The 60,948-nt window shown below is 38.9% G+C and overlaps 1 protein-coding gene across 1 annotated transcript; it reads right to left on the bottom strand.

The window, feature by feature from the left end:
* Positions 1-17,481: 17,481 nt before the first annotated feature.
* On the bottom strand, positions 17,482-40,363 carry CLDN11 (claudin 11). Its single transcript, XM_074190914.1, has 3 exons — positions 39,957-40,363; positions 34,295-34,459; positions 17,482-17,975 (listed from the first exon to the last, which is right to left on the bottom strand). The coding sequence occupies exons 1-3, from the start codon at positions 40,180-40,182 to the stop codon at positions 17,743-17,745; spliced, it is 624 nt and encodes a 207-aa protein (XP_074047015.1). The 5' UTR covers positions 40,183-40,363; the 3' UTR covers positions 17,482-17,742.
* Positions 40,364-60,948: the final 20,585 nt, after the last annotated feature.

Here is a 60,948-nt window from a genome sequence, read left to right as displayed (position 1 = left end):
TACAGTCTTGAAATTGCTAGGAACCAGAAAGTCTCTTGATCCGTGGTCCTACATTAACCCTGTGAATGACTGGCTTGGATTCTACTACCTAAGTTGTTTCCTTGCCAACCTTCTCTCTTGGAAGTTTTCCTGGCAATGCCATAATAGCTAACCAGCAAAAGGCAGAAGGAAAGAGAGGTCAGTGACTCAAAAAACTCCACTTAGGTAATCTGCTCCTGACTTGCTCAACATTGGATGAGAACTGCTCTTTTCTACCAGCTGCTCTGTCCTTTTTGAAACCACACTAGCCTTATTTCCTATGTTTCAAACAGAATTCAGTGATTTAAACGAGTTCTAGGATCACCTCATTTGCATCCCATTTCCTAAATGTGCTGACTCGAGTAGTTAGCTTCAGTTCACACAAATCAGCCTCTTGGGACCAAAACCACAGAATTTGGGGGATGCAAATATGATATTAAAGATTTAGGGGTGGCTAGGTGGTGCAGTGGATAGAGCACCGGCCCTGGAGTCAGGAGGACCTGAGTTCAAATCCGGCCCCAGACACTTCATACTCACCTAGCTGTGTGGCCTTGGGCAAGCCACTTAACCCCACTGCCACTAGCCAGACTTAACCCTAGGAACTTAAGTACTATTTCTGGAATTGTTTAAATTTATGGAGAATGAAATGAAGGGAACCAAAAATGGTCTCCATTTCTCAGAACAAGGAAAAGCTATTGTGTTTTCTAGTATGGAAACCTTCAATTTGATAAAAAGAACTAAGAAGTTAGTGAATAAATCTGTATTTTTTACAACTTCTGTTTAGGTACACAAAAAATTTAAAATTCTTAAAATATACCTTAAAATAAAATTTTAAAAATCATCCAGATTATGCTAGGAAAGAATACCAAGAAGAAGCTGATAACCCTATCTGATAAGAGCACTAAATGAATTTGGTACCAGCTTCTTTGCACTAGACCTGGATGATAGAAAACTTCTGTCCTAGGCTATGAATTTCTGTCCTCTGATTTGCCATAAGTTTTTATTGTGATGTGAAAAACATAATGAAACATAGAAAACTCTCAGAGTTCACACTAACAGAGGGAAGAGGTGAGAAATATGCCCATTTTACATAGTGTCTGTGGATATTTTCAAATTTGACTTTGGGTTTCACCACATACTTAGTAGACTGAGGTTTTTAAATTTTTACATTCCAATAGATCCATAACAACACAAACTGTCTTGCTTCTCCATTTGTATCTGGTCCATAGCACTCACTTAATTGTTGATTTACAGATTGATCACCTGAGTAACCCAACAGAAATCATAACAAAGACATAGACAAGATATTTACATTATTCTTTTAATCTACAAGAAAAATATAAGCCATCAGACCTAAAAATAATCTTTTATAATTATTTGATCTATTTGGCAAAAAAATGATGATTATTATAAATAACTTATTCAAATTAAAACCATTCTAAATTAATGAGACTCTAAGGGACAGAAATAAGGAATGGACTTGTGATTTCATTATTATAGAAAACAGTTGGATAGGGAAATTTTCTCTGCCATAGCAGAATGGTACCATTGCTGAAACTTTTGGTCTTGGATAGTTGCTTAGAAAACTAAGATTAGGGATGGCTAGGTGGCACAGTGGATAGAGCACTGGCCCTGGAGCCAGGAGGACCTGAGTTCAAATATGACCTCAGACACTTAATAATCACCTAGCTGTGTGGCCTTGGGCAAGTCACTTAACCCCATTGCCTTGCCAAATAAAATAAAATAAAATAAACCTAAAAAAGAAAAAGAAAACTAAGGTTAAATGGCTTTCCTTCAGCATCATATAGCCAGTATGAGTCAGAAGCTGCCCTTGGATTCAGATACATCTGACTCAGGGACCAGCTCTCTACCCACTATGTTATATTACTCCCCATTCTTTTGGATCTGTCTTTTTTTCCTAAATTAACAAAAGTTATAGAATACCCCTTTCAGAATTCATTTTAATTATGTACACATTCCCTTAGCAGTCATCACAACTAAGAAAATGTTTCCAAGCCCTGCTGAAACCACTTTATTGACCTGAGAAGGTCACAACTCCATTGACTTTCAAAACTTCAAGGTGATGAGATGTTTCTACTGACTTTTAGTACATTGTTTCTTCATGAGTCAAACAGAAACTCCCACAAACATTATTCCCACGTTCTCCTAGAAATGTTTGATACAAGAGAAATAATTTAGAACACAAATGGCTACAATCTATGAGTGAGTCCCGTCCTGTACTTCTTTCAAGGCTACAGGCTGGAGGATTTACCCCTCTTCCAAAATCTGAAAGGAAGCTACAAGTTGATATTAAAATGAAATTAGGTTGTACATGGTCATGATAGCCATGTGGAATCCACAGAGCATCGCAGAAGAATAGATGTTGAAAGTAAGCCCAGTTTTTTGAATAAGAATCAGATTCATTGAGAGGGAGCAAAGACTAGGAAACGTGGCTGAACTCCCATGCTTGAACCATGGTTATAGTGACTGATAGGGTAGATAATGAACCTTTCTCCAACTTAAGGTCTTCAAATCACAGGCTGATGTCAAACCACCTGTGAATAACATGACCTTCACACTGTACAATGTCTGGACAGAGCCCGTCCTTGAGGAAGGTTTCATAACCAGGTCTTTCTTTTTTCTCCTTTATAGCATCCCCTTTTCCTCATAGATGAAATGTTTACACTAGCCTAAGTTATTTAATAAGAATTGTGTCTCTGGGCAGCTGGGTGGCGCAGTGGATAGAGCACTGACCTGGAGTCAGGAGGACCTGAGTTCAACTCCAACCTCAGACCCTTAATAATTACTTAGCTGTGTGGCCTTGAGCAAGCCACTTAACCCCATTGCCTTGCAAAAACCTAAAAAAAAAATGTGTCTGATGCTTTGTATCTCTATGACCTTGGGCCTCAGTTTCCTCCTCTTAAAAAAATTATGGGAATAAACTAGATGACCCTCCAGCTTCCTTCCAGCTCTAGATATGTGATCCTTCCTGGGTGACCTTGAGAAAATCATTGAAATTTCTGGGGCCTTAGTTTCCTTATCTATAAAACAAAGGTAGGTCAGGTGGTTTCTGAGGTCCCCTCCAAATCTAGATCTTGCCAAACTATGATTGTTTGCTCCTGGGAACATCTCCAGACTTAACCCTAGGAACTTAACTATTATTTCTGGAATTGTTTAAATTTATGGAGAATGAAATGAAGGGAACCAAAATGGTCTCCACTTCTCAGAACAAGGAAAAGCTATTGTGTTTTCTAGTATGGAGACCTTCAAGAACAGACCAAATGACCACTTGTTGGAAAGGTCATAATAAGGATTTCTGCATTTAGTTTTTGGTTGAACTTGATGACCTTAAAAGTCTTTTCAAGCTTGGATTCTATGATTCTTCCCCTTCTGTGATTCCTACATCTAATACCCTGACCCCCAGCATCCTTATTTTAGTTTTAATTCATGTTCCTTTTGGGTTTGGGTTTTTTTTTTAACCATGATGTCATTGGTATAGATGAAAACACTGTTCACTGACATAGATCAGTACCTCCTCTATAATCCATAGATTAGAGATAGAGTTACCTAAAGATAAAGTGAGTCTGCCCAGGGTCACATAACCAATATGAGTCAGAAGCAAGATTTTAACTTAGGTCTTTATGATCCTGAGTCCAAATCTCTTTCTCTAGTCAAATCAAGTTAGGTCAAGCCAACTCTGTGCCTACTATGTAGTGGCATGGGGGATACAAAGAAAGGCAAAAATAAAGAAATAAAAATAGTATATGTTCTCAAAAATGTATAGCCTAAAGAGGGAAAAAATATGCAAACACAACTGTGTACAAACAAGATATTTAGGACTTGCTGCCTCTTATGTTGTTCCTACATCAGTTTTTTCTTTCCTTTAAAAATGTATAAGAGGAGCAGTTAGGTATCAAAATGAATTGAACACCGGCCCTGGCTTCAGAAAGACCTAAGTTCAAATCCTGCCTCAGACACTTTACTAGCTGTGACAAGACCCCACTTGAAAAAAAAATTATAAGAAAGGTAATTCATATTTTCTTTTCTTGTACTAATGCTCTGTATTTATTTATTTGTTTATATGAGAGAGTAGTAGGACTTAATCTGTGATCTCAGTGGAATGGATAATTTTCAAATTCCTTCCACAGAATGGTGACTCCTTTGGGATTGACAGATTGAAGTCTTGCCCAGGGTCCTACAGCCAATTTGTATTAGAGGTGAGACTTGACTCTAAATCCCCCTCACTTCAAAATTGGCCTTCTATCCATTATAGTGTGCTTAATTTCTTAAAAAGAAAAGGATATCTTTACTTTTCTTGGTCTGCCTGAGTAACCCAAAAACAGTAACTGCACCACTGATCATTTTCTCTCTTTGATTCTTTTATTTTCCTCTATGAAAAATGGGTCTCAACTCTCAAGCTTCAGAAAGTTAAAAAAAAAAAAAGGTTCTATCCTTTATCCTGCCTTAGTTTAGGGAAGATTGTGGGGCTTGTCTGATAGTGATATATACTTTGCTATGATTTAGATGGTGAGGGAATCCATAAATAGTATTCTAGATGGATGAAGAAAAGATGACTTTAAGACTTTTCCTCTAAGAAAGTTACCCGTGAATTCCACTGTAGAAAAGTGAATCTTTCCAGAGTTGGTGGCTCCCATTTATAATCATTTAAGTCTCTCTAAAGTAGGAATTCTAAAGAGTTTATTGAGTCATGGAACCTTTATAGTCCTCTTCTGAGAATCATGTTTTACTGCCTAGATTCACAATCGAAAGAATTGCTAAATTAGAGGTGAGTGAAAAATGGAGATACATTTTTTTTCCCACCAAGGTTCAGAGACGTCTCCTGAAATCTATGCACAGATCTAATTTTTAGAAAGGCCAAGGAAAGAGATAAAGACTACTAAAAACTAGGAAACAAAAACAGCTGGAGGATCACCATGTCCTCTGAAATTTTCCCCATCAGTTGTCTTCACAGACACCATTTGCACGATCAAGGACATTAACAGTGAACCTGAGGGTTGTTGACTTTTCCCAAGAAATATAATCTGTGGAGTATCTTTTCATTTTGATGTGCAGGTAAGACATGAGTCCCCTTTCAGTGGGTCCTGGCAGCTGACTGTGCTCATGTCTCCCCTGACAAATAACAAGGAAAGGCTAAACTGGGGAGGGACCCCAAGTTCCCATCTTCCAAAGCAAACACACTCTTTGGTTGCTGAATCATAAATACCTCAACTATTTTTGCTTACGTAAGCAACTCCCTAAGGTTTGCAGAGGATATCCCTAGTCCTGATTTCACTTGGTCACAACTGTCTGATGATAAAACTCAACTTCTAGCTTTCTCACTGTGGAAAATATAAGAGAAAATCACTGTTTGATTCATATCTAATGTTATAAATACAGCTTGTAAATTCTATCGACTTTTCGTTTTGTTTGGTCTTTGAGAAGTACAATTTGCTTTCTTCAGATGGTATTTTCTGGTGTCCATTCTCTGATGTTTTGGTTATGAAATTGCTGTATTTACTTTTTAAAGTGTTCTTTTTTGTGGTTTTCAATTCCCATTGGTGCACCGTACAATGGGGTGTTGTTGTGTGTTATGAAGAAAGAAAAAAATATGCAGATATATATATATTATGGAGTGGATTTTATGTTCCAATGATTGTAGTGTTAACATTATATTGACTTATTGAGAATCTGGGGAAATTCTAAACTTAACAAAATGTGTCTATTTTAATAAATACATAAAGCTTTATTGTGTGCCTTTACATTAAAAATGGGTTTCTAAAGAGACTCAGGAAGAAAAGTGTCTTGCTATGAATTTCCAGGGTAATATAAAGCTTTTACACAGTGATTTAAACCAAAACAGCAACAACAATGGAGGAACCCCCCCCCCAAACAGATTTTGCTAAGCTTAACCAATAGCTAAGCGCTGGCATTTTCTTTTGATCCGCAAAGGAAAATTAAAAAATGAATCTTGCCTTAAATGCTGCAATTTTCCTTTCCAGAAGGAGGACTTAGAAGAGCTGATTTTGGTGCAAATTACTTTCATTGGGGATAAAAGGTTTTAGTTTACACAATAAAATTTTTAAAAATCCAGTAGATTGATTTTTAAAATGTTAAGTTGGAGAAAACCAGCCCCATGCTCTCCTAGGAAAGAGCTCTGGAGTCAAAAGACTTAAGGTTTGAATCCTTCTTCTATTACTTATTACTTGTGTGACTCTCAGCAAGTGTTAGCCTCAGATTCCTCATCTATGAAATGAAGGGATTGGGCTAGTCACTAGATGGTCTTTTAGACCCCTTCTGCTTCTAGTTTTATCATCCTTATGATTTTAGGTGTGCTTGAAGAGTCCCCTTCCTTTCATGGGGATTGATGTAATTTTTCTTCATTGTTTATAGGAGTTTTCCACTGTTAAGTCTCCCTCTGAGGCCCAGCCTAGCTGAATATAGACAGGCTCACCGGGTTGGCCATAAGGATCACCTTTTTGACCATGCAACACTCTAAGTTTTCCCACTGAGCGGTAATGGGGTCCACTCTGCTTGAATGGAAATGCCCATATAGACTGGAAATGTCACTCCTTTTACTCTCAAAGAGGCTAATGAGCAGGAAGACTAATGAAACTCATGCTGTTTGGGGATCTTTCTTACCCAGGGTGATGCATCAGAGAGTATTGTAGGAGTTAAACATCCCTGGAGATTCAGGAAGTCACTTTCACTGCCTCCCCCAATGTCCTCTCATTCCACAGATTCAGTTGACATCATTTCTGCATCCTACTTCCAAACACAAAAGAGCATTTTTGGTGCCAGGGGCTCCCACCCCCACATTCACTCCCTGCTCTGTTCCAGGACAGGTTCTGCCCACTAGCCTTCCCTTGGCCTCACCCCAATCTAGACCTGAAGCGACAAAAAGCCCCTAGCAGCTGGGAGGCCCAGAAAGATGACAACATTCCCAAGTTTCACATAATCATGGGCAAGTCGAGTACCCATGATGCAACAGAAAAAAAAAAGAGAGATTTGGGACTCTTTCCAAGTTCCTCTCAGGAAAGGGGAGTCATTGATATCAATTAACCCAACCAGATAAATGCTGTGTCAGGAACTCCTCTGGGAATGAGAGTTGAAAATGACTGAAGGCTCTAATTGACTTCACATATGGTGACAGAAAGGCACTTAGAAGGGAAATCTAAAAAGGAAATAAAACTCAGCAACAGGACTGCCCAAATGGAGCACAGCGGCTGGCAAGCCCTCAAAAGGCATTGATTGGATTCCCTGCCTCATGGCAACGTTCTTGCCAGGGAAGGGAGGAAGACAATTGCTCGGTAGTGGGATTGTCCCAACCCAAGAAACTCATTTCCAAGTCAGGGCCAGTTTGTAACCAGGTTGGGCTTAGGGTGGGGGAGGAGGAGGAGGGAGGCCATATGATTGGGTATTAGGATTCCAGACTTAGAGTTAGAGGGGGACAACAGAGATCATGGAATAGTGGTGAACAATAGAGTCATTTTGTCCATTCCACTGACTTTGCAAATGAATAAATTGAGGCTGAGAGGAAAGCTGATATGCTCAAGGTAAGTAACAGAGCTAGGTCTTACAAATCCAAAACTTTCTTCTCTGCACCTTGCTGATATGATGGAGGAGAATAGGAATCAATGGATGGTTAAACTGAGAGGTGTCTTATCTATCAAAGCCCAAATTTAAAGAAGGCAATCTGAGGACAAATAAAAGGAAGACTATTCTCCCAGTGGGAAGTAATTGTAAAGAATTCATTATAAAAAAAGAATTGATTATATAAAAGCAGCTGGATAGCACATTGGATAATACCCTGGACCTGAAGTTGAACCTGAGTTCAAATTTAGCCTCAATTGCTATCTGGGCAGTCCTTAGCAAATCACTTAACCTCTGTGCCTCTGTTTCCTCCCTTGTAAAATGAGCAAAATAGTAGCAGCAATCATTGGGAGAATCAAATAAGATAACATACATATAGCAATTTGCAAACCTTACAGAGAGATATGTAAATGCAATCATTATTACCTCGAGAGGTAATCAGGTGGAAAAATATAAGTAGGTTCATAAATACGATTAGTTACATTATCAGATAATTCACCCCTTTGTGAATTATTAAAGTTACAGCCCAGAGAGTCCTTAGGCAATCCAAATTTCTCTCTTGGCCTCAGTTTCCTTATCTGTCAAATGAGGACATTGAATCAAATGACCCCTAAAGTTCCTGCCAGCTTTGGATCCATGAGCTCATGAAGACCACAACTGCAAGAGATTTTGAAGAAAGTCCAATCCATTTGATAGATGAAGAAACCCGGGCTCAGGAAGATGAAACCACTGATCCCAGCCCTCTCAATCAACTAATGAAGAAACTAGGATTTGATGTCAAATCTGGCCAGTGATCTTTCCACTAAGCTTTCTTTCATCATTGAAAGCTCCATTTTGGACATACAATAAACCACTTGAAGACCTAAGATCATAGGATTTAGAATTTGTTGATATCTTAGAGATGACTTAGTCCAAATCCCAAACTAGACAAGTGAGAAAATTGAATCTGAGAGGTTAAACAGTTTGCCCAACATATATGAATAAGTAAGAGTCAGAATTTTAGCCCTGGTCCCCTGTCTGTGAAGCCAATGTCCTTTCCATTTCAGAAAGGGCAAATGTACCTTCCCACCAATGCCTCTCTGACCAGAGAGGGATTTATAGAGGGGGGATACACATTCTTATATGCATTGAACCAAATTATCTCTTTGATCCCTTTCCATTTAGAGATTCTCTTTTCAGGCTAATTGGTGTAGTGTTTGACATTACTTTGCTAGCTTAGACTTGGCCATGAATTTTCTACATATGACAGCTCCAGCTGATTTATCTGTATTTACACAGTGCCCCATCATAATAGAAGCTGAGAACTGACATTTGGAGAGACTGCTTTCAAGGAGCTTAGACAGATGAGAGATTGAAGCCTTCAGTCCAATTCCAGTCCAAAGCCAGAAAGTATATATCAGATAGTACTTTTCCTTCTAGTTTCCTCATTTGTTTTAGGGGCACACTTAATGACACACTCATTCCTGAAAACATGATGTTATAATCCAAGGAAACTGGTTAAGTTTTAATACCCACTAATTCGCTGACTCCATGACCCTTATTGAGCATGAACTATAAGCAAAACAAGGTAATGGTATGATGTGGGTTGGTTGGTTTCTCATTCTTTGTTTTCAAAGAGGACCAGTGGCAACAAAGGTGACATCTTGAATTGTACACCAATTAGATTTAAGCAAGGCAGAACTACATAAGGTCATCAGCCTCTCTCTTCCAGAGTTATTGAAATCCAGGGACCAGACAAAAGTCAAGATGACTGGTGATGGCCCAGGATTCAATGAAGTATAGTGAATAGAGCTAACCTCAGAGTCAGGAAGACCTGGGTTCACATTCCATCTTTGAAACATATTGACTCTCTGACCCTGAGCAAGGCACTACCTCTCAGTGCCCCAACATCGCTCTTGAAGACCATCAATTGTAGGAACTACATTGAGAGAAGGAATTATTTCATAAGAAAGCTCCCTACACTGATGGACCAGACTCATGGAGATATAGAAATAAACAACCCATAGTGTCTGACCTCAAAGAGTTTATAATATGATAGAAGGAGGTAAGCCACCTACAAAAATAACTTCAATACAAGGTTGAATGCAATAAGCATTCAGAAACTCAGAGCTGGAAGTGACCTCTTGGACCATTTAGTTCAGTCTCAAAACTGAAAAAGAACTCTCTCTAGAGCATCCGTACGTAGGGTGATCCAATCTTTGCTTAAAGACCTCAAGAGAGGCTGATCACAGTTGATTTAAAGGAAAAAACTGAAAAGCTTTGGAACACCAATTAGGATTACAAGGGACTGATAGTGAAGCACAACTCCCTCTTCTCCACAAAAAAGAGGGGGACGATGGGTATAGAATGAAGCAGAAATTGCCAGATCTGGTCAACATATTAACTAGTTTCACCTGAATATCATTTGTCATGAAGAGGCTTCTATTGGTGATAGATAACCGAAAGTCACAATGATATAAAAACAAAGATTTATCAATAAAATGTTTACTAAAAAAGCAATCTGTTGTATTTTTTGGACGATTCTGTTTTCCTGACTTCAAACCTAAATTCATTTCTTTACAATTTCCACTCATCACTTCAAGTTTTGCCCTCTGGAAAAATGAGTCTATTCCCTTATCAATTTGTTGACTCTCTAAACAGTTGAAACTAACTCTCAAGTTCCCTTAATTCTTTTGTTCTGCAAGCTAAATATCCCCATCATTAATCACCTTTCAAGTGATCCTCATTCTGGCTATTGCAGTTTATTTCACCCAACTTTAACCCAGGTAGAATGTAAATTCCTTGACTTGTCTTCCTGTGTCCAGATGTTTAATAAATCTTTGATGGCTGCTGTCCAATTGGGAAGATATTGCCAGGGCCTGGACAAGTCCTACTGATTCCATGTACATAATTAACAATCACCAAGAGCTACTTATTCCTTCCCCTACACCATGGTAGCAGCCCAACTCATTTTTGCTAACACCCCCAGAAATGCCCCCTCATTGTCTGAAACTTTATCAATGCAAGATGAGGTGCAAGACTACTCTGGGTAAATTGTCCTATCTCAGTCTTAAAGCATCTCTAAAGATCCATACACCCATTATACCCACATCAATTTATTTTCTCTCTCTCAGAGTGACCTCAGTAGTCTTTCTTTCTATTACATTCTTTGGGACAATAATGCATCTCAGCAACCTGTATTGTCAAAGACTGGATAAGAGGATGGAGGGTTAAGATAGGTAATATGGCAAATTAGGAAAATAGGATCCCCAGAGCCAGAGAACATCTCATACTAAAGATCCTCTGAGGTAAATGGCCTCTCTTTGCTTTTCAGGGACTGAGTTCATAAAATCTTTCACATTAAAGTAAAAATGATTGATAAAAGGTTTAGTTTGGACAGAGCACCAGCCCTAGAGTCAGGAGGACCTGAGTTCAAGTCCAGTTAATAATTGCCTAGCTGTGTGACCTTGGGCAAATCATTTAACTCCATTGCCTTGGTGGGAGGGGGGGAGAAGGTTTAGCACCTTGATGAATCACCTCTTCTGGCACTGTAGGCTTGCTAGCCTCTAACTTAATGCAACACTGAGAGGCAAGGAAAGTGTGTTTCAATACTTTATAATCCTGTTCTCCAAATGTTCCTAGATGCAAGCCCTCTGCCCTGCCTTCAGGCACAAACTACTCCCCCACACACTTTCTCATCCTTCCTCACTTTTAAAATCTACTCTCAGGAAAGAAACAAATCAATTCACAGGAAGGTGAAAAGCCCTGATAAGACTTAATATTCTGCTACTCTCTCTGATTCTTTTCTGAGGATTATTTGCATCCTCAGGAGACAAAATCTTAAACCATAGGAAAATATTTATAATAGGGTCAGTGAGCTGAGTGCAGGAGATGTGGGAGAGGAGAGAAGCAGCCTTCCCAACACTAATAAAATCACATCTCATAGGCAAGATATTTAACCTATATCCATGACCTGTTCTGTTGTGGGTGAGCATGACTTATATCTGAAGAGGCCAGGGTTTACAGGATTAAAAAAAATCACTCTTTAAAATAAAAATTTAAATGTGTCATTCATTTGTTCAAAAAATTCAACCAACTTTACATTTCTGGGAAAAATACAGATAAGATTCAGCACTTATATCAAAAAGTTTAAAATCTGGTAGAGATATTCTCATAGCTGCTAGAAGAACTTTCATTTGGGGGTAAGTGATTCTTCTCTCATTTTCCTCTTGGAGTATCACGATTTGAGAAAAGTGCACAAAGCTATCAAACTTGGCCACTTAGCTCTTTGTCTTGTGTCCCCACTTAATAACTCTTCCCTTCCTAGTTTCCTTCATTTTACCTGTCCAACTACGTGCATTGTCCATCCTCAAAAGTCAAGGAGTAGGGAGGTAGCAGGTTATAGTCGGAAGAAGGCTGGACTTGCTATCAGTAATGTAAGGTCATGAAAACAGAAACAATAGCTCGACTCTGGATGTACTTGGGAGAATCACTGGGACCTGAGTTCAAATCCCAACCCTACCACCTACCTATGTGACCTTAAACTTTCCGGGCTACTATTTCCTCATCAATCAAATCAGGGAGCTGGGTCCAAGATTTCCAGTCTCTTCCAGCTCTAAATCTATGGTGCCTGGGGAAAAATCTGTCTTGAAGACTATTAAGATTTTACATTTCCATGATTTCCATTTCAACATGGGGTCAGAGTTGTAACTAAGAGTGGGCAATCAGGAATTTACCCCAATGCAGATAATTTATAGGGTGTTTGGTAACTCTTTCAGTCCTTCAGCAATGTAGAAATAGCAGGCCTAGCACTTTATTCATAAAAATAATTGATTTAAACATTTGAAACTCCAGTCTGGGATGAGTTCCTCTCCTCCTCAATCCTTACCTACCCTTCCCAGCAGGGACCTTGACTGAGAGGTAGCCCTTGCTCTCAGTCTTCCTCTAATCAAGCCCCACCCTGTTGCCCAATCTCTAATGATATTTGTGATAGTTGACCTTAGCACAAAAACTCCTAGTTATGGCTCTGCCCCGAGTATGGAGAGGAGACTGGTCCTTCCCTCCACAAGTCTCCCTTCCCCCAATGCTTGGTACACAAAGCTCGATCTCTAAAACTAACATTCTGTATGATATTGAAAAACATAGATTCCTCAAGAGATGCTATTCAGTCCATCTACAGCACGGGAGAAGCATACAATCCACAATCCCCATTCAGTCTCTATAGAGCTGCACATCTGGGTGTTCCATAGTCCTTTGTGGGGGCCCCATCTCGAGAATCAATGGCAGCTCTGATTCTGCCTCTCCTGACGGCCTTGCAGCAGCCCCGCTGTACTACCCAGCATGTGAGGTAATGGGCACGAATGTCCTGCCAAACATTTAAGGAGTTACAGTCCACATTGCGTACATTGTATAGAAAGACAATATGCAACCCAGATTAAAAAAAAAAAATACAGCGTGAGATAAAACCAAACTCTGTTCTTTTGTGTTCCCCTCCTCCCACCACTAATTCAGCACAAATGTAGAGATTGTGCCCTTCAAGTACACAATCTTCTCTCTGGCACACTAGCATACCTCCAGATTAATTTGAGATGTTTTGTTTAATCAGCCTCCCCTACATTTTCCAGAAAATCATGAGCAACACTGGACCATTTTCAAATCAATGATCCCCAGCCCACAGTCTACTCATAGGAAGCCAAATTAAAAGAGAAAAAACTTGGTGTACCTCTCAAGGTCATCCTGCCTTCCCATAACTGCTATGATGAAGAAGGCAAGGCTGGAGTTATCTTGAAACCAGAGAAGTAGTGATTCATAGGCACAGAATGCAAGAGAACTTAACGGCACATCCATTCCAGCTCTTTAATACAGACAGGGAAACTGAGGACCAGTCAGAGACTATGACTTATCCAAGGTCGTCTAGCAAGTTAATAGTAATGTAGGGCTTCATCCCCACTTCTCCTGTCTGGTCTACTTTCTCTTGTACTCTATAGTCCTAGCATTCAGATACATAAATTTTGGCTCTCCCATTTCATGGATGAAAATGCAACCAGATTTGAACTATCATTTTTGCTTTCATTGCTAATGTTAACTCCTTTTCCAGTCCCAGAGTTCATAGAATAGTTACATCCATGGATACCTACATATATATGTATTGTAGATAGATGATAGATAGATAGATAGATAGATAGATAGACAGAGATATAGAGATAGAGATAGAGATAGAGATAGAGATAGAGATAGAGATAGAGATAGAGATAGATAGATGATATAGATACAGATATAGAGAAAGATTTAGATAATGTAGCTGATAGAGATAAAACCATGACTGCTAGCTAGGGAAAAGAAGAATGGACATCACTTAGAAGAGAGTCATTTTAGATTCTTAGAATTCAAATACTTATAATTCAAACTCAAATTAAAAGTTGGATATGAAGAATAGCCATTTCCGAATTATCTAGAGATTATTTTGAAACTTTTCAACCCCTGCTACTGGACTTAATGACAGCTCCTTCAGTATAGGGGACTCTGTCCTATAATTTATCTTTGGGAACCCAATTCTTCTCACAGTGCCTCAATAACACAGATAATGAATAAAAGTATAATTGGCCAATAGGAATAAAGGTGGCTAAAAAAATGGGTATTGCATAGCCTTTAGTGGGGTCCCTATCCAGGAAATGATTCTCACTTGCTCTCTTGACTTTGAATCTTCTTCCTCTATTCAATAAACTCCACTGGTTCTCTATTACCTTAAAAATCAAAGAAAATCCTAACTGACTTTTAAAGACTTTTATAAGCCGGCCCCTTTCCATTTCTCCAATTTTCTCCTATTTTCCCCCCAGTGACTCCTTGCTTTCATTCTTCCAAGATGATACTCCCATGGCTTGACTCTAAGCATTCCCCCATATTAGGGATTGTCTCCTTCCTCCTCTCTATGTTCTGGTCCCTGGGCTTTCTTCAAGAATCAGCTAAATTTTTTTTTATTTGAAGCCTTTCCCCATTCCCCTTAATGTTAATACTTCCCACCCTAAAATTATCCCAGTTTAGCCAGTATATATAATGTCTGTACATAATTGTTTGTTAATTCTCTCCATTCAGAGCTTTGGGGGAACAGGGACATTAATAAACATTTAATAAGTTGACTTAACTTAATGCTATTCAATTATTCACTTTTATTATAAATTTTCATAGATTTTAGATTTCTTTTTTCAGTGTGAGAGGGTGATGGGAAGAAAAAAATAATTCTTTATAAATAAATAAATAATATATAAAATAATAAAATCTAATAATAAAATGAACTATGTTTTTGTTGCCTAAACAGTTTTTTCATGCAGGTTTTTGGAGGGGAGGTGGTTTGTAGTTAGGAGAAAGCTAAATCCAGACATTTCCAGAAATAATTGCATGGTTTATGTCCTAACTGTAACTGAAATGTAACTTTGCTAAAGATATATGCTGGCCAACAGGAAAGCTATCTAATCTGCACAGATGACTTTGTAAAATTTTTACTGGAGGGAAATTAAACATCATTGATGAGATCCCAAGGCCACTGGTATATTCAACTGAAGCCATCATTTTACTGATGGGTGCAAACTTTCAAACCAGTCCCATGGCAAATAAAATGTTTATGCATTCTCTAATGACTGGAACAGATGTTCCCAAACAGGAAATGTTTGGCAGCTGTTGGTTCACCAATGTGTTTCTGAAGTTCACATTTGATTTGAAGGGGAAAAGAAAGCAAATAAAGTTGGGGTAGCCTATGTTTTCTCAGAGCAGACCCATATCTACAGAAATATCATATAAAAATAAAACCTTAAATATTAAATATTTCCCATTACCCAACATTTACTATGACCTTAGGAGTATGGCTAGAAGTTAAGCCCCCTCTTTAGAAACTACCATTCCTTTGAATTTCCAAATGATAGATTTAGTTTGAGTTTCAACCCTGGCCTACCCCTTTAACTATTCTTTGTGGCTTGGTAGGCAGATATCACTAAGCCCAGGATACAAAGCTGACATTCAGGTGCTAGGGGGAGAAATCAGGAAACAGTGGGCTCCCCTTTGATGGAGGCTTTCAATGAAAGACTGGTCACTTCTGGGTACATTGGGGGGTAGACGGTAGGGAGAATGATTGTTCAAGTATGAGTTGGACGTTATGATCTAGAAAATCCCTTCCAATTCACATTTCAGTTGATATGGTAGGTGAACTTCTTATCCGACTGTTCTTAGACTAAGAATCAAGAGGACCTGTGTTCAAATTCCAGTTTCTTAACCTGGGTGACTTTGGACAAGTTACTTAACCCATCCGACCTCAGTTTTCTTATATATAAAACTCGGAAGTTGGACTAGATAGATGACCTGAGATCTCTTCCTGTCCTGTTGTTGGGATCAAAGAGAAATTCACATTTGGTTTGAAGAGGGAAAAGAAAACAAAGCTGGGGTTGCCTATATTTTCTCAAAGCAGATCCATATCTATAGAAATATAGTTAGGGCAGCTAGGTGGTGCAGTGGATAGAGCACCAGCCCTGGAATCAGGAGGACCTGAGTTCAAAGCTGACCTCAGACACTTAATAATTACCTAGCTGTGTGCCCTTGAGCAAGTGACTTAACCCCATTTGCCTTGAAAAAAACCTAAAAAAAATTATATATATATATATATGTATATGTATGTGTATATGTATATGTATATGTATATGTATATGAAGCTAGGTGACACGTCAGCCCTGGAGTCAGGAGGATCTGACTTCAAATATGACCTCAGACACTTAATGATTCCCTAGTTGTGTGACCCTGGGCAAGTCACTTAACCCCATTGTCTTAAATAAATAAATTTTTTTAAAAATTAAATATTTCCATTACCTAACATTTACTGTGGCCCATAGGAATATGGCTAGAAATTAGACCCCCTATTTAGAAACTACAATTCCTGTAAATTCCAGACATATTAACTTCCCAAAACACAAAGGGGCATCTTTTGGTGGCTAATAAATATGGATGAAATTTGAAGTTTAAAAAAAAAGTTATACCTCTGCAATACAGAAAACTGAAGGCCAGTTTTGCAGACAGTCTGTTATTTATTTTTACAGTACTTTACTTAAGATACAAAATGCATCAGTACTTAGAGAGATGGGTATCTGTCTCTCTCTCTCTCTAGCTGGTATACCATAGCCCAGCACAGGAGGAGATCTACAGACACCCCAGTACAGCACATGTTCAATAATGCCACATCAAGTTGGTTGTCAGAATGGACATGAGGGCAGGAAAGGGGGAATGTGGTGGTGGTGTTTTTAAATAGTTAAGTGGAAACGTGAAATGATGAGTTCAAGAACACCCTATACCCAAAAGGCAAAAAAAAAAAAAAAAAATCCAAAGTTGCTCTTTGGAATATCATTTCAAGTTAGGCATGGTTAACGACTATGTGGTTAGAGCCTAATTGGTTCATTTCCTTCATACTAATGCATCAAAAATTTCAGGAAAATCATGATTGCTAAAAGAGCAATGAAAAATAAAAAGCCATATACAGATAAATGTGAAACCCCAAAATTTTAAAAAAAGGAAAGAATAAACCCCCATAACCCTCCCACACACACTCTGAAGTTACAAAAACTTAACATTCCTAGGGACAGAAAGTTCCAGTATTTCCCCTCCCTTCCTTTCCCAACCCCATCTGGGCCATTTTATCTCTATTTGTTACAACAATGTGCCAGTTTAAAGGGAGCCAAGGACCAGGGAAGCATCTTTAGGAGGTTCCCATTGTCATTTGAAACAGCTTGAAAGTTTCTTTTTTCCCCTCCCAACTCAGAAATGTTGAATAAGATAAAAGGAAAAATAACAACCAAAAAAAAAATACCTATGAAAGCGAAATAAGAAACCCAAAGCAAAAATAAAAGATAAACAAAGGTGTGACCCAAGGCTCTTTAATATGAATTTTGGGGAGTGCTTGGACTGGGAAGAACCATGGGCAACATGTAGGGGGTACAACTGAGGGAGAGATTTCTCTTAAGGCAGCAGATGGGCAATTCAGGCTACAAGCCATTGGGTAGGGGGCTTTTCTAGACCTTCGGTGTCAGAGCTTGGCAGGGGAGTTCTGGCACAACCCACTGTCACGTAGGTCCATGGGCTGGCACACCTCAGTGACCAGCCTGGGGAAGTCCAGTTGCTCCCTTACACGTGGGCACTCTTGGCATGAGTAGGGGAGCTGGAGCCTGAAGAGTAGTAGAAGCGGTTCTCGCCAAATGACTGGGCATCTCCAGAGCAGCACATGATGACACAGCCACCAAAGAGGCAGAGGGTGGCCCCGATCCAGCCCGTGTAGAGGGAATAGCCAAAGCTCACGATCATGGTCTCACGGTGGGCACACACAGGGAACCAGATGGTGGCCACCAAAGCACACAGGGCTAGGGAAACACAAAGAAAGTAGTGAGCATGGCCAATTTGTCAGAGAAGGGATCACCAACCAGCGCCACCTACCACCACTGCTTGGGAGCAGTGGAAAGAACAAAGGACCTGCTTCAGATCTGGACAGTTCTGCCACTTAGAGCCTGGGTGAGGTCTCTTCTGTCTTGACTTAGGAGATCCCAGGAGCCTAGAGCAGAGGTTTAGCAATGTTTAGTAGTAGATGGCACTGATGAAGAACATTCATCAAAAGAGCTTAACAGCTCTGCCAACAGACACACACACACACACACACACACACACACACACACCAAATGGAAAACTAAAGTATTTTCTAGACAAGTCAGGGGAGAGAGAAACAAAGAAGGAAAGAAAGAAGGACAAAAGGAAGGATGGATGGAGAGGGAGAGAAAGAAAGAAAGTGAAAGAGAAAGAAAGGAAGGGAGGGAGGAAGGAAGGAAGGAAGGAAGGAAGGAAGGAAGGAAGGAAGGAAGGAAGGAAGAAAGAAGAGAAAGAGAGAGAAGAGAAAGAAAGAGAGGAGAAAGAGAGAAGACGGACACGCAGAGAAAGGAAGAGAGAAAAAGAGAGGGGGAGGAAGAGAAGAAGGAAGGAAGGAGAGAAAGAAAGAGAGAAAAGAGAGAAGATAGACAAAGAGAGAAGTGACAGAGAAAAGGGGAGAGAGAAAGAGAGGGGGGGAGGGAGGATAAACAAAAAGAGAAAGAGACAGAAAAAGAAAGAAACAAAGAAAGAGGCAAAAAAAAAGATACTGGCCTGAGTTATCCAAATAGGAAAAGCCAAAGTCTTCTTGGTGCAATTCTCCACTCACTTTATTAATATGAAGCAAGTACATTATATAAAAACTATCCTGACATCTTGTCATGGTGATGGGAATGGTGGTGCTGGTGTTGGTGGTGTTGGTGGTGGTGGTGGTGGTGGTGGTGATGGTGGTATAACTTCTCTGTAAGGAGTATTGTTTAACATCAATAAGCTACTACCAACTGGGCTTTGGAATCCTGAATTTATCATTTAGACTGTTCCCAAATACACCCCAAGAATATGAAGTCATTGAATACAATTATAGAATGTTAAAGCTGCACAAGACCATATTAGTTCAGACCCCTCATTTCCCAGGTGAAGACTGAGGTCTAGAGATGATGACTTGCTCAAAAAGACATAATTAGAAAATAGAGAAAATAGGACTAGGGCAGCTGGATGGTTTAGTGGTTAGAGCCCAATGTTCTACAGAAAAACTCATCTTCATGAGTTCAAATCTATCCTTAACATTCACTAGCTATGTGACCCAAAGGAAGCCACTTAATCCTGTTTACCTCAATTTCCTGGAAGTGGAGAAGGAAATGGCAAGCTACTCCAAGATCTCTGCCAAGAAAACTCCAAATGGGGTCATAGAGAGTTGGACACAAGAGGAAATAAGGTAGAGGTCAATATGCTTTCTACTCTCTGCCACATAGTCTTTTGAAGTAAAGGGAGTTGATTGAAAATTATATTTTGTTGTGAAATTTAACCTGAAACACACCAAAATTTTGCAATGTGTAACCCATCCTTAACTTTTGTTTAGATTACATAGAAAAGGATTATAAATAGCCTCCACAGTCATTACTACTAGACAGAATTGTCACTAAACTTTCTCATGCAACTAAATCCAAGTTTTATTTCTTCCTCTTTCTAGATATTCTGGGTAAGAGTTTATAGGTCCTAACTTCCATCACAGAATGAAAGAAACTTTTGACGCAGAATTCTTCATCATGGGATCATTTTTCCTCTAAGTATCATGAGGACCACTTAATTACACCTTCCTTAATGGGAAACTGATAGCAATAGTGCCAAGGTGGTAGGAAGCAAATGGAACTTCTGTCTCATATGAGAAAACTCTGAATTCAAGAAATATTGATTAAGCACTTACTGGATACCAGGCATTCTGGAAACAAAGACAAAAATGACACAATCCCTGCCCTCAAGGATTTTCCATTCTACTAGGGGATATAACATACGCAAATAAATATAATATAATTTCCCTAGGAAGAAAGTCCCAACAATTGATTGGAACTAGGAAGGTAGATCAAGAAAGACATCGGGTTGGAGGCAAAATGTGAATTGTGTTTTAAAGGATGCCAAGAATTCGGAGGGGATGAGATAGGAATGTCATATATCTGAAAATAGTAAAGTGATATATGAAAGGAGGGTGGAAATAGCTTCACAGTCCTATTAATCTGCCTCTATTTCCCATCAACAGTAGATTTAATGACATCTTTGGATTTGATACATTTTCTCTTATAGTATAAACTCCTTAAGAGTGGGGATTATTTGTCTTTCTTTGTTTCTCCAACACTTTCACACTAGGAGATACACATACACAAATAAATTCAATAAAATTTCCATAGGAAAAGAATCCCAACAATTGGTTGGAACTAGGAAAGTGGGTCAAGAAAGACCTCGAGTTGGAGGCAATATGCAAGCTATGTTTTAAAGGATACCAAGAATTCTAAGGGGGTAAGAAAAGGAGTGTCATATATTTGAAAATAATAAAGTGATGTATGAAAGGAGGGTGGGAATAGCTTCACTTAATCTGCTTCTATTTCCCATCTCCAGTAGACTTGATGACATCTTTGGATTTAATACATTTTCACTTATATAGTATAAAACACACACATATATATATATATATTATATGTAGATTAACTTATATAGTATATATATATATATATACACATATATATATATGGAACTATTTGTCTTTGTTTCTCCATCACTTTTCAAAGTAGCTCATAAGAAATAGTAACAGACCAACTGTAAGTTCTTTGTGAGTAAGGATTGTTCCATTTCTTGCATTTGTACCTTAATAGTTGTTGGTTGAATTCTGCAGTCTTACTGTGGTTGCTCACTTCCAGTCTGTAACATTTTCCTTTATCACTGGCACTTAAATTAAATTAAATTGGAACATTCTTTCTCCGTCTCTTCTAAATTTGAAGAAAGATTCAACATTTTCTCACCTAGGGAGAGCCTTTCAACCCATTTTACTAGAGTGGGTCCTAACTGCCCATTAGAAATTTAACACAAAAATAGCAAGCTGTACCTCTGACAATGAACTAAGAGATCCTGTTGCAACTGTTAGAACAAAGGGGATTGGATAAGATGAGGATTCCCTAGCTAATCAGTCCATGTAACTCAAATTTGCTATAAGATTATCAGTCAATAGAATGGATATTCATTGAGGGAAGGGACAGCGTTCATTTATGCTTTTGTATCTCCATTGTCTGCTCTTGTACCTCATCACAGCATGAATTCTAGAAGACTGTGCCCATGATGGCTCCTCCAAGTTAGAAAGCCTTGTAGTAGAAACTTTAGTTTTAGATTTTAGGACCAGCCTAGATAAGATCTAAGAGTGTTAGTCAGAGCAATTTCCAAAGATAATTTACTCATTTTACAGAAGGATGGAGATCTGCATTGATAGGACTCCCTATCAAATCACCGAGTCATAAAGAATCCCAAGGAAAGTGTTTTGCATCTTAGTTAGCCTGAACTATTTAAATCATTTGGGGATGTGTAGAAATACAGAAGTTAGATCTAGGGCTAGCAGCAACCCTCAGAAGCCCTTATCTAATTCAGGGGTGGGGAACCTCCAGACAACACGCCCAATTGGTGTGGTCCTGCCAAGGCAGCCACAGGTGAGAGTCAAAATTCAATAAATGTAGTAGTTCCTTAGAGATGAACTAATTAAATGTTTGATCAGATTTAGCCCATGAATGATATTATAAATATCCAAATGATTCTTGGCAGAAAAAAAGGTTCCCCACTCCTGATAATCCCTTCATTTCACAGATAAGAAAACTGAGACTCACAGCAATTGAGTGACTTGCTCAAAGTCACATGAGTAGTAAGTGACAGAGCTGAGGTTTGAAGTCAGGTGTACTGGCTGAACAATCCATTGCCCTGGTTCACATGATGATCGCTCAGATTAGATTTGATTTAATTTTTTAATTTAACAAACATGAGATTGGAAAAATCCCTGGACAGGCATTGATATAATGGAACTTTTCATAATTAAAAATGTATATGCCCAAAGGGCAACAAAAATGTGCATACCCTTTGATCCAGCAATACCATTACTGGGTCTATACCCTGAAGAGATAATGAAAAAGGGGTAAAAACATCACTTGTACAAAAATATTCATAGCAGCCCTGTTTGTGATGGCAAAGAATTGGAAATTGAGTGAATGTCCTTCAATTGGGGAATGGCTTAGCAAACTGTGGGATATATATTGTTCTATTAGAAACCAGAGGGATGGGAATTCAGGGAAGCCTAGAAGGATTGGCATAATGAGCAGAACCAGAAAAACACAGTATACCCTAACAGCAACATGGGGATGATGATCCACCTTGATGAACTTGCTCATTCCATCAGTACAACAATCAGGGCCAATTTGGGGGTATCTGCAATGGAGAAAACCATCTGTATCCAGAGAAAGAACTGTGGAGTTTGAAGAAAGACCAAGGACTATTACCTTTAATTTAGAAAAAAAAAAACTGATATCTTATTTTCTGATCTTGCTATCTCTTATACTTTATGTTTCTTCCTTAAAGGTGTGATTTCTCTCTCATCACATTCAATTTATATCCCTGTATACCATGGAAACAATGTAAAGACTGGCAAATTGCCAACTGGGAGGGGGTGGGGGAGGGAAGTATGATTAGGGGAAAAATTGTAAAATTCAAAATAAATAAAATCTATTAAAAATGTATAAGAATGAAAAAATTAAAAAACAAAAGAAAACAAAAAAATTTATATGAATGGATTATTGGTATGTGCATTTTACAGGTACATAACTACACATAGATAGAGGATTGGCCACTTAGTCTGGAAGCCCTGTCCTCAAGTCTCTATGTGGTCCTAGCAAATCTTGAGACTATAGATTTAAAGAGAAATACCAAATCATCTCCAGTGGTGGAGAGAGTTTTTGCAGTAAAGATTTTCTCCTATGCTGAAGCAAGTTTCAGACTCCTCCCCTCCAAAAAAATAATCATTCTATTTACATATGCATATAGCAAATCTTCTCCTTCCAACTCCACCCCAATAGGAAATACAGCTGGGTAAAGTAGGGTCAGAGCTTCGGAGTTCAAAGGATTCCAACCCTCTCGCTCTACAGATAAGAAAACCAAGGTCCAGTCAGGTAAATAATTTGTTCACTTGGGTCCTAAAGATCAGAGAGAATTTCAATCAAGGCTTGTGACCCATAGATTATACTACAATAATTATCTGGCATTCCCTTTCAATCTAGGGGCCTCAGTTTCCTCACAAAATAAGAGGGTTGGACAAGATTACCCCTCAACTCTAAATCTATCATCCTATGATTCCTTTTCTACCCTACCCTCTTTGGAATATGTCTTTCCAAAAAATAGCAAATGCTCACTCTGATTCCAACCATGTCATTTTAGTTTGGTGTCAAGAGCAGTAATTCTGGAATAAGAAGATATGGGTTCAAATTCTACCTCAATGCTTACCACCTGTGTGGTCTTGGGCATAGCACTTCATTTCCCTAGGCCTCAGTTTCCTCAACTGTAAAAATGGGTTACTGGACTAGATGACCTCTCAGATAGCCAACATTCTAAATCTATGACCCTATGAGGACATCTGATGGTTCCCAGATATCCTATTCTTCCAGTCTCCTATTCTTAATGTAAAATGGCACTCAAATGCCAAAAATGTCTTGATTTCTTAGCAAATATACTAGCCTTGGGTGGGACTCCTGTGGCTCTCACAAAACCACCACATCAAAACCAATGGAAAATGACAGACTGACTTCCATACCACAAGAAGAGAAATGAGAGGGTCATTTGAGATGCTGACCTTCAATTGCCCCTAGAATGAAGAATGTTTGGGGAAGAGACTGAAAACAAAGGAAAATTTACTCAGTTACAGAAATGGCTTTTGGAAAAGAGAGGGATATGTTTTGACCAGTAAAACCAAAACACAAGCCAAGCCACTATTGACCAAAAGCCATTAGTAACAGCAGCTCTCATTGCTAACATTCTTTTCTTCCACAGCTTTGTGAGGCTAAGTCACACAAATTTACCTATCACTATTTTACAGCCAGGGAAACTGAGGTTTAGAGAAGTTAAATAATTTATTCATGAATATACAGTCCAATAAGTGTAAGAACTGAGATTTAAACACACAATTCCCCAGCCTCCAAATCCAAGACTCTCTCCACTACTAACAAAGGACCCACGGATGGTTAAAAGATTTCAAAGGGAAGACCCCAAACACTTTGAGTAGATCATCAGCTGAAAATTTATAAAAGGTGTGAACATGAATGCCACAAAACGAGAAGGTATAGATGACTTGAGAACTGCACCAATGAATGTGTATCACAGAGATCCCAGGTCGATTGAATTATTGAGCATTTGGACATCCTTAAGGACAAAGGAAAAAAGTTTAGTAGATTTTCCAAGAAATTTCTCTAGAGAGACAAATGGAAACCTGTCTGATATTTTGAAAGTTTACGCGTGATATTAAGAAAAACTTAAACTAGGAAGAGTTTTATCTCTAATGTTAAAAAATCCAAATCATCTGCTAAATATGGGAGGAAAGAGAAAGAAAGAAAGAAAGAAAGAAAGAAAGAAAGAAAGAAAGAGGAGGTGGGGCAATTATCTTGACCAACCAAACTAATTTCTGGTTTTCATTTGGGATGTTAAATCCCTCAAAATGACAAAATGAAAATAAAGAAAACACTGAAACCAGTGGTCTAATTCTTTTCTTCTTGTTTCATAGAATTTAACAAGAGAGGAAGAGAAGAGAGAAGGGAAAGAAAGGGGGAGAGAGAAACAGAGACAGAGAGAAGAGAGAAGAGAGAAGATGCTTATTTACCTCAGGATAGGGAAAGGAAAGCATAAATTCTATTTCATAAGCCCAAAGAGAACATTCTTGTACAGACAGAAGGCAAGTCTTATCTTGGACTGACAGTTTGGAGAAAGAGACTATTTGCTGTCCTAAACAATAGGAAATGTTTTGCCTTAAGTTACTTTCAAATAATGGGAAAAGAGGTAGTCTTTAAATGATTTTCATATTCTTAAAAAGTAAAGATTTCTGTATAGATGGTGAGAAAAATCTGTCTCAAATATTTTTATATTTTATTCATGTCAGAATAAAAGGTACCTGTTACTCATGGTTCCTTCAGAAAGTTCAGTAGATGGAAGGCACATCATGGACAAAGTGATTGAATTAACTAGATTTAAGGATGTTGCTGATTCCACTTTGAAATAATGACTTTCTTATCATTCCTGAGAGAGAAAAAGAGGGGGTGGGGGAAGGGAAGCCTTTCCAGTCCCCTGAAATGTTTGTGTCCCTTTCTGCCTTTGTCACTCTTAGTATTCCAGACTAAAAGTCAAGGAGCTTTATAAAATATTGTCTTTAGAACAAGGAACACCATTGTCATAAGAATGGATGCTGCATGACTATGGGGGCTTGTACAAACAGTACTGAAAACTGCTTCCCAATTCACTTTGTTTATACTAAAATCTTGATTCTGACACTTACTAGCAGTGTGACCTTGAACAAGACATCTAACACTACTCTGAGGCTCAGTTTCCTCATCTATGAAAGGTAGAGAACTTGGAATAAGTAGCAACCCACATCCTTTTTAGATCCAGGTCTGGGATCCTATGATCCCTGACTTTTATAAATGTTAGGATTATAATTATAGTCTAAATATCAGCTCACTTTTTAAAAATGACACTGTTAAAGATAGCCATGATATTTCAATAGTACTGTTACCTCATGTGCATCTCATTTTATTTTTTTAATCATTTGAAACTAGAATGGTCTTTGGTTTCCCCTTTTCCAATTTATCTTTCTCTAAAATCAAGCCTTTAAAAGAAATCTATCTGGCAGGTTATATAGTTTGGGCCCCATTAGTCCACTTGTTTTTATGATAATTTGATATTCAAAACAGACATCAAACCAATGGAATAACTGAGCACACTAGTTTCCTGGCCAACTTTCAATATTTTTTCCTTTATTTCTAGCCTGCACAGGTCCCCACCTTTTTTTAACCCTTTCAAATGCTAGTCTAAGTCATATCTCTCATTCTCTCTCTCTCTCTCTCTCTCTCTCTCTCTCTCTCTCTCTCTCTCTCACACACACACACACACACACACACACACACACACACACACACACACACATCTGGTAGGACTGAAATAAACCTTAGAAATCCTCTCATTTATTGCCAACCTCCCTCTAACATTGATATAGAGAAAGGAAGCACATTTTACCATTCAGGTGCAGAAGAGGAACCTTCATTAAAGATTCTCAATTTCTAATGTGAGAAAGCCAGAAACATCAGACTACATGCCCTAGGATTGTATCAATGCCATGCCTCCTTAATTACTTGTATTGAATTTACTTTATATGTGTTTGTATTTATTCTTTGATATAAACGATGTTTCTCTTTATCCTCTTGATGTAAATTATGTTTCTTTTTATTCTCTGATATAAATTGTTTCTCTTTATTTTCATGATATAAATTACATTACTTTTATCTGTATTTTTAAGCACCTCAGGAGTAGGGATTATCCTAAGGATATCCCAGTGCCTGACAGAGTAGGCATTTATTAAATGCTTGTTGATATTTGTGCACATCTACTAATATTCTATTTGTGACTATGCAACATGGTGCTATAATGCAAGGCTCTCCTCAGCCAATTTCCACAAAAGAAAATCACTGAATCAAATTCTTAGTGATGCTAGAAAAACAAAGAAAGGACTTCAAAGATTAAAATGAGGAAGTTTCAGAGTGAAACTACCAGAGGGAAAAGTAATGTCACGTAGAAAAACTCTTTGAGCTGTCTAACTCTAAAGAAAAAAGGAGGGCAGCTAGGTGGCTCAATGGATAGAGCACTGACCCTGGAATCAGGAGGACCTGAGTTCAAATCCTGCCTCAGATACTTAATAATTGCCTAGCTGTATGACTTTGGGCAAGTCACTTAACCCCATTGCCTTAATAAATCCAAAAAAAATTTTTTTAAAGGATAGAAATGTAGCTCAATCAGAGACAAAGTTCAGCTTTTCCTTTGGAAAATTCATGTGATCCACAGCTTTTAAAAAGCAATAGGTTGGGGCGGCTAGGTGGCTCAGTGGATAGAGCACTGACCCTGGAATCAGGAGTGCCTGAGTTCAAATCCAGCCTCAGATGCTTAATAATTACTTAGCTGTGTGGCCTTGGGCAAATCACTTCACCGCATTTGCCTTGCAAAAAACAAAAAGCAATAGGCAAAGATCCAACCTTTCTATCCTATAGCCAGGATCCACCTATTTCCACAAAGGAGACTAAGAACTTTTGAATGATGTCCAAATCATTAGGAATAGGATTCTAAGATGGAAGACACTACTGGAAAAAGTACAGGGACTAGAGCTGAACAAACTAATGGCCCTATCTCCTTCATCTTATTTAGCCAAAGGCAACATGGAATAATACTGTTGAGCTTAAAGTCAAGGAGATCCAGATTCATATCCTGCCCCAAATACTTATTGGTGTGTGACCCTAACAATTCACTCTAATCAATCAATAAGTAAATATTTATTAAGCACCTACTTAAATGCCAGACACCGTGCTAAGCAATGCAGCAATAAAAAGAGGTCCTTCATAAAATGAGGCTTTTGGAATTAATGACCTTTAATATCCTTTTCATCACTAAAGGCATGATCATATAATCTCTAGGTGTATTTTTCAGTGCTGAGCACATGAGACACTAGGAAGAAGATGCTTTTAAAAAGTTTGATGAAAGTTAAATGTTAGAACATTTGGATCCTGCCTAAATCTAACTTTTCCAAGGAAAGGGGAGAGAAAGTGGGTCAGCATGATGACATTATGGATTCAGTCCTTCTATTTACTACTTATATTATTATGGGCAAGTCATTTAAATTGTCTAATTCTCACTTCTTTATCTCATAGAATGAGAGGGGATGAGTTTGTTGGCTTCTAAGGTCCCTTTCAGGTTGAAATCTTGTGTCCCCTCCCCTTTACTGGGGACAGAGTTGGTCCATTCATTGGCTTCCATGGGAAACCCTTTGGTTACTTTCTTCACAAAGAGGACCAAGGACATCACAAGGATAATGTCTTGACTTGGGTATGAAATGAATTTAAGTAAGACAAAGTCATCAACCTCACTCTCACCACCAGAGTCATCGAAATTCATTGGCAAAACAAAAGTCTGTGACTTTGGTTATCTATATAGCTCTTTGTCCTTTTCTTCCTAACAAATGGTGGATAATACTAATTTTTTAAAAAATGTTTATGTGCCCCTACCATAACCAAATAATTCATGATCTAGTAAGCTCATGGCACTTCTATTCAATTCAATGTAACAAATCTATATTAGTCACTCACTGTGCCCTAGCACATTGGGTGGTACAATTGGTGGTATCATTGGAGGTTCAAAGAGAAAATAGATCCTGACTTTACGGAACTTATGTTTTACTAAAAAGATACTATATGAGGGGCAACTGGGTGGTGCAATGGATAGAGCACTGACCCTGAAGTCAGGAGGACCTAAGTTCAAATCTGATCTCAGACAATAATAACCTAGCTGTGTGACCCTGGGCAAGACACTTAACCCTATTGCCCTGTAAAAAAAAAAAAAGATACAATAGGTACAAGAAAACATGTACAAAATAATGCAAAATAATTTTAAGAATTGTAGGATAACAAATGGGTAGCGGAAGGAAAGGTCTTCTGTGAGAAGTGTTACACAGCTAGACTTTGAAGAAAGCTCAAGAGGAGTCTCTCCACACCTAACTAGGCAGGGCTTCAGACAATGGACATAATTTCTGTTTCCAAACCTTTGCTTGAAGACTTTTCCCCTTGGTAGGGCCTGCCATAATTACACTGCTTGTAGCCTTCAAGAACCCAGCATCACCTCCATGCTGCAATGAGGTACCACAGAAATACTTTAATAAAGAAATTATTCTTATTAATGTCAATGACAATCATCTTATTTTCATATGAGGCAGTTAGATAGGATAGGGTGTATGAGTACCAAACTTGGAGTCAGAAAGACCTTAATTCAAATTCTGGATAGGCCCTTACTAGCTGGATAAGCCACTTGCAGATGTTTGCTCATCTGTAAAATGGCAGTGATTATGTCAGAATTGTGTGTGTGTGTGTATGTGTGTAACATGTTATTTTGCTAATTTTTTTCCCCCTCTTTCCTTCCTTTTAAAAAAATTATTATAAGGAATGGCTCTCTGGGCGGGCAGAAAGGGACTTGGGATAAAATCTATGTGATATAAAAGCAAGAGTTATAAATAAAACTCTATTCTAAAATAATAATAATAATAATAATAGCACCTGTATCCAAAGGTTACGGTGAGGATCCAATAAGATAACATTTGTAAAGTTCTTAACACCATGCCTAATAGTCACTAAATAAGTCCTCATTCCTTTTTGAACTACTCTCTCAGACACACTGGCACAGGACCACCCAGCATGATGTGCCCTCATCAGTGAGGGGGCTGCACCCTACGAGGAAGAAAAAATTGAAGCAGCTCAATGGAACATGATATCCCTAAGTTTAGATTACCCAACCCAGGTGGTCATATGAACTATTTGTGCCCAACCTGTGGTAGAGCATTCCAAGCTCCTGTTGGTCTGATCAACCACAGTCGGACACACTGTCATTTGTCTCAAATGTAGTGATGTCATTTTAGCCTTCTTTGATAAGGAAGGACAAGAACCAACCAACCAGCTCTCTCAGAATATATATTGCTGAGAAGGAAGCACTCTGCATTGATGGAGGGAGTTTCCTCCCTCAGAAGTTTCCTAAAACAATGAAATCACAAGGTCAATCCCTATCCCCTACCCTTACCATGACTTGCTGGAGTTTAGATAGAATTTGGGAATGTCACTATCCTGCTATTATTTTGGGATGTTTAATTGTTCTATAGATTATTGTCCTGTGAATATGACTGCTTTTTGTAGTTGAAGAAAAGCATTGGGTATCTGAGTTCATCTTTAGGCTCCCTGAAACTATCTTTATTAACTATCACTTTTTTTATTATTGAACTTCCATTAGGCCATGAAGAAGATTTATATAGTGAATAAAGGAAAAGGAACTGTGTAGATTCCTCATCTGTAGTATGACTAATGAAGATATTGTTCAAAATGCCCCATTTCCCTAGTTTGTACTGTTTTGAGAAGCTGCCACCTTGACCTCTACCCTCTCTGATGACCCCTGGGATCCAACATGAGCTCAGCTTGGTGGCTTCTCCACCAAGAGGGGGCCCAACCCAAGTCAGAGACACAAAGGACTCCCTTCTCCTTCTCTCTCTCCTCCCCCTCATTAAGCCAACTAGAGAAAACAAGGAGCTTCAGCTCTTAGGGCAGAGAAGACTCAAAAGGAAATCTGCAGGTGCCACACTTGAGACAATGAGCTTCACATTTCCAGTACCACCCCATCTGAGTCACAACAAAGTCCCACACAGTGACTGGGCAATCTGATCTCAAGTGAGCAAGGGGGAGGTGGGCAAGACTGGCAGCTCCAGAGAAGTCTGCTCCCTGATCGCTTCAGATAGAACATTTTTCTGCCAAGCCCCAAGAGAAAAATCAAGTCCAGGATTAATGGGAGATATGCATCCTTCCAGAATCCAACCAAATCCATGGAATCCAGGACCACAATTTCACTCCAAACCCTAAGTCTGGGGAATTTCAGAGAAGGGCATCTACAGCCTTCACCCACCCCCACCTTCCTACTGTTCAGTCTCTGGCTAGGTCTACAAATAAAGACCTAGGGAGAAAAAAAGAGAGAGAAGTTGTTTTTTACAGCCAGTCTGTTATTTGAAAACAAATGGTTATCTTAAGATCTGGTTCATGTTCATCTGAGCTTAGTTGGTTTGGTTCTGAGAATTGGGAAGAACATTGGATTCAATATCAGAGAATCTAGGTTCAGGTGGTCATATTAGCTATGACACCTTGGGCAAATCATAGAATCAAATCTCCATGAGGTCCTCCAGGAAAGGACCTCAGCAGCCATCTAGTCCAAATCCCTCAATTTTCATTTTTCTCATCTGCAAAATGGGAATAATAAATCCCTTGAAACTGGGCTATGATAAGGACCACCCATTCACACACAGCAAACACTTAATAAATTGACTACCTGGTGTCACATAATGTCTAGGCAAACCTTAAAATCCTGGAGAAATGTGAGTTATCATATTATAGCTGGAAGGGGTGGCTGAGTGGTGCAGTGGAGAGAGTGCAGGCTAGAGTCAGGAAGACCTAAGTTCAAATGTTACCTCAGATGCTTACTACCTGGGCAGGTCACTTAACCTCTTTTTGTGGGATTTCTTCATCTGTAACATGGGGGGGGGGGGATTAAAAATAGCATCTACCTCACAGAGAATCAAATGATAAGATTTTGTAAAATGTTTACATTTTATATGGTATATACACAAACATAAATTAATGTGGAAGGGATGTTAGCTATCAATTCCTACCCTCTCCCATTTTACAGATGAGAAAACTGAAGCTCAAAAAAAGGTCAGTTTGATTTGATTCAATTAAAAATTTTACTTAGCATCAAAGTCATTTATCTGGTGGCAGAATTATGCCTTCAATCTATGCTTCCTGACTTCCCATCAAGGGCTCCCTCCACTATCCCAAATCATTTTGTGAACATGTATAGACCTAATCTTTAGCTCCCAGGCATAAACAGTTTTTCTTTGTTTCTTCTCTTTCCTATGACTGTTTTCTATTCTCTTTTAAGGGTTGCTGACTGGGACATCGTCATGCCCATGATGGATCACTCTAGATTCTCCAGATGAGCAGAGTCTCTTTGCTGATGGCCAACTGTCCTTCAGCAGATGGTCATACTTAGAGGGAGGACTTTATGCCGGTGCCAAGCAGTAAAGTTGCTTGGCCAAGATCACAAAGTGTAGATTAGGGGCAAGATCTGGACACAATCAAGCTACCTGGCCAGGGTCACAAAGTAGGGATGGGGGCAAGATCTGGACTCACAGCTTCCCAGATTCAGAACTGCTTCCATCACCACATGATATCTTATAAGGTATAACTTCATGCAGATTACTTGGAAACAGCCAAGCCCCAGGGTTAGATGTGTGAGGCTGCTTACCCTGCAGCCAAAGGAGTGGTCCCTTCCAGTTGCATTGCCTCCTCCCTGAGTCTTCAGGAGCAGTTTAAGAGGAGGAAATAGCAAATTCACACCAGTAAAAGGAAGGGAGGAGGGGAGGAGGCAAGAGGTGAAAAGGATTTCAATTCAGATTAATCCTAATGATTTCCCCATCATCCCTCAAGTGGACGGAACAGCTGGGAGGATAAAGCAAAGACCAAGATCTGCCCAGAAAACCTTCTCAACAGACCTCCCCAAGAGTGTAGAGGGAGTGGTCATGTGATCATTGTTTTGTGTTCTGCATACACATAAAAAGTCTTTGTGCCCAAAGACCAAATGCAGATCAACTGTCACTGGCCCTCCAAACTCTTCCTCATAATATTCGGAATCTCTGGACATTTTTGGTGAGGTTTTGTTTTTTTTTTTTTTACTATTTTAAAAATAATAACAGCTAGAATTTGCAAGGTGTTTTAAGGTTTGCCAAGCAATTTAAATATTCTATCATTTGAGCCTCACAATGATTCTGTAAGATAGGGAAAGTGAAGTTGGAAGAAAAGCCTTGGGGCAGCTAGGTGGTGCAGTGGATAGAGCACCAGCCTGGAGTCAGGAGGACCTGAGTTCAAATCCGGCCTCAGACACTTAATAATTACCTAGCTGTGTGGCCTTGGGCAAGTCACTTAACCCCTTGCCTCGAAAAAAAAAAAAGGCAAAAAGAAAATCCTCCTCCCCCACCCCACAAAGAATCACACTGCTGCCAAAAGGCATAACTGATATTTCTAGATTAGGAGATATAGAATTTTTATTCCAACTAGTCATGGTTATCAAAATACATAAATAACAAAAATGATAATGTTTGAAATTTATATAGCATTTTAAGGCATGCAAAGTTCTGTTTGAGTATCACAATCATCTTGTAAGGGAGATGCTTTTATCTCTGTTGTTCATTTTTACAGTTGTGCCCTACTCAGTTCCCTGACCCCATTTGGGGTTTCTTGGCAGAAATCCTGGAGTGGTTTGCCATTTCCTTCTCCAACTCATTTTACAGAGGGGGAACTGAGGCAAACGAGGTGAAGTGTCTTGACCAGGGTCACACAACTAATAAGTTTCTGAGGTTAAATTTCAATTTGGGAGAAAGAATCTTCCTGACTCCAGGCCTAGTACTCTATCTTCACCACCTAGATGCCCCTGTTTTAAGAAGGAAATTGAAAATCAGATTAAGTGACTTATCTAAGAACACTCAGGTAGTGACAAAGGCATAATTCTAAACCAGATGTCAATTGATTCCAATCAGAACTCTAAGATGGAAGAAGGACTGAGGAAGGAAATACAAACAAATAAAATTCTAGGGTAAAAAATAATGACCAGGCAGAAGACCTTGTGCTATATGTGGCTTTTTCAGCCCCTGCCCATAGGCAAGTTGGTCATTGTTAATAGCATATTATCAAACTCATTCACATACTAGTCTTTTTGTCACTTTTGTCTTCACTTTTTCTGTTCTAGTCTTTCCTTTTACTCCTCCTCCCTGTGTGATTGCGTATTTTGCTGTTATTGAGTCATTTTTTAGTCATGTCTGACTCTTTGTGATTCCCCTTTGGGGTTTTCCTAGAAAAGATACTGGAGATTTTCTCCATGTCCTTCTTCGGTTCATTTTACAGATGAGGAAACTGGGGGTCTTTCCTTTTGCTTTTTCTTCTCCTTTCCCCACCTCTTTCTTGTCTGTATCACACCGTGGGTACCCACAGATGTTTCTTAATTCTGTTGAGAGCACTGATAAATTGCTAAGTCACCAAGGACACATGGCAACCCCCTCTTTTCCTAAAGGTCTTCAAGGATGGAAATAACCAAATAGTTCTGCAAATTTTTCATCACCCTCTCAGAATGCCAACCATTCAAGAGGGATGGAAAAGTCATTATGAAGTAAATATGGGATCAGTGATGTGGGAGCTCAGGACCATTTGTTTAGCCTTCTCATTTTATGGAAGAGGTAAATGAAATGCGGGTCATTAAAGTCACTTGTCTAAAGCTATACAGTAGTTCAGAATCAGAGGTCATATTTGAACCCCCGTTTTCCAATTTTAGAACCAGAGTATTTTTTTTCCTGTACTACTTAATGAACATTTGAATATCTAAGAAGTTGATAGAGTTGTGATGGATGAAAAGCTGATGGAAAATCTGCCCTTACCTAACAGAATCACCATGATCCCAGCCAGCTGAGAGCGCCGATATTTGGCAGCTCCTGGCTCATGGCCCATCCGGATGCAAGGCAGGACAGTCAATAGCAGGAAAATGGCAGGTAGCCCCAGGACTGATGCAGCGATCATGAGGGCTCGGCATGCCTGTACATAACCTGTCAGGAAGAAAGCCAATGAGAAAGGGTTTTAGACCAAGGACTATTGGTATTTGAGTGAGCAAGGGGTCACCAGAGTTCATGGCCCCCTCCTTCCACTTGCTAGTCTAGATGGATAAGACCATCTCCCATATTTAATAAGATATCTATCTCAGGGCTTAGGATATGCTTAATTTTGAAAGGATTCACTACATGTTATTACCTTTCCAAGTAACTAATGGCTAAAAGACAAGAAAAAAATTGGGGATCACTGCTTCCAGTTTGATTTAAGATGAGGGATGAGGGAGATACCAGCCCATGGACAACTCCTTTCTGATCTCAGATTTTCCAATACAGAAAAGATTTCCCTACTCCAATTGTTTCTTTGCTCTCTATCATTTGGGATCATAGATTTAGAGCTGGAAGAGACCTCCAAGTTTATCTCTCTCAATGCCTTGATTCTGCAGATGCAGAAATTGAAGTACAGAAAGGTTAAGTGATTTGCACAATTCAGAGAGATAATAAGCACCAAAGGTGGGAATCAAACCCGGATCCTTGGGTTCTAGAACTAGGCAGACATTCAGTTTGGGTGGCAGCTTTTGTATTTGGCTTTATGGCTACCATATTACTCCAGACATGAGTATTTCTTCTCCCCAAGTAGTCCGAGGGCTAAGACAGCAGCATCTTCTCTTTTGGAACTCTACATTGGGCCTTGTGTAATGCTCCAGAGAGTCTCAATTAGTACACAAGTTTGGAGACACAATGACAAAACTGAAAAAACTCTGGCCTTCAAGGAGCTTACCTTCTAACAAGAACATTCTATAGACTACCATTCCCCACCCCCCCAACAATAGTTGTTTGTTGAATGAATCAGGAAAAAGAGGACTAGAACAATTGGTTGATTCAGCCAATGGTGTCCTTGAGATCAGATTAGACTAACACCCCTTAACCCTGATCTTGGAGTTTGGTACCCCAGGAAATCAATAGAAAGCAACCACTGGAATTAACTAAGAGGAGAAAGTAGCTAAATTGGCTGTGGACTTCCAATCTTCCACTATCCTACCTTAGTGTTGAATCTCCTACAGTTCTGAGGAATGGTGTTTGAACCCGTCAGGGGCAGACCTGCTCCTGATACAATCTTTTTTGCCACATAGCTCAACCATCCTTCACTAAAATCCTTTGTCAGCGACTCACAATAGTGTAGAAGTGACCTTGGGTTCTCAGAGGAAAAGACTGAGCACAACCTGTATCTGCTGCCCTCCATGTTCAGCCTAGCTGGTTTTGGAAGACTTATCTTCAGAAGAGAGCCCTCCCACACACACACACACACAGAAATTTTTTTCAGCCATTGCAACTCAAATGTGCTAAGAGAAAGACAAAACTATGGAAATCAGTGATGTGGCTATTGTCTCTTTTTAGGAATAATGATGAAGACTTCTGAGGAAAGGTTTCTAATGCTCCAATAAGATCCAAGAGGTATCCTTCCTTGGGGCTCTATTATTAAAAGAAGAGATTTCATGAAGGATGTTATTCCCGCTTCATGAGATGAAAGGTTCTGTGACCGTAGGCAAGCTAGTCCTCCACCTATCAAAATCTCACCCTGATCTTAACCTTGTAAAAGCAGCAAGGATTGCTAGAAAGAGCACTGAACAGCGAAGCCCACTTGAACCTGAGCTTAACCCCTAACTGCAGTTTACTCCTCACTTTCCTCAGTTTAACCTCAATTCCCTCAAATTGATGGGGTTGGACTTGCTGACTGCACAAAGACTTTCCACTTCTGCCTTCTAGAATATCAACAACCAAGACCAAACCTATCTCTGTCTCCCTTTCTAATTCATGTAGACAAGTGCTTGCTAGAGTTGATTCATACTGGAGAGAGAGGAGAAGAGGAGAGAGTAAAAGAAAAAGAGAGCTGGTTGTTAAATTTTCAGTTTGATCATTTATACCTAAGAAATCTGCAGATGCTGATAAATCAAGGCTTGATGTTTCATTTTGCTAATTTCTTGATTAACAAAATGATAGTAAGGGCAGTGTGATGGCACAGTGGATGGTGCATTGGCCTGGAGTCAGGAGGACCTGAGTTTAAATCTGACCTCTGACACTTAATAATGACCTAGCTGTGTGACCTTGGGCAAGTCACTTAACTCCGTGCCTTGCAAAAACCAAAAAAAAAAATGACAAAAGGATAGAGATGTTAATAACACAGATTAAACTTTAAAATGAGCTTTGCGCATATTTTTTTCCCAGAGTTCCCCATGGGGGGGGGGGACAAAAGCCTGAGGAAAAATGCCATTTGTTAAGTCTTCCTTCTGAAATTCTTTTTATGGAATCATCAAATTCAGAGAGGGCTTACAGGTTATTAAGCCTAATCTCCTCATTTTACAGATGAAGAAACTGAGTCCCAGGGAGAGTAAACAACTTGTCCAAAAACAAACAGGGAACAGAAAAGAGATTCTAATCACTGGTACATAGACTTAGAACTAAAAGAGATTATGAACTAGACCAAGCAAGTCATTTTGCAGATGAGACAATTGAAGTTCAGTAAAGTTAATTAATTTATTCAAGTTCTGACAGGGAATCATCAAAAATAGGCTTTGACCTCCAGGTTCTCTCCCTCCAAGTCAGTGCTCCTATGACCGTATTAACACACACACACACACACAATCTTCCACTATACTACCTTAGTGTTGACTCTCCTACAGTTCTGAGGAATGGTGTTTGAACCAGTCAGGGGCAGACCTGGATTCCTACCTGCTCCTGATCATTAAATTTTCAGAGTGCGCATTTCAGAAATCAGCAAAAACTACAAATAGGGGCAGCTAGGTGGTGCAGTGGATAGAGCACCAGCCCTGGAGTCAGGAGGACCTGAGTTCAAATCCGACCTCAGACACTTAATAATGACCTAGCTGTGTGGCCTTGGGCAAGTCTCTTAACCCTATTGCCTAGCAAAAACCTAAAAAAAGAACTACAAATAAGGATTTGATTTGTTGTTTTACTGATTGTCTAGGCTAAGAAAATGATAGAGAAGATCTTAATAATGTGAATTAAACTTTAAGAAACATCCTGTGTATATTGGAGGTTGCTAAGTATTTACTAGGTTACTAATTATTTCCTGGGTATAGGGAACAAAAAGGTGATGGAGGTGATGAAGATGAAGGATTAGTGTTGGAATCTCATATTTAGGAAAATGAGCTCCCATTCTCTATAAACTGACTGTCAGTTGGGCAATGAGCATTTATTAAGGACTTTCTGTGAGCCAAGCCCTGAGAATAGAAAGACGAAAATACAGTCCCAGCCCTGGAGAGGATCACATTCTAATATGAAGACAATATGTAAAGAACCTGGGTAGCCACGATCAATGTGTAGTGGAAACTGTAGATGGAAGCTAATTTTAGAAGGAAAGAATTAGCAAGGAAGGACCAAGTAAGCCCTCCTGCTGAAGGCACCAATTTGAATCCTGAAGGAAGCCAGGAGGAGAAAGGGAGGCCGCATAGGATTCTAAGGGGCCCGGAGGTTCACCAGTGAAAATGCTCAGTCAGAAGATGGGGTTTCTAGTTTCAGGAACACCAAGATAGCCAATGTCCCTAGAGCATAAAATATATTCAAGGGAGTTATTGCAGAATTCTTACTAGAAAGGTAAGTAAGGGTCAGCTTGTGAAGGATTTTAAATGTCAAACAGAGGATTTATATTTGATCCCAGAAGTAATTGAGAGCTTCCAACATTTACTGAATAACTGGGTAATTTAGTCAAACCTGTACATTTATTTGGGAAAAAATCACCTTGGCAGCTGAGAGGAATGGTTGGTTCTCAGAAGCATAAATTGGCTCTGCTCCCACCTACCACAGGGCTCCTGGCAGCTCAAAAGAAAACTATCTTTAAGGGAGGAGGAAGCAAAAGAGCCCTCATGAATTAAATAAAAATGAAATTCTGAGAGATTGGACAGACACTGGTACTCATATGTCACCACACCCCAGGGTCAGTGAAGGAAGGGACCCGAAAAGATATGATGCTATGCAAAGATAAGCCTTCCAAAAGCAACTCAACTGGACATGGAGGGCAGCAGATGCAGGCTGTGCTCAAAGTCTTTTCTTCCAAGAACCCAAGGTCACTTCTACATTATCATGAGTCCCTAACAAGGGATTTTAGTGAAGGATGGTTGAGCTATGGGGCAAAATAATAAATCAGAAGTGGAGGGGGAAACTGGAGGGGTGAAACAGAGGGGACAATCAGGGGATGTGGGTTATGAGGTGCCAAGGGCCAGAGAAGTTGTCCCCATGTTTAGGTAAGGGGAATGTTTGCATCACTCCAAATGATCTGTCAGTCCCTAATTCTGTTTGGCCTCAGAGGGTAGGACCAAGAGCAACCAGGGAAGTGGCAAAAGGGTCACTTTAGGCTTGATGTCAGGAAAAAACATTCCAGTCATTTGAGCTGTTCCGAAAAGTTTTGGATGGTCTGAGAACCTTCCTCCAACCAACCCCTGGAGAACTTCAAACAAAACAAAACTGGGTGACCCCTTGTTGACTATATTGTAGAGAGAATTCCTGTTCAGGTAGTGGTCAGTCTAGATGTCCCAAGCTCTCTTGCAACTCTGACGGTCTAATTCTGAGCCTCAAAGGAAAGACTGGCTGAATCATGAAACCCCTGTGCTTTCTGGATCAAGTATGGTAGGCAGATGGAGGAGAGGAGGCTCGATCTCCGGAGGAGCGGAGATTAAGGCAGAAATAACTGAGGCGGAGGAAAACCTAAATCACTGAAGGGAGGACTTTTCATCGGTTCTCGCCTCCCTAAATATTGGAGTTAGTTAAGGAAGTAATCTTGGGGTACTGCCACCCAGGGCAGGGAGAGAGACCTTACTGGTCCTGAAATCCACGCCTCTCCCTTGATAGCTACGGGATGGATTTTTGACCCTTTCCCCCCAGGAACTAGCAGATCCTCACGGGGCTAGCCCCAAAGTGGTGAAATAACGTGCCCTCCGGGATCCTGGAGGCAGTAGTCACCAGCTTGGAGCTGGACCAGTTTTCTGCAGTCCCAAGCTCCTGCCTTTTCCCCTGGGGGTGAAGGTAGGAAGAGGGCTGGTTTCCCATTGAGAGGACCTGGTTCCGTTCCCCCATCTGAAGCTTGCGCCCTATGGCAACTTGGGCAAGTGGCTCCACCTCCCGCAGCCTCAGTTTCCCTTAGCTGTACAATGAGATAATACGACGTGGCGAGTGTCGGAGGTCTCTTCCTCCACAGCCCTAGCGTTTCGAAGGGTCAGAGGGTTAGTCCTTTCCAGGACTTTTACAGTAATCTAGCCCGACGCTCTCATGCTGCAGGTGCAGCCTGCCTTCGCCTCCAGTACTCCCCTTTGCCTTCTGTCCATCCTTCAGGGTTAGGACCTCTGCCACTCCCTGTTGGACACGAGGAGCAAACCCAGGGATGGCTGCTGGGAGAAGTTAGGACAGAGCCCAGAAGGGGCGCCCCAAGAGCCCCCTCCGGGCACGGGCAGAGGAGGGCCTAGGGGGAGGCGGCAGCCCCTACCTGGCAGGATGAGGATGTCCACGAGCGGTTTGCAGTGGTAGAGCCCCGTGGCCATGACACAGTCTGCCCAGAGCCCCTTGGAGCCCAGCTCGTCCATCTTCCGGCAGGTGGTGATGGTGTAGCCGCAGGTCACTACCCAGTCATTGGTGGACGTGGTGACCAGGATGCCGATCCAGCCCACGAAGCTCGTCACGAATCCAACCAGCTGAAGGCAAGTGGCGACCATGGCCGCGGCCCCCCGGCCCCCCGCCCTCCTCGGCCCTGGAGCAAGCCGGCTGTCCCTGGGGCTCGGCCGCCGTGCGCAGCCCCGACGGCGCGGACGGAGCTGCCTTGTGCGTGCCCGGGCTGCGAGAGCGGGGACTGGCACCGAGCGGCGGGGAGCGGGCGGGCTGGGGAGCGCGCCCCCCGCCCCCCGGCCTTTAAACCGAGGGGCCCCGCCCGCCCCCGGCCAATCCGGAGAGGCCAAGGCGCCGGAGCACCAACCAGGAGAGAGGACCAGGAGAGGGGCGGGGTGGGGAATCGGAGGGAGAGAGGGGTGGGAAAGTGGGGAGATGGGGGGCGTGTGTGGGGTGTGTGTGTGTGTGTGTGTGTGTGTGTGTGTGTCTGTGTCTGTGTGTCTGTGTGTGTGTCTGTGTGTGTGTGTGTGTCTGTGTGTCTGTGTGTGTCTGTGTGTGTGTCTGTGTGTGTCTGTGTGTCTGTGTGTGTCTGTGTGTGTCTGTGTGTGTCTGTGTGTCTGTGTGTGTGTGTCTGTGTGTGTCTGTGTGTGTCTGTGTGTGTCTGTGTGTGTGTGTGATGGGGGGAGAGAGAGAGAGAGACAGAAGCAGAGACAGAGAGAGGAGAGGATTCAGAGGACAGAGTCTCAGTCTCTATGTCTGTCTATCTGTTGCCTCATTCTTTTTCCATCCATTTGTCTGTCTCTGTATCTCTAAAAACAGACACCACTATCAAAACGGAAGCATTCGCATTTTCTCTCTCTCCCTGTCCTCTGTTTCTTTTTCTGTCTCTCTGTCTTACCTCTATCCTTCTCTGTGTCTGTGTGTCTGTCTCTATCTCTGTCTCTGTCTCTGTCTCTGTCTCTCTCTCTCTCTCTCTGTCTCTGTCTCTCTGTCTCACTGTCTCCCTGTCTCTGTCAATCTCTCTGTCTCTCTCTCTGTCTCTGTCTTTCTGTCTCCCTGTCTCTGTCAATCTCTGTCTCTCTCTGTATCTCTCTCTGTCTCTCTCTGTGTCTCTCTCTCACTCTCACTCTCTCTCTCTCTCTCTCCTCTCTTTCCCTATCTCTCTGTCTTTCTCTGACTCTCTCTGTCTCACTGTCTCCCTGTCTCTGTCAATCTCTCTGTCTCTCTCTCTGTCTCTGCCTTTCTGTCTCCCTGTCTCTGTCAATCTCTGTCTCTCTCTGTCTCTCTCTCTGTCTCTCTCTGTGTCTCTCACTCTCACTCTCTCTCTCTCTCCTCTCTTTCCCTATCTCTCTGTCTTTCTCTGACTCTCTCTGTCTCTCTGTCTCTGTCTCTGTCTCTGTCTCTGTCTCTCTCTCTCTCTCTCTCTCTGTCTCTCTCTCTCCTTTCCCCCTCATTCCAGAAGGCAAGGTCTGTGCCTTCCATCTTTGTCAACTCTCCATTGCCTAAGTGCTTTGCTCAGTGATATAAATTCAATACACGCTTATTGAAAAATGAAGAAATGGATAAGCAGAACGAGAACACTGAATACCCTAACATGGGGGCGATGATCAACCTTGATGGACTCGCTCATTCCACCAGTGCAACAATCAGGAACACTTTGGGGTTGTCTGCAATGGAGAATACCATCTGTTTCCAGAGAAAGAATTGTGGAGTTTAAACAAAGACCAAAAACTATTAACTTTAATTTAGAAAAAAAAACTGCTCTCTTATTGTCTGATCTTGCTCTCTCTTATACTTTATGTTCCTTCCTTAAAGATATGATTTCTCTCTCATCACATTCAACTGAGATCAATGTATACCATGGAAACAATGTAAAGACTAACAGACTGCCTTCTGTGCGGGATGGGGGGAGGGAAGCAAAATTAGGGGAAAAAATTGCAAAACTCTAAATTAATAAAAATCTTTCTTTAAAAGATTAAAAAAAAGGAAGAACTGAATGCATTCCCAAAGAGACCTAAGGGGGTCAATGTTATTAATTACCATTAGTAGCAACACATATTGATATATTTCTCCATTACTTCTCGATGCACAACTGAAAGTATAGCATGACCTGACCAAAGCAGGTAAAACATAAAAGAGACAGGTCTGAGAACCTGCCTCTCCACATTCTCAGGCAAGTACTGTGGTAGTTTTTTCCCTCCCAACCACCCTATAAGATAAATTGGCTGTTATCCCCATTTTACAGATTAGAAAATTGAGGCTCAGAGAGGGAAAGGTTATACCAGAAGCAGCAAACCTGAGAGTAGAACTCTAGTTATAGGATCAAAGAGTTAGGCAGTAGGATTAGGCAATAGCAGTCATAGCTAATCTGAACCCCTTATTTTTCACTGAAGGAAAATGAGACATTTGTAAAATGCTATGATTTGGCCAAAGTCACAATGGAAGGGAGGGAGAGAGAGAGAGAGAGAGAGAGAGAGAGAGAGAGAGAGAGAGAGAGAGAGAGAGTGCCAGGATTAGAGTTTAGATATTCTGACTCCCAGGCCAGTAATCTTTTCCACAACAGTAGAAAACTGCAGATTTATTATTGTAAAACCCTCACTTTCTTTGCAAGGGATGACATTCTTCTCTGGACTTATTTCATTCACTTTTGCAATCAAAATGCTTTTCATCACTTAGTGAAATCTACCTTGGACTCTTTCCACATTGAAAAGCCTTAGCGTCCTTTTGTGCAGTTGAATAAGATGATGATGTATGGAATATTTCTAGCTTTTAAATTCATTTTTGACCAAATCTGATTATTGCTACTAGTAAAGAAATACTGTAAATAACTATCATAAAAAGAAATAGACAAGAATGTCATCCTTGGTCACGTTTTCTAAGGACCTTTTAAGATTCTGTGATTTATGATTGCTTTCACCCAGGACAGATTGTGAACAATCTAGGAGGGCAAATTCAGTTTTCTGGGTGTAAAGGGCCTAGAAATGGCTACAAAACTTCCTCACAACCTTGAAGGAAACAGGGTGAAAGGAAGAAGGATATCTCTGAAACAGATGCATCATTTCCTGTCTCTAGAAAAGGTGTAACATTGTACAATGTTCTTCAGAGAGGTGGACCTTTCCACCAGCTTTCTGGCATCTTTTCTACTAAAGCAGTGTACTATAGTGGGAAGAACACTGGATTTAGCAGGCCTGGGTGGTGGGGAGTCCCAGCTCAGATCTTTATTACACATAAGAATATTTTTACTTCCTTGGTAGAATCATATAACCTCCTTGGACCTCAGTTTCCTCATATGCAACAGGAAGGTATTAGAAGAGATAATCTGCAATATCCTTTCTAGTTGTAGCCTATGATATATATGAATCCTCCCTGAACTGCCAAAGGAACAGAAGTGTTCAAATGAGTAAATATAAATGTGGAATTCTCTTCCAAAGCTTAAGCATGGTAAAAATCACTTCTGGGCTAGGATATCCAGCAGGGAGACTAAGGAAATTAGTTATTTATTGAATACCTACTAAGTACTGAGCAAAATTAGATGAAAACCCCAAATTTGTCCTTGAGCAAATCTCTCCCCTTTTCTTGGACTCCGTTTCCTTGTTTTTGGTATGAGGGAATTGGACTGTTACTTTTAAAATAGCTTCTATTGAAAAATTATGGTTCTATGACTTGAGTTTAAATATTAGCTCCTCCATTTTACTTGTCCATTCACTTCTCTATGCCTCAATTTCCCTATTTATAAAATGAAAGAACTGGACCTGGTGACCTCTAAGATTACCTGCAGGGCTGAATCTAAAGCCCTATGACCCAATGAGCTGAATTGAAATACTCACTCTTCCACTTATTACCTCTATGACCTTGAGTAAATCACTCCCCCTCTCTGTGCCTTATTTTCTTTATTTACATAATTAAGGAGTTGGACCTGCTGATCTCTAAGATCATCTCCAGCTCTAAATCTATAATCCTGTGACTCTCTGAGCTGCATTTAAATCTCTCTCCTTCACTTGTTATCTGTACAACCTCCTCTGAGCATCAATGTTATTACTTACAAAATGTGAATTTTCCTTCCATGAATTCTAAGAGCTTTTGTCCAGCTCCTGGATCTATAATCACATAAATAGAAACATTTAAACTCTTCTTGTGCTCATGAAACATAAATGGGATCAAGAAGTCCCGAGTTAACTATTAGTTTATAGAAATTATGAGACATAATATCCAATACTGAGACTAACAAAGCCCGATTGCAGTGATTAGCAGCCCCAGAGCCCATATCTTTAAGGGATTCCTTGTGAAAATGGAAATGGGGCTTTAGAGACAACTAGTGGATTTTTAAAATCATTGCAGCCCTAATAAAAAGAAAAGAAAAGAAAAATTATTTCTTCTCTGTTCTGTGTAAATCCTGCTTCACTAATTCAAGATATGAGATGATTGGTCAGGGTTAGCCTCCCTTTATTCTGTAAATTCTTCTTTAAGTAAATTTAATGAAAATCTAGGTTTGTTGTTCAGTCTGTCTGATTCTACATGACCCCTTTTGGAAGTTTTTTTGGCAAAGATACTGAAATGGTTTGCCTTCTTCTCTAGTTTATTTTACAGATAAGGAAACTGAGACAAGTAAGTGACTTGTTCAGGGTTATACAGCTAATAAATATCCAAGGCCATATTTTTTTTTTTGCAAGGCAAATGGGTTTAAGTGGCTTGCCTAAGGCCACACAGCTAGGTAATTATTAAGTGTCTGAGACCAGATTTGAACCCAGGTACTCCTGACTCCAAGGCTGGTGCTTTATCCACTACACCACCTAGCCACCCCCCAAGGCCATATTTGAACTCAGGTCTTCCTGAAGCCCAATCCACCACAATACCTATCTGCTCCAAAGCCAGGCTTATAAAAAGATAAATTGCAAATGTTAATTTTATTTTCTTTACTTTCCTTGAGGAAGGAAACTGGGGTGTAGGGAAGTGAGTGACTTGCCAAAAAGTCACAGATGGGCAGATCTGAACCTGTGTCCTCCCAAAACCACTTGACAGTTATTCATCAACCAAATAATCAATAACCAAACTGTTATCTTGGACAGATTATTCAATGTCTTCACCTGTAAAGCAGTAATAATGCTATTTTTACCTACTTCAGATGATCAGAAAGGCAGTGGTTCATTATAGTGTTTTACAAATATGAGAAAGTGTTAAAAATTATTAAGCCCCTCAAGTACCTCCCCTAGAGGATCCCCTTTAATTAACTTACAGAAAATGAATTCACCATGCACAAATCTACCGAATTTACCTTTCCAGGCTAATTTCACATTAACACTTTGCAAGAACCTTCCATTCGGTTCAAATTGGGCCTATAGTTTCCCACTTCTAAGGGTGTGCTGGAGTCAGCTTCTAAGTGTTTTTGAGCTGATTGTTAACACCTTGAAAAATAAGTCATCCCTATCAATCAGACCTTGATTGATTGTTTTGTCCATCTTCTAGACTTAAGAGGTGTTGGAGAATATCTTAATGATGAAAATTAAACTTTGTGTGTCATAGATACATTTTTTTCAGAAAGCCAATTATTAAACATTTACTAGCATACTCATCTGCCCATATCCCACCAGAAACATTTGCATAGGTGATACCAAAATCTGGAATTCATTCTTGTTTGCTCTTTCTTCCTCTAAATCACTTTCTATGATTATAAATTTGGGGTTTTGTATCTTCTACATGCACACACACAAACACATGTACACAATTATCATCAATAAGTATGCTCTTCTGTCTTCACTTTGCATCACTTCATGCGATTCCACATTTCCCTGTATTCTTCATCTTAATCATTCTAATAGCCATTATACATGGAGAATCATGCAAAACACATTTACATATTTGCTCTTTGGGGGAACAAGATAAATCAAGAAAGTGAAAAGATTTTGATTTGACCTGTGCTTAGATTTTATCATTAGAGTTCTTAAAATAAAGATTGGATGACCAGTTAATGTTTTGATTTAATTCAGATGACTCCTTTTTTAATCTATTAGGTATGGGCAGCCAGGTGGCACAGTGGATAGAGCACAGGCCCTGGAGTCAGGAGGACCTGAGTTTAAATCCAGCTTCAGACACTTAATAATTACCTAGCTGTGTGGCCTTGGGCAAGTCACTTAACCCCATTGCCTTGTTTTAAAAAATCTATCAGGTGTGTATGTGTATATTCATATATAATGTATATAAATATATATGAGTATATATTTTATATAATCTAAATAATTATGGTTAAGATATTATTATATTATTCTTTTGATACAATATAGTAAATATTGAATCTAAATTATAATCAAATATTAATTCTATATAATTATAATGCTAATATTTTAGATATCTCTATATATCTTTATATAAACACATTATATGCTGTGTGAGTACACATATATACTAAATGGATTAAAAAAGAAATCATCTGAATTAAATTAGAAGCATTAAATAACTGATCATTCAATTTTTGCTTGAAGACCTTTAATGAAAACCAATTAACTCTGAGTTATGTATATATAATTATATATAAATGCATATGTAAGTATCTATACATATGTATCTATACATACATATGTATAATAGAATTAATGTCTTTCTATATATTATATTATATATGGATATATACCCTTAATAAATAAAAAAATCATCTGAATTAAATCAGAAACAAATCTTTTTTATTTTGATTTTATTTTTTTCAATCACATGTAAAAAGAGTTTTCAACATTCATTTTTTGTAAGATTTTGAATTCCACATTTTTCTCCCTCCCTTCCCATGACAGTGATATAGGTTATCTATATACAATCATATTAAACATATATTCCATATGTGAAAAAATTAACTCTTCTACTTTAAGAAATTCAGAAACAAATACCCCCTCTTTCTTGCATTAAAAATGTCTATCAGTCCATTTTTACTTTTAATGTAAGCTATTTACCAGTATAAAATGAGCAAAATTCTATTTATCCCTTGTTACAGTTCCTTTAAAACTAGGCATGGTGCTCCAAAATAGGTGACCTAAACTACATCTTTAACAAGATGGGGTGGGGGAGTGAAAAGAAAAGAAGTGTCTTCATCTCTAATTCTATCATTTTCAGTCCTTTGGGTTTTCATTTTAATTGGAAAACTAACGTTATGAAAATCACTCGGATGGCCATGTTCTGGAACAGACAATCTTCCCAAGAACAAACCTTGGAGCCAGCAAAACCCACAGGTCACCCAAGATGAACCTGATTAAATGTAATTCCTTCAGCCATCTGACATGAGTTGACTCGTCTTCCCTCTCAAAGTAGGAAGCCAGAAGCTTCTCATAGACAAGATCAGAAGAGCTCTCCTCCCTCCCACCCTTGCCAACTCCACCTTCCCAAGATATTGATTTGAAGATAGAGTTTTATACCATTGGACCTTGGGGCAGGGGCTATATAAAAATACCACAAAATGTTGAAAGTGTTAAAACTAAGTCAACATTGGGTCGGCTAGGTGGTGTAGTGGATAAAGCACCGGCCTTGGGTTCAAATCCGATCTCAGACACTTAATAATTACCTAGCTGTGTGGCCTTGGGCAAGCCACTTAACTCCATTTGCCTTGCAAAAGCCTAAATCAATATGTTAAGTATATTTTGTTGTGACTGTTCAATCATTCCCATCTCTTAATGACCCCATTTGGGACAAAGATTTCTGGTACCATTTCCTTCTCCCACTCATTTTTACACATGAAGAAACCAAGACAAATAGGGTGGAATAATTTGCCCAGGGTCACACTACTAATAAATGTCTGAGGTCAGATTTGAATTCAGGTGTTCCTGACTCCAGGCTCAGTGCTCTAACCCCTGGGCCTCCCAGCTGCCCCTATCATATATATATATATATATATATATATATATATATATATATATATATATATATATACTGACCTCATTTCTATTTCTGTTTTATACTACTAGTCTAGACTACAAATCCCTTAGAATAAGCACAGAGCAGTAAATACTGGGGAGGGAAGCTTCACCATCCCAAAACAGTTGGAAATCAGAAAGTTTCATCATCAGACAGGGGAAAAACAACTTTTTTCTTTTAAAAGGCCCAGAAGCTACAACCTTGCTTCATCTCCAGATATAGGATGTGGCCACTTCCATAGCCAGGATGCTTTCAGTTTAAAACCAATAGCAGAAAAAGCTTTGCAATTACAGATAGTGGGAAAGGGTTACTACAAAAATAAGCCTTTACAGGAATTAGTTTGGCCACTGGAGGGCTCTCATTTTCCTGGGAATGCTAGAGAAACAAATAAAAATCATACTTAATGAAACCCATTTACACAAAGACCAAGTTATGGACGATTTAACGATTCCATAAATTAGCTTAGAAATTATTCTTCATCTGTTATTGGGTAACATAAAAAATTTTTAAAGGTATTACATTAAATGGTCTTCTACACATCATGCTGTGATTGTCTCTTAATGATGGTGACAACAGTAGTATTTTTCTAATTTGACTTCAAGTCATTAAAAAAATGATCCTCAAAGCTAGGATTTGCTTCCATGTGCCTATTCAACCTAATACTATGGGGATTTTTAAAATAATGAGTTCAAACTACAGAAAATGTCCACCACTGGGAAATATTGCCCCAAAGGATCAATATGGAGATTTCAACAGTATTGATTTGAAAGAGAATGTGAAAATTAGATTTTACTGTACAATCATTTCAACTTACTCATTTTTATGAAATTAAGGTATCTGGTTTATATTATAAGAGTAGTGTGTTGCATCATTTATGTATTTTCAGCTGTTTCATCCTTCATTTTATAAGGAAAACAGAAATCTTGGCTTATTTTAATCTTGTTATGGGAGATAATGAGCAGGAATGAATGGGCTTTGGTTTGAATTGTTGAAGAGAATATTTATATGTATAAGACTACAGATCCATTAGGGTGCCTAATAACATTTTTTAAAAACATAAAAAGTAGAAAATAATTACCTGCTTCAGACTCAGATATGTTCCATATCTGTGACTCTGGGAAAATCATTTACCCTTGGTTTGCTTTGGTTTTCTCAACTGTTTGTTGTTCAGTCTTGTATGACTCTTCATGACCCCCTTTGGGATTTTCTTGACCTAGATACTGGAGCAGTTTGTCATTTCCTTCAGCTTATTTTACAGATGGGAAACTGAGGCAGACAAGGTGAAGTGACTTACTCAGAGTCACACAGTTAATAAGTATCTGAGACCCGGCACTTCAGAGCTGGCACTCTATCCTGGCTGTCCAACTGTAACATGAAGATAATAGCACCCACCTCCCAGGATTGTGTGGATCAAATGAGATAATACTTATAGAACATATATAAATGGTTATTCCCTTCTCCTTCCCTACTCCTCACATTTTCCCAGGGGGAAAAAAATGCATTTCTCTAGATTTACCTTGAGTCCAAATAATTCCATATATAGGTTCTATAAATGTCTGCAATCAGTTATAGATTGTGTAGTACCTGGTTTATCCTAATTGGTCGATTGTGACTCAACACTAAATCCAATTTTGTGTTCCTCATCAATTGTAATTAATATTAGATTCATATAGGAACCTCCTTCCTCCAGGCAAAGAAGCAGGGGACGACAAGAGAAAAATCTCTCATCTTACTTGGTCACCTTATTCGTTGCTCTGTTTAATTGGTTTTCTTTGTTTCCTGGGAGAGTCCAATTTAGGAATAGGACTGATGGCAAGGAAAAATGAAAGTGATAGAAAAGGAAAATTCACCAAAACAATACATATTTGTTACTATTGTTCAGTCATTTCAGTCATGTTTTTCATGACCCTCTTTGAGTTTTTCTTGGCAGAGATTCTGAAGTGATTTGCCATTTCCTTCTCCAACTCATTTTACAGAAGAAACTGAGGCAAATAGAGTTAAATAATTTGCCCAGGTCACACAACTAGTGTCTGAGGCCAGATTTAAATATATTTTTAATTTTATATATTATATATTTTATGTGTATTTTATTTTGTATGTTATAGATGGATATGTATTATATATTTAAATATTTTATATATTATATTTTAATAATTTTATATATATTAGGTCTATTATTTTTTATTTTCATATCATATATAATATGCATTTGTGTGTATATTTTTTTAAAATTAGACTCACACAAGTTTAACTACTTAGCTAATTATTTCACCTAAATCAATTAATATTTAAGGTTAAGTGACCTTAAAGATTTAAAACCATTTTATCAGTCCTTCTTTACAGCAATGGCTCTCTATGTCATCTCTGTGAGGGTTCCCTTCTCCCATTCTTCCCTGGATCTTTTATCTCATCAGAGAAGATATTTAATCCCTTTATCTATGCCAATCTCAACCCATCCATTCCTTCTCATTGTATATTCAATAAGCAAGCATTTATTAAATTCCTACTGTGTACTAAGCATCTTCCCTGTGAATTCTCCCTGGGAAAAAAGAGACTTAGCCAACTCCTACTGACAACCTTCCTCTCACTCTCTTGACATTGAATGAATACTAATAAAGAATATAGTCTTCCCATTGGCTCTTGCTCACTCTCTCTAGTTGATTGACCCAACTTCTTTCCCAGGTTGAAAGGTGTCTAATGAGAGCCCTCATGCTGCTACTTTTGATTCACTTTCTTTCCTTACACTAGACCTTGAAACTGTAATTATCCTAAAAATTTCCCATTCTTCTTCTTACCTAAATAACCCCTCTAATTAAAAATTAAATAAACGTCCTTATTCATATAGTGGATAGCAGGTGTCAAAAACACACACCTAAGCTATCTCTGACTATTCTCCTAAAGCTTCTTTTTCTGGTTTGCTTAGTAACTATAAAGATCCAGGACATTAAAGGAAAATTCCTTTATAGATAGAAGTATTGAATGTCAGTGTCCAGGCAGAGGCCATGTAGGTAGTCAAGTGTCTTAGGCCAGAATTATTCTTCCAGGCAAGACATTATCCAAATGTCATTTTGAGGAAATCGAGTCAAAAGGGTACAACCTCAGGCCATACTGAGAAGCCACCCTTGAGCTGCACATCCCTGTCACTTGATATCTTTAGCCCATTGGCTTCCTTGGATCCAAGAACATGACATTGACCCAGTAGCATTTCCTTTTGTTGACCATCCTGGTAACTGACATAAAAAGAGAAAATTGATTTAAAAGTCCCACAATCTAAAATAGTAGTTTTAGGTAATTAGAACTTCCAGATAATACAATTCGCTAAATTCCAGTTATAGTCTTAATGAGTTCAAATTAATTAAATCTCTACCTAAAGTTCTGAGTATCCTTCCTGGGTCTTTGCTAAAACCAGGTATTCTAACTATGACTGGCCCTCATCTTCTACCTCTTACTAGAGACATCCCTTTGTCTGAAATCATATCCACTCTATCTCTAAATAAAGATGATGTATCAGATTCCTCTTTGTAGAGAACCCTCCTTCTAGCCTGTTGTATTTTACAACAAATTAACACTTCCTTTACAACAAATAAACACAGAAAAATCTCAAATTATCTTGTGTCTATCTTTCTCATATTACATGGTGCTTTTACTTCAAAGCAAAAACAATTACAGCTTTGGAATACACACACACACACACACACACACACACACGTATATATATATATATATATATATATAGCTAGAAACTTCTATATATAAACTTGTTTAGCTACTAGCCATCCTTAACATACAAATTATTATTTTTGTTTTGGCAGGGCACTTGAAGTTAAGTGACTTACCCAAGGTCACTCAGCCAGGTAATCACTAAGTATCTACAGTCCAATTTGAACTCAGGTCCTCTGGACTCCAGGGCTGGTGCTCTATCCACTGCTCCACCTAGCTGCCCCCTAACATACAAATTACTTTCCAGAATTCATTAAAACCATTAGAACATCTCAGGTGACTTTAAATTTCCAACTTGTGTTATTAACTCCAGTATAACAAACAACAATAAGAACACCACAAATTGCTAAATTGTACAAAACAATCCTCCCATTATTACATTATTCATGAACCTACAGATCTATCCCAGAAGGGGTCATAATTCCCTTACTGTTCTTCAAAGCAATCACAAATTACTCCCAGGCTTTAACAATACAGTATTTAAAGAACACATATTCACAAGAGATAAATAAATATTGCCAATATAATCTCTTTGTCATTACAAAAGAATATCACATAACTGATAAATACATCTTATTAATCAATAAGTTACCTTACAGTGGGGTCCCACACAATTGCTATTTGTTCAGAGCCCCCATCAACTGTCTACAGTTACCAAGAGAGAAGTCCACATTCTTAATTTCTTTAAAATTGAATGTACATTGTTAATATACATTAATCATAAGATTCTTATTTAAACATCTCATTTCCCTTAGAACAAGAGCAAAGTGAATATTCCATGATCTTTATACTTTTATCTCCTAGACCTCTTTACCCAGAACCTGTCAGAATCCAATCTCATACATACATTTAAAACCCCAATGAAATTACAACTAGACCTCCCAACAGTTTAGTTTGATAAAATCTGTAGAGTACCTTACACAGAAAATACAGCTCTCAAACCAAAAGCTCCAACAAAATAAAAATACAATTATTAGCATTATTAGGCTTAACATTAAAACAAATTAGGGCTTTTTCCCAAAATAAATCAATACCACTTTTCTTTAATCCAAAGGTGTTATAATAAAGTTTAAAAATCTCACACCACTTAACTCCTTGCAATAGTTACAATAGTGTCAAAATAGTTTATAATCCCAAACTAATTTATCAATCTAGGTTATTTAATTTCTCCCATTCTGTGCAAATTTTGTCAAAATGTGACAATACCAGTATCCTTCTTTTAAAACCCTTAGAGTGATTCCCAAAACTCCAGTTCAGAAACTTTAAAAACAGTGAGAGCCATTACTCTTAGGCCACATAACCAGTGCAGGGAAACTTATTAAATATGATTTCCTTTCAATAAATGTGTCTCCAATCCCTGGTTTTATCTTTTTTTTTCCTTTCCCAATCACATATCCTTCCTGTAGCGAAGTCCCTTTCCCTTTAAGACTTAAGCACTTTTAAATCTCCTGTCCTGCCCCCTCCTCTCTCCATGGGTGGTGGGACTCTCAGGTGAACTCAGTTTAGAATCCAAGTCTTAACAAGATGGCAGATGGGATCAAGACCACCATGTGTCCAACCCACCACCCTCTTCCCCCAACCCAGGGAGAAAGCATGGGATCTTTCCCAAACACTCATAAGGATAAGAAATCTTTCCTCTTATAACTTCTCACTCTTCCCCTTAAAAGTTCTTTCTTCAATGTAGTAAACTGGGAAACAATCTTTACAACTAATGTTTTTGACAAAGGATTCATTACTAAAATATACAGAAACCTGACTCAAATTTTTTTTTAAAAAAAAGCCATTCCCAATTGACAAATGGTCAAAGGATATGCAAAGGCAATTTACAGATGAGGAGATCAAAGCAATCCATAGTCATACCAAAAATTGCTCTAAATCATTGCTTATTAGAGAAATGCAAATTAAAGCACCTCATACCTCACAGACTGGCCAATATGACCAGAAAGGATAATGATCATTGTTGGAAAGGATGTGGGAAATCTAGGACACTATTACATTGTTGGTGGAGCTGTGAACTCATCCAACCTTTCTGGAGGGAAATTTGGAACTATGCCCAAAGGGCAAAAAAATGTGTGTATCCTTTGATCCAGCAAAACCACTACTGGGTCTATACCCTGAAGAGATGATGAAAAAGGGTAAAAACATCACTTGTACTAAAATATTCATAGCAGCCCTGTTTGCAGTGGCAAAGAATTGGAAATCAAGTAAATGTCCTTCAATTGGGGAATGGCTTAGCAAACTACATGCATGTCATGGAACACTATTGTTCTATTAGAAACCAGAAGAGACAGGAATTCAGGGAAACCTGGAGGGATTTGCATGAACTGATGCTGAGCAAGATGAGAAGAACCAGAAAAACACTGTACACCCTAACAGCAACATGGGGGTGATGATCAATCTTGAGGGACTCGCTCATTTCATTAGTGCAACAATCAGGGACAATTTGGGGCTGTCTGTGATGGAGAATGCCATCTGTATCCAGAGAAAGAACTGTGGAGTTTGAACAAAGTCCAAGGACTATTAACTTTAATTTAGGAAAAAACTGATATCTTATTGTCTGAGCTTGCTATCTCTTATACTTTATGTTTCTTCCTCAAGGATATGATTTCTCTCTCACCACATTCAGTTTGGATCAATGTATACCATGGAAACAATGTAAAGACTGGCAAATTGCCTGGGGGTGGGAGGGAAGTAAGACTGGGGGGGGGATTATAAAACTCAAAATAAATAAAATCTTTAAGAAAAAAAAAGTTCATTCTAAACTCTCCCCAAACCAAAACTTTTTCTCTTTAAGAATCCCCCTCCTCTTTTCTCTTTAACTCTACACACCAGCACTGCTACCACCAGCTCAGAGAGGGAGGGGCTGATCTCCACTTGGGAGCCTACTTCCTTCTCCCCCACCTTCTTAAACTCCTGAGACCAACTCCCAGCTTCCCCACAATTTAAAACTTAAGCTGAGTCCCTAGACCCAGAAATACCCAACACAGACACTTACACAAGACAGGACAGAACAAAAACACACACTCCCGCAGAAGCATTCGAACTCACATACCACTGCATCCAGTTGGCTTCCTTCTGGCTTCTTTGGCTTCCAGCTACTGGCTGCCTGGAAATTCCTAGAGAGGGAACCCAAATCCCCCTCCTTCAGGGCACCCTATCATCCTTTGGCCTCTCCTTGGGACATATCTACTACATGGAGGACTTCTCAGCTAGTCCAGGGTCGTTCTGACCATCGATGCAAGCCTAGAAATCAGCCCTTTACCAGGGTTCTACTCCCAGACATTTTAATGACTCTTAACTCCAAACCCAGGCCAATCTTCCCAGGAATCTCTGAGATATTTCCCCAGCAAAGAACACCAAGAAAGTGGGCTTGAAATCAAGCCATTTGCACACATTATTTTCTTGTGTTCTTTCTGGAAAATACCAGGAAAAGAGATTTACATAAATGTCTCCAGGCTTGAGAGTACTTAGTCCAAAGTGATTAAAATGCTTTTTATTACAATATCTTAACAAAATGGCACTCCTCTCTCATAGTGGGAGAAAGGGGGCCCATGCTGCTATTTTTGCACAATTTTTGGAAGCTGTAGTCTGCTAATGGTCACCATGTATCTTGCCATTGACTTTGGGGGCACCTTCAATTTCAATTCTGGAGAGATCAGATTATTCTGGTGCTTTCCCTCATTTCTACCTACTGGCCTCCTCCAACAGGAAGGAAACCCCCTCCCTATTAAACCAGGTCTTTCCTGGTTCCTGTTCCCCATCCCCAACTACTAGAATCTTCCCTTCTGAGGTTATCTTCCATCTTCTATCTTGTATGCACAAAATTATTTACAAATTATCTCCAACATTAGATCTGTGAGAGTAGAAACTGTTATTGCTTTTCTTTGTATTCTAAGTACTTGGCATGGGGCCTAGCACATGATTAGGACTTTATAAATGCTTATTGATGATCAACATCATTTGAAGAATATTGAAAACAATCCTGGTCCTTTATTTTAAGATTTTATTTATTTTGAGTTTTACAATTTTCCCTCAATCTTAATTCCCTCCCCCATCCCCCACAGAAGGCAATGTGTCAGTCTTTACATTGTTTCCATGGTATACATTGATCCAAATTGAATGTGATGAGAGAGAAATCATATCCTTAAGAAGAAAACATCAAGTAAGAGATAGCAAGATCACACAATAAGAGATCAGGGTTTTTTTTTTTTTCTGAATTAAAGGTAATAGTCCTTGGTCTTTGTTCAAACTCCACAGTTCTTTCTCTGGATACAGATGGTATTCTCCATTGCAGACAACCCCAAATTTTCCTGATTGTTGCACTGAAGAGATAAGCAAGTCCATCATCACCCCCATGTTGCTGTTAAGAGTGTACAGTGTTTTTCTGGTTCTGCTCATCCCACTCAGCATCAGTTCATGCAAATCCCTCCAGGCTTCCCTGAATTCCCATCCCTCATGGTTTCTAATAGAATAGTGCTCCATGATGATCCTTTATTTCAAATTGAAGCTTGGAGCTATTAAGAGAGCCATGCAACTTCCTGAAGGCAATCTAGGCCATATTCTTCTTTCTCTTCAGCTCCATGCTCAGCTCATTATCAATTTGCAGTGTAAATGTACTAATGAAGGGCCTCTGTGGGTTGACCATTCCAGTGCATACTTTAATCTGCACAGACATACTTTAATCTACACTTGGTTTTTCCAACGTGATTAGTGAGTCTGAACCCTTTTGAGTGATTATGGCTCTCGTTTAGAAGATTTGGAATGTTTCTTGAGGTTGATGTAGTCAACACAATGTTATCCACAACAGGAACATCTTGGGGGCAGGGGGGATCCTGATTACACCAGCACTCACTGCCTGAAGACCAGGAGATTTATAAATATCCCTTCTTTCCCAGGCTTACCCTTAAGAAGATTAGGGGATGTTAGGCTTTACCATTGGCTTAGTGTTCCCCTGATTGAAGGGTGTGCATCCTGTACACCTCAGTTCCATTTAATCACTTAACTGTCAGATTAACTTTTAGGAAAAAATATTTAGTTCAGGCAGCTAGGTGTTGCAGAAGATAGAACAGCAGCACTAGAGTCAGGAAGACCTGAGTTCAAATCCAATCTCAGATACATAATTATTACCTATGTGACCTTGGGCATGTCCTCATTGCCTTGCAAAAAAAAACCAAAAAGAAAAAAAATTTAGTTAAATCACAAATATACCAACTCTCCAATATATGGGATTTAATGACACCCATCCCTTATCAACCTAGTTTCTAGGAAAGAGAAGGGAAGTAGGTCCATAGCTTAATCCAGTTCCTGTATAACAGTCTCATATTCTAAATCCAAGAGATCCCTTGGGCTCAAGTCCCAGGTAAGCCTCCTGAGAAGCTTCCAATGCCCTAACCTCTTCCCTATTAAACTGGCTGGTTGTAATCTCTGCCTGGAATTCTGACTTCATGCACCATGCTCCAACTACCAGATCCACTGAGGACTGCCACTTATTTGGAACTGATGACAAAAGAAATAGAAAAAACAGACACCTCAGACCATCTCTCACAGTCAAAGGATAAAAACAGAGAAGAGGGGAGAGGTAGGTTTCTTTCTCAATGAATTACCTAAGATCTTCACCCTCTGGACACAACAGGAAAGACCTTGCTGGAAAGTGAGTGAATCTTCCTGTCTCGTAGTTTTAAAGATGCCAATCAAAGGCAGCTACTCCTACCCATGTAGAAGGGGAACAACAAATCTAGGTTACTAAAATCTTTAAATTATCAAATCTTTAAAAAAAAAAAAGAACAAAGTCTTAAGGGAGGGCCAAGGGGTCCACAGCTGGTAGAGATGTTTTCCTATAAATAATTTTCCTATAAAATTATGTAAATCCAACAAGTAAATTATTTATAAAGTTTAAAAAGCGGGGCAGTTAGGTGGTGTAGTGAATAAAGCACCAGCCCTGGAGTCAGGAGTACCTGGGTTCAAATCCGGTCTCAGACACTTAATAATTACCTAGCTGTGTGGCCTTGGGCAAGCCACTTAACCCCGTTTGCCTTGCAAAAAAAAAAAAAAAATTTGCTTGATGTAAAGTCCAAAGGTTATTAACTATAGTGCCACCAAGGAAGAAACTATTCTGCTAAAACAATGGAATGAAATTCAAAATTCATCTTATTCTAACAAAGGAGATGCTCATGTCCCTCCCCCACTCTTGCAGAGTACTTTTTTGTATTTCCAGTTTAATTTGTATCATATTTGTCTTCATGTCTCATTTGCTATTACCAAGACTATAATTAGGGAGTCCTGTTAGGGCAGACTATGACTTATTTACAGACTAGTGACCAAGAATAGCATTATTAGCACTAGGGTGAATGCAAGATGCCTTCCTTATGACATATTCAGTTCAGGGACTGAGTAGGGATGGGTAGACACAATCAAAAGGAGAGTCATGGAGATCCCAGGTCATCCTAAAGATCAAGAAGCCCTAGCTTTCAATTTCAGCTAATTCTTTAGTTACTAGGGGGCTAGATATAGCCAGACTCAATGAATAATTTTGTCATCTAGTGACCCAACCTGCCAGCTTAAATTAGGGTTCCAGTTATTTTTATGCATCTTCTTCTGTGCCTCACCCCAAAATCATATACAGTAAGCACTTAGATTAATCTAAGTTGACCAAAATACAGAATAGATGGTGGGAGTTTTTCTATAGTTGAAGGAACTCTTACCTCCTGTAATCAAAATTTTAATGATTTAAAATAAAAGATAATATACTGGGAAGTCACTTAAAAGTCTTAAATCATAGGTATATAATATTTAAATGCTAAGTAAATAGGTTTTTATTTTTTAAGTATAAATGGATTCAATGTAAATTTAAAGGCATAAGGAAATTATGTTTACACACATGACTTTTTTGATTCAATTTATCATTACAATTCTTTATTTGGAAGTGAATCCAGTCTATACAAGATATTTACAAGACATGAAAATGGAAGGGGGAGAGCACAAAATACAATCGAGGTATAAGCTAAGAGCACAGTTATGTCATGTTTCAATAAATAGAATTCAAAATTTGTAAACTAGCTGACCAGATAGATGCATCTTGGTTTTACTAAAACCATATAAAATATTGTTTAATTTCATGTGAGGTAGAGGACAGCTTGTGCCACGAAATGCAACCACAGCAATTTTCACCTTCAAACTGTACATCGACAAAGTCTGTATAAATTGTTGAATGCACAGATCATAATTCTAAAGTTTTCTTTTTCTCTTAGGCTACAGTTTCAGAACAGGTATTTTGCTTGTTGTTTTCAGAGATTATTAGAAATACCTTGGTGTAAATGACTGTTGTGGATAAACAAATACTTCTAACTTTATGGATTAAAACAAATATGTATTTTTGTATTTAATATATATATATATAAATGACAGACTGTAAAACCCCAAAGGCAACCCAATGGCAGCAAATTGTTTTAGACAGAACTTTTTATGTTGAATAGAACTATTTTAAGTACACTGTGCTTTCCGTATTTTCAAGTGAGGTATCTATATTGAAGAAAAATATTTGAACTATTTCTTTTCTACTAAACTAACCTTCACATGTGTTACTTTTGTCTTCATAGACTTAATGGAAAAATTTTCCTATGATGAGAATTTGAGCATTTTCTAACTCAGGAATCCTGTATATGATTAAGTTCTATATGACTTAAGAAACATATAAAATGTATTGTTTCAAATTTGCTGTTTTTTTTCCTCCCCCCAAAAAAAATCCCAAAATCCCTAAAAAAAAGTTGCTTCTCCCTTTAATTTAGATGCAATAAATAAATATATCAAATATAAAATACTCAAATATATGTTTCTTCTCATAATGAAGATGCTCAAGTGTCTCTTACTACAACTACAATGAAAATTTTTTTAAGCTTTAAAAGTTTGCTCGGTCCCACAACTTTTATAATACAAGAGTTGAGAAGACCTTGTCGGAGCACATAATTAGATATATCTTAAAATATAGTAGTCTGTTAGGAAAATGAAGATGTGCTCAGTGTTCTATCATGTGGATTACATGGCTCAAGAGTGGAGAAAATGGAAAACTCCCTAGCAACTTTCATGAAGAATCAAAACAAGCTCTATGAGTAAAAAAGGGAAATTTGGGAAAGCTGAACCAAAAAAAAAAATGACTTTAGCACCAGATTTGCAATTCTAAAAAATGAACTGAGCAATTTCCTTTGACTTTCAGGAGCCATGATCATTACTCTTCCCAAACTGAAGTCAAGGATGTACACACCACCCATGAAGGGTCGTTCATCAGGACTGCTAAACTGAGTGGCTAGCCAGCAGATGGCACTATCTATCCCTCCACTACATTGCCTTTTTCAATAACTGCATTATGATCATTTCAAATATACAAATAATTTGACATCTAGGTTGTTAAGATATTAAGTAGGTTGTAAAACAAGATCAAGAAGTGGAAAAAACATTTTATAATTTCCTTTGGAACTTAAGCTAAGGAGAATGATTTACAAAAAGTAAAGCATGGCTTCATTAATAATATTTTTATCAAAAATTTTTTTAAGAATTCTGTATTTAAGAATCCAAGAAGTAAGAGAACCTTCAATTTGCTTTCAAAAATTTGGCCAATTTCTCATAGAAACACAGCCCCTCAATAAATTAACTAAATTATCCCAGGAGAGAAATAAAGTTATTTGCTATTGCTTCTTCCCACCAAAAAAACCCAAGCTCTCTAAAGTGGCTTTTTTTTTCCAAAAATATAATTTTAAGAGAGGCTGAGGAAAATATGTGCCTGCTTCACAAACTATTACCCAAACTTTCTAACAACAACAGACATGGAAAATGTTCACATTTTGATCAAAAATATGTTGGTAGAGTGTTTGTTGTTTGTTTTTAATCTATAAATGTTTATCCAAAATTTCTGCACGCATTCAATTTATATAGGGTATATAATAAAACTAGTCATCTCAACTCTTGGAAATCAGAGGAACAGTTCAGTTTAAAAGTATATAAAGACATATACTATTTACGACTTAAAAGTTCTTTTTAGTATGAATTCAGGCTGAGACATGATACATTACCATATCATCTGTATAAAATTAAGCCTATATATTATGTGGGAACTGTTCACAATATGAAGGACTTGAAATATTTCTTTGCTCACCATTAAATTAGAAGATACTTGTAGAAAATAATAGAAGTGGGGCAGCTAGGTGGTGCAGTGAATAGAGCACCGGCCTTGGAGTCAGGAGTACCTGGGTTCAAATCCGACCTCAGACAGTTAA

Source organism: Macrotis lagotis, chromosome 6 (genome assembly GCF_037893015.1).
Source record: "Macrotis lagotis isolate mMagLag1 chromosome 6, bilby.v1.9.chrom.fasta, whole genome shotgun sequence".
Lineage (NCBI taxonomy): Eukaryota > Metazoa > Chordata > Mammalia > Peramelemorphia > Peramelidae > Macrotis > Macrotis lagotis.
The sequence above is the reverse complement of the archived record's forward strand: the minus strand, read 5'-3'. Positions and strand labels throughout refer to the sequence as shown.

What these genes read in the sequence shown, in the direction of transcription:
- CLDN11 (XM_074190914.1), bottom strand. Translation starts at nt 40,182, where the DNA reads ATGGTCGCCACTTGCCTTCAGCTGGTTGGATTCGTGACGAGCTTCGTG. An exon ending in GGACATCCTCATCCTGCCAG is followed by an intron (nt 34,460 to 39,956) that starts GTAGGGGCTGCC and finishes TCTTCCTGACAG; the next exon opens with GTTATGTACAGGCATGCCGA. An exon ending in GATCATGGTGATTCTGTTAG is followed by an intron (nt 17,976 to 34,294) that starts GTAAGGGCAGAT and finishes GTGTTTCCCTAG; the next exon opens with CCCTGTGTGCTTTGGTGGCC.